Source organism: Miscanthus floridulus, chromosome 3 (genome assembly GCF_019320115.1).
Source record: "Miscanthus floridulus cultivar M001 chromosome 3, ASM1932011v1, whole genome shotgun sequence".
NCBI lineage: Eukaryota > Viridiplantae > Streptophyta > Magnoliopsida > Poales > Poaceae > Miscanthus > Miscanthus floridulus.
This window is the reverse complement of record NC_089582.1, coordinates 11,789,155-11,859,417: the sequence shown is the minus strand read 5'-3', so window position 1 is coordinate 11,859,417 and position 70,263 is coordinate 11,789,155. Positions and strand designations below refer to the sequence as shown.

Sequence of the window (70,263 nt, the reverse complement as noted above, 5' to 3'; positions counted from 1 at the left end):
GTACCTTGATGTTGTTTAAGCATTCAAACATGATTTCCTTCTCCTCTTTGCTTAGAGTGTAGCTAGCAGGACGTAAGTAATGGCGTCCATCATCTGTCTTCTCTGGATGTAGGTTGTCTCTTTCTCTCAAACAACGCAGGTCCTGTCGTGCTTCAAATGTGTCCTTAGGCTTTCCATACACACCCATAAAGCCTAGCAGGTTCACACAAAGATTCTTCGTCAGGTGCATCACGTCGATCGAGCTACGGACCTCCAGGACTTGCCAATAGGGTAGGTCCCAAAATATGGACTTTTTCTTCCACATGGGTGCGTGACCGGTAGCGTCTTTCGGAATAGGTTGGCTTCCATGTCCTTTTCCAAAGACGACTTTCACATCATTGACCATATCGAGTACATCCTCACCGGTTCGGTTGCGAGGCTTGGTCAGGTGGTCTGATTTCCCTTTAAAATGCTTACCTTTCTTTCTTACGGGGTGATTTGCAGGAAGAAATCGACGATGGCCAAGGTACACGACCTTTCGACATTTTTTCAAGAATACACCTCTAATATCACCGAAGCAGTGTGTGCATGCATTATATCCCTTGTTTGACTGTCCTGAAAGATTACTTAGAGCAGGCCAATCATTGATTGTTACGAACAACAATGCTCGCAGATCAAAGTGTTCCTGTTTGTACTCATCCCACACACGTACACCTTCTTTATTCCACAAAATGAGAAGTTCATCAATAAGTGGTCTCAGGTACACATCGATGTCATTGCCAGGTTGCTTCGGGCCTTGGATGAGCACAGGCATCATAATGAACTTCCGCTTCATGCATAACCAAGGAGGAATGTTGTAGATACTTAGAGTAACAGGCCAAGTGCTATGACTACTGTTCTGCTCTCCAAAAGGATTGATACCATCTGTACTTAAAGCAAACCTTAAGTTTCTTGCGTCATTTGCAAACTCCGGGAATTCTCTGTCGATTGCTCTCCACTGGGACCCATCAGCAGGGTGTCTCAACATATTGTCTACCTTACGGTCTTCTTTGTGCCATCGTAACAATTTTGCATGTTCTTTGTTTCTGAACAGACGTTTCAAGCGTGGTATTATAGGAGCATACCACATAACCTTGGCAGGGATTTTCTTACGTGGACGTTCGCCCTCAACATCACCAGGGTCATCTCGCCTGATCTTATACCGCGACGCATGGCATACCGGGCATGCATCCAATTTCTCGTACTCTTTGCCACGGTATAGGATGCAGTCATTAGGACATGCATGTATCTTCTCTATTTCTAGCCCCATAGGACAGACAACTTGTTTTGCTTCGTAGGTAGTGGCGGGCAATTCATTGTACTTCGGAAGCATCTTCTTTTGGATTTTTAGTAACTCTCCAAATCCCTTGTCAGATACACCATTCTTTGCCTTCCATTGCAGCAATTCTAGTGTGGTTCCCAACTTTTTCTGCCCTGCATCACAAGTTGGGTACAACAATTTCTTGTGATCTTCTAGCATCCGCTCGAACTTGATCTTCTCCTTTTCACTTTCACATTCTCTTTGTGCATCACGAATGACCTGACAAAGATCATCAGCCAGCTCATCTTCTGCAACTACCTCTTCTTCAGCTTCTCCCATTGCAGTATCATTGAAGCACGCACCATCAGGAATAATATCATTGTCGTCCCATTGTTCTTCTTCATCTTCTTCCATTACAACACCGGTTTCTCCGTGCTTTGTCCAACAAATATAGTTTGGCATGAAACCCGACTTGAACAAGTGTGAATGAAGAGTCCTTGAGCAAGGATATTCCACCGTATTCTTACATATGGCACATGGGCAGCACATGAAACCGTCGCGTTTGTTTGTCTCGGCTGCACGTAATAAAGAATGCACGCCGTCAATGAACTCTTGTGAGCGGCGATCAGCATTATACATCCAATGACGGCTCATCTGCATTACATGACATAAATATCATATTAAAACCTAGATCATAATTAATTATTTATACAACATGCGTGCCACCACAAAAGATACAAATTTATGAAAGCATCGCTACAATGTAGACAATCCCAACTACCACTAAAAGAACTAAAGCTAAAATACATTTCAGGAGCACAAGGATTTCGCGACCAATCTCAACTAAAACAGACAGATCCCCCGATTGTGCAACATCTTTGGGCTTCTTCGGCTGGATCACTGCCTCATTAGCCGCCGTATCTGCCTGTTGTGCAAGATATTTTTGCACGAGTTCAACATACTCTTCCTCCCAGTAGAAGCCTGAACATCGTCCACTGCCATCCCACTGAAATTAAAACAAAAAATTAGAACTTTAATCACAACCATCATGAAAATAGGTATAAACTAACCATAATCATTAAATACGATAAAATAACTCACATTGCGATCCGGACACTTGTAGAAGATACGATCCTTGTTGGGACCCTCCTTCTTCACTCGGTACTCCATCACAATCTTCATCTCATCACGACACTTGCCGCATGGAATGAGAGGAAGGCCCGGCCTAAGTCGCTTTGGAAACCCATGAGAGGCCGAGGACCCGGAAGCAGTTGCCATCTACTCTCTATACTCATTTTTTAATACACTATAAATTTCTTCTTTTATAAACAAATAAAATTAACAAACTATAAAATTATCTAGATCTCTAAACAATGATATTTTTAATGGTCATTGTGTTCTCGTCTTTTACTGCGGCAGGTAAGTAATTCATATGATATTTCCGCAAATTAACAGAAGAATGGGAATGTACACACATAACAGACTACTACGACGATATCGGGACGTGTGAATAAATAACCATCCGTACTAGTTGACCTTGCTTACGTGATCAGCTTGGCGAGGATTTCTCCACCGGACGGCACCGTACTTGGTCAAGGAAGAGCTCCGATTCTACGAGGAAGGGAACACGGTCTTCCACGACCGTTATCGCTCTCCCTCGTAGAATCAAAGCTCCTCCTTGACGTCCGTTACCGCTCGGCAGAGAACATCCTCGCCGACCTGAACACGGTCCGCAAGTTCAACTAGTAAGGATTTGCTATAATTTTCTAACTATTTTCTAACTTTATATTTATATATACTTTAACCTTCTTTCATGTAAATATGCAAGCTTAAAGTGATTTTGAGCTCAAATTGCTTACAAATGAAAAAAAACCATAATAAAGAACCATAAATATATATAGTGAATAAAATGGCATAAGAAAATGGTAAAAAATGAGAGTATGAGATTGGTAACCTTTACAACTGAAGAATCGACGGAGGAATCGAAGAATGGATGGAGGAACAATGGAGGGAGGGAGGAAGCAAGAACACTACTGCAGTGAGCTTCAAAATGTGCTGAGCTCGGGCTCGGGGAGGAAGGAGGAGACGGCCGATTTATAAAGGGAGAACATTTAGTCCCGGTTGATAGATCCAACCGGGACTAAAGGTAACTTTCCAACCCCGGGCGCAGCCACGGCCCGGGAGTAGACCTTTACTCCCGGTTGGAGCCACCAACCGGGAGTAGAAGTCTACCTTTAGTCCCGGTTGGTGGCTCCAACCGGGACTAAAGGTCCCTGCCACCTCTGTCTGGCGCAGTAGCCGTTGGGCAGGGGCCTTTAGTCCCGGTTGGATCCACCAACCGGGACTAAAGGTATTTCTAGTCCCGGGGGCAAAAAATTCCGGGACTAGAGCCCATTTTGACCGAGGATCAAAGGTCTGTTCTCTACTAGTGCTACAAATGCTTACTGTAGTAGTGAAATAAAAAGACCCTGTGGAGATGGATGTCGCGTTGTGCTTACTATGTTATACTGGTTCGTTGTCAACTATACCGCAGGCATATTATATTCACATATTGTGATAGGCTACATCTATAGTCCATTGTCACAACTATAGCAATGATTTTTTTCACGGTTAAAAACGCGCGAAAAAGCGTGTCCTATGACCTGTGACCGGCTCCTAGTATTAAAAAAGTTTTTTCCTATTTTTTCAACCTATTTTTTGGATTTTCTGAAAACCACATCACTATCGGTTTTTTAGAACCGGCAGTGATGAGGCATTTGGTTGTGCCTGTTCAAAAACCGACACTGATGGGCTTTTTGAACAGGCAGTGATTTGGAGATATGTAGTATGGGAAGAACATATGGAACAAGAAAGTTTTCCCTGTTCCAAAGGGGGCCTAAATAATTCTTGGGTTGGAGTTATTTCTGGAATGTTGGTAGTCCGTTCATTCCAACCACCAATCTCATAAATGGAAAAAAATTGTTCAACTCCACTTTTCCTGGAACCTTTTCTGCCAGACAAAAAAATTATTCAATAACAGCCATTATTGCATTTGTTTCTTCAATCAATAACAATCATATAAGAAAATACAGCAACAAGGTACACAAACGACTTTGTATATCGTAGTAAAATGGTGTTGAATATTGAAACTGAAAGCTAGGACATGATTATCCAATGCAGTATTATGTATAAAATGCGTGGTGAGTAAGGGTCCGTTTAGTTGGGCTTTTGGCTTTGGCTTTTGGCCCCAAAAGCCAAAAGCCCAACCAAAGGGGCTGCTTTTCTAGACGGTTTTTTCAGAAGCAGCTGTTTTTCCGTAGTACAGTTTTAAAAGCTGGTTTGACCCGGCTTTTGGCTTTTGGCTTTCTGCTTTTCGAAATTGGTGGAATAAAAAGCTCTTCCATAGTTGTTTCAAGAGAGATAAAGATAGAAGATATATTTTATACTTGTTTAACTAAACAGCTTTCAGCTTTTCTACAGCTCACAACCCACAGCAGCTTTCTCACAGCTCATAGCCCACATCAGTTTTTTTTCCACAGCCACAACTCAACCAAATACACCCTAAAATGGACAACTCTTGGTTGTGACCCATGAATAGCCAGCGTACGAGCTAGTAGGACAGGCAAAACGTAAGCTCGGAACCAGTGATTCCATTACAAACGCCAATGCAACATACATCAAAAGGGCCGCACCGATTTCCTAGTTGGATGCAACCATCCTCCAGTAGCTTTCTTGCCCCCAGCTGCTGACTGGATGGCGAGTAGCCCATGGCTGATGGCGACGACTCTGCAGCTGTTGCCATCAGCACCAGCAGCATGGCCATCATCACCGCCGCTGCCGCCATCTTGCTGCTGCTGGTGGCCATTCCTTTAACTAGCTTGCCGCTGCCTCTTTCGTTCCTGCTTGGTTTTGGCTTGCATCTCTCCATCAGGCCAATGCATCTACCTTATAGGCGATACATGCATGCTGAAAGAAAAAACAAATACGGATGGAACTCACATGGTGTACATGTTTAACTACATTATCTTGTTTCATTTGTCAACAACGATATATATAGGCCCTCACGCATATCATCCACCACTTTATTAATTTCTCGGAATGTGTCGGCATGTACGTGTACATGTATAGCCTTCCCATCAAATGCGGATCACGCCAGGGACAGGGAGATAGGGAAAGGGAACCATTAGCGGTGCGTGGAGTCAAACCAGGGGCCGTAAAATTTATTAGACCTACTTCTTTATACTAAACTTATGTGTTGGTGTCATCGGGATCCTCAAATCTCAGTTTTTTTTTATATTTGATGAGTAGTATGTCTGCGCAATTATTTGGATTGATGACCAACTCTCGAATTTTAATATTTAAATCCCCAAGTTTGTAGGACAATGATTAACTTGTCCTGGATGCTAGCATTGATCCAAACGAGCTCCGAGCGCCCCATGCGTACGTTGACATGGCTTGTGGGCATGGACATGACATGTGGGAGCAATGTGTTATATAACATTCTCCTCTCCACCATCCTCTCTACCTCCTATACTCTAGTCTCTATCTATTTTGTGAGCACCCTCTCTCCACCTTGCATAGCTTAACTATGATTGTCATTAAGTCATGCTTTGACAAGTGGTGGCTTGGGCGTCGGTGCCAGCACACAACAGGCCCCTCTCTGGTGTCGCCTTCTGTCCCTTCACACTGCCTCACATGCCTACACCTACACGGGATCTAATATAACTAACTTGGCTCTCAGCGCTAGTGGATGCCTTCGGTAGATTTGGTGTTTGGGAAGCCATTACTACGATAGAAAAGCAAATTAGTGATGGTTCAAGATGTACATTAGTGACAGTTAATAGAAGCATATCAAAACATACGTATGTGATGTGGGCAACATTAGTGATTGGTTATTCACCGTCTCTGATATATACATAGTAGTGACGGTTGTTGAGAAAACCTCATCTCTGATACGCATAATAGTGGCGGTTACTAGGAAGAAAACCATCGCTACTATGTACAATACAGACGCTTACTAGGAAAAAGCGTCTCTGCTATGTACGTTACAGATGATTACTAAAGAAAACCATCTCTGATATGTTCACAATAGCGACCGCCATTAATGAAAAATTGTCTCTAAAAAATATGAAAATAATAGAGATGTCAATAGTAAATACAGTCTCTGATATATACACAGTAGTGATGCTATTCAGAAAAACTCATCAATGACATATTCACAATAGCAACGGTTATTAACGCAAAACTATTTCTGATATGAACATAATACAGACTGTTACCAGTAAAAAAATGTCTCTCATATGTACATAGTAGCGACAATTACTAAGAAAAAACCATCTCTAATATGTCAATATCACATCCGATGATGTTAAAAAGTATCATATCTGCTTTTGTAATCAGAGACATATGCATTTATATAAATTGGGTGTCATAAAGGTTAATCTATGATATAAATTGTTGATATTATGACATAAACTAAATGACACAAAACCTAACATCTCTTGTAGTATATGGAGCCTGCCTCATCATATTAGATATATTGTAGACTGGGTTCTTTTAGACGTGCCTCCAACTTTCCTTACCACAGACATGTTAAATACAAATCCGTGTCTCACATTCATTTATAGTTAGTTCGCACAACAACCATTCAGTCATACACATCGGTACATGAGCATAATATCTTGTTGTAAACCATATATATGATCAGGGAGAGACATTAAAAAGTTCAAAAGCACTATATTCAATGTACTGGTTAATTAACCAACAATAGGACATGGCGGCTCACATATCAATGTTACAAACCGTAGGATTAATCAGTAGTAGGATTAATCAGTAGAATGAAATTCCCTGGTCTCATGGATGGCTTCAGAGTTGGGACATCAAGAATGAAGCAATAGTATCCCATATTTTACACAGCTCACGTGTACCGAGGACTCTGTATTGGGTACATCAAAATCCTTGCATACATAAAGGGAGAAACCCAACCTTTATCCACTAAGACACAACAATAAATTAACACTGATGGGGCATGACAATGCATCACTAACACACTTAACATACAGAGATGGGGGACTTTATTCATCACTGACAAATTTGACCGTCTCTGAAGTATACAATAAATAAGAGACATGTCTGAAACTACACTCGTCTCTACATCTGTATCTAGAATAGACGGTGATGGGCTACAAAGTGCCACATCTCATAATTATAATTCGTCTCTGATGTGTATTCTAGCAAAAACGGGTATAGATGGCCATGCAGCCCGTGACCCGCTGGCTAGGCCCGAAGCCCGCTATTTTGGCCCAGGCCGAGCATGGCACGACACAGTGCTAGGCGGGCCTAGGCCGGCATGGCCCGATGTTTAGGGCTGTGCCTAGGACGCTCCTTAGGAACGTCGGGCGGCCCGGCCTAGCTGGATAGATTCTCTCTGGCATGGTGTAGGCCTGCAACCTCTGTTAATTAATATACTCCATCCGCTACAAGCTATAGCAGAGAAAACCAGCAGCATGCTCGGCTCTTCCTAAAAGTTCTAAACACTCTTTCTTCATGTGCATGGTGGATGGTCGGGGACACTAGAACCTTATCACTTCACGCCTTCACCTCCCATTTTTTTGCTAGGATCCACAAAGTTTATCACTTCAGATTCCATCACTTCACCGGTTCATTTCCTTCACCGTACTCGCATGTCTCTCGTTCTCTCTCCTTCTTTGATTTCTCTTAGATCCGAGCAAACCATGGACAAGCACTCGAGCAGCCATGGGCAACCTCAACAATGGCGTGCGGCCCTGCGGAGAGGTCGCTAGGAGGAGCAGGTTGGAGCCACGTGTGGGAACGGCCTTGGCGCTACTGCGCGCATCCTTGCTATCACCATCAGTGGCGAGGAGGCGGTGGCGTGTGGCCCTAACACTTTCATGACGAGTCACCGCGGTCCGACAGGCACGAAGCACATTTCGGCATGGGCTGGCGGCCTGATGCCATTGGGCCATGCCTAGCATGGGCCCATGTGCCGGGCTGGGCCAAGCGGCCTAATAAATGGCCATCTATATGAATGGGCTACAAAGAGTTACGTCTCTGAATTATAAGCCGTCTCTTATGTTTATTCTAGAATAGATGGGCCTCAAAGATGCGTGTCTCTAAAATATTAGAGACTACAAATGGATTGACATGTCTTTGATACTAGTTCATCAGAGATAGGTATGTTTGATGTGTGGCTGTGGACAATAGACACGCATTTGAACTAGACACATCTCTAATATGTTATCTGTGATGCTGGCTAATTTACCGTATGGGACATACGCGTCTCCGTTGTTAATTTTCGGCATAATGCATGGCCGTTGTGTAGTACTGAAGGAGTAGGTTTAAGAGAGAAGATCGACATATGGATCTCACATGTTGGGTCCACAATAACATAAAATTAGTATGCTAAATCTGCACATGGAGTGTATCACTTGGGACAAGTTTAGGGAGCTATATGCCACCTTCGTACATGTTTGGGGACCCAAATATCAAACTTTGAGAGTTTGGGATCCAGTTGACACTGCTGTCCAAGTTTATGGACCATTAGTGAGATTTTACTCAATGATTGAGCTACAACTCCATGTTTGAGTCCACCATCGAGACGAAGACATAGCTAATGCCGGAGGATGGAAATTAATTAAAAATCCAAGTAGATAACTATGGATAGCAAATTAAAACACTCCTATGCCTCTTAGTGTACCTCATATCTGAATCCGGTTTTGTTCGCTCTATTTGATCAGTTATACACGTGGCCTCAAGAACTTCTATGCCTCTTAGTGTACCTCATATCTTTGGTAGCTGGCTATATATGAGCAGAACTGTCTACGTTAGGTAAGTCCCTCTGAGGCTTCTGATGTAATGATCTAAACTTCCCCATGTTTCAGTTGCACCAATGGGATATCTGGAAGGTCTCCTTTACTGTGCATGAGATGAGATCTTTGCACAAGCTGGTTTCCCATGCTCACCAATGTGCAACCCATCAGATCATTTTCTCAGGTGCATAAATTCTAATTTTGGTAGGGTTGATAAGGTGAATGCTACTCTATAAATTTTGTCTTCTCCCTAGCATGTTCATGGACATGATGATGTATTCACTGAATCTTTGTACTCCTTTCACACATGCAGTTTGAACAAACTTCAAAGGCAATGAAGAGGCTGATCAATGTTAGAAATTAGGCATTTTCAGGCATAATTTCATCAAGAAAAACCAACATGTTTGTGACATCACATATGTGCACGTGCGATCTACTAATTGCAACAGTGATAGCATAAACGATCCACATACTGATCATGATATGTACAGTGCTAAAAACACTAAAACCAGTGTCTACCGAAGTATACCCCATGGAAGGATTAGTGCCGATGGTACTAGTGGTGCCATTCACATTAGTTGACATAGTATGTTGCGTGAAGTTGTGGACCACAGTCGATGTTGGATGATGTACACTATGCAGTCCCTCGAATGGCACTACGTACGAAGGAAATGAAGTAGTCCTTCACGTGATTATTGCTTGGAAGAAGACGAAGTAGATGTTGTAGAACAGATCAGGAGCAGCAAGCAGTCGTGGTGTGATGCGCTGCCCAAAAACCTGATCACCCGCACACCCGAGCAGGTGTTGCTAACGTGGGCAGTGGTTCTGGAGTCCTGCTCTTCCAACACCAGTGCAAGCAGGAGCTTGAACGAGTACAACTTAGGAGCACCTCAAATAGAGAAGAGAGGTTGTGGCATTCTGTATCTCCTACGCGCGAGGCTCTGTTGGGGCGCTGTACTTATACAGGAGGGGAGGAAGAAGCTAAACAAAAGGGTCAGGAGGATGCATGTATATGGGCAGTGTTGCCAGTACACGGAGTAATCACGAATAAACTCTGTTGGAAAATGGGATTTCCAGCAGGTGAGGATTTGGGGAACCTTTGCCTAGTCGGTGCCCTAGGCGAAGGCTTGAAGGGTGGAAAGCGGAAGGTCTTCGCCCATCCGGATGCCCGGGGGTGAAGGTATGGAAGGTGGTAGGTGGGCCCAGGCACAAGTAGAGTTTCATAAATGTATTCACCAACCTCCCTTTATAGAATTTGTACCCCTTTTATAGGGCACTGTTTGCTGTTATTTCTCTTTACATCTTTGCCCTTTGACAGCTGTAGTACATCCTCGGAATATTCCTATGCTATCACATGCTTCCAAGGGCAGTCTGGACATCTTCCTCCTCACCCGCCTTTGCTTGCTGGGCCGCCGCTGAGAGCCCATTAACGGCCCACGATCCCATGCCACCGCCTGTGCGGAAGCCCATCGAGCTTCCTGGACCTCCGCTTGGGGCGCCCTCACCAGGGGCCTTCGCTCCTGCCGCACGAGCCTTCGCCCTTGGCCGTGCCTAGGCACCTTCGCCGCTGCCTCCGGGCCTTCGCCCGGAATGCCCGGTAGAGCGGAGGTCTCTCACCTTTCCCTGCACATTGCCAAAAAAAACACTCGGACTGTTAGTTCGTATTACTTACTATAAACTTGGGCCTCCACGGCTCGTAACTGTGCCCCAACAAACTCCCTTGTCAATTACTGTAAGTAACGGACATATGTAATCACGGAGAGTTATTATCCCGTAACAGCCAACAATAGTCATTGTTCCATCAAGTGGCCCAAGTGGCAAAACCACAATCCGCCGAGCACCACATCATGGTGAGGCATGGCCCGAGACCATGCACATCACATTACTTTTGAAGGGGTTGTGACACCTAAGAGGTGGGGGGGGGGGGTGAATTACACTACTACAAAATTGATTTTAGGAGACAGGCCCATTTTAATAACGGGGGCGGTCACAAAATATAGTTGTCTCCTAAAATAGGTGATGATTTTAAGAGGCGATCATTTTATTTAACAAACATACAAAAATTGACCGCCTCCAAAAATTCATTAATAGAGGCATGCCTTTTAAGAGGCCCGCCTCTCTTAATTGCGCCAAATCCATCTGGCCCAGTCTAGGCCATTTAACAAACCCTAACTATAAAATATCTTGTGGTTGGCTCCTTCCTCCTCCTCTCTCTCCAACACACATAGCAACCCCTCTCGCTCCCTCATCTCTCTTCTCAAACAGACACGCAACTCTCTCCCACATTGGCAGCGGCGCTCGCTCAGGGCCCCCTTCGGTGGCCGTGGTAGCGAGCGCGGGACTCGATCGCGGCGGCTCCAACTCGTGTCATGCGGTGGTTGGGGCCAGGTCACGGTAGCGGCCAAGCCCCACTCACGCGGATCCAGCGAGGAGTGGTCACTATGAGCAAGGCTCTAGTGAGGAGCGGTGGCGGCGCATGCGGATCTGGCGAGGGGGAGCGGTGGCGGCGCACGTGGATCTAGCGAGGAGGAGCGGTGGCGGCGCGGATCTTACGAGGAGCAGCGGTTGCAGCGCACAGATCCGGTGAGCAGCGTGGCGGTGTGTGGTTGGCAGCAGGCCTCGTGGGTAGGCTCAGCAGCCCCCTAACAGGCTTGCTAGTTTTTTTTTAATTTATTAATGGAAGCGAGCATTTGTCCGCCTCTGTAAGTCAGGATTTACGCAGGCGTGCAACAGAGGTGGGTGGTCTGCCCGCCTTTGTTAATGCTTTTCTACCATCTTCAAAAATACTTTGAGTAGTAGTATTGTCATGCTCTCCAAAACTAAACTTGGCCTCTATTTTCTACTTATCAAAGCCTATGCAAGATATCTATCTAAATGTGCAACTAAGTTTTACTAAGGGTGTTGCTATCTCTACCGCAAGAGAGTTATGCAACCTAGAGTCGTCCAATCCTGTCAACTATCATAACAAGCTAAACTAGAAATGTAAGCACACAACCTAGGAATGCAAGTAAGTGCGAAAGTGACCTAGATTAATATCATCGACAATTAGATTAGTTTTTTTGTGTGCACATGGGACACATATGTATACTGGTCAGGTATGGATACCCTACGTCCAAAATGGAGAATAGATCTCTTACTCCATATGCTCAGTGGTTTACAGGTGCCCTGATGAATGTGTATTGGGTTCCTAGCTATAAATGTCGACATTCTATAGTTTGTCCTCACCTCCCCTTATATAGTCTCGGGCTAGGGCTATAGGTGGAATCCTGAATGGTATCAATCTAGGGTTTTCTAGTTTATTCCAAGGAGATTCTATCTGATCCTATTGGATCAACATGATCAACTTGGTTCCTAAGGCTATCTAGTCGATATCTTGCTTCCATGTAGCCAATTTGCCTAGTCTGGTTTGGCCCTCTTCCTTAACAGGCTCGGCCTTTCTTCACGAAGTGATGGTACCTGGAGTCGAATATACCTACAATAGCCTCAGATTGAAGACGTAGTGCAAATGGGGAATCCGAGCCGTCTTGTCTTCCTCATTCCTCATATTCTGCTGATGACTTCAGGATGGGAATGGGCCTCACATGCTCATCTCGAAAAACTAGTCAAACAGGGATGGATAAAAAAAGTCAATGCTTTTGCTCAAAAAAATAAAAAAGTCAATTCTTTCTTCGGTCATCACCATTCTGTTTCAGGATAACAGTATTGTATACTTTCGCCAACGAAAAGTTCAAATTGCCATGCAAATCAATTGAATAAGCAAAGCAAAAACAATCATTTTGGTTTATATTTAAAAAAGAACATCATTCTGGAAGGGAAAATGAGAAAACAAATACAGAGCCAACAAGCAATTATACAGAATTGTAGGTTTACAAAGGTCATATAAGGTCATGGAGCATGTTTTTTTATACTTATTAAGTAGACTGATTTTTTTTCGTGCACATCATTCATGTCTCATCCGGTGATTCCTCATTCTCCAAGGGCAAACGTAGCAGCATCAAAGCTGTCGGAGAGGCCAGTGCAGTCTTGAAGGTTACCTTCTCCGGCCAAGCCTCCGGACGTACACCTCGACGACACTGAGCCAGAGCATCATCTCCTTGGTCTTAACGCCAGTGATCTTCTTCAGCTTGCCCTTCTCGGCGAACGCCGTCACCTTGGCGGCGTACGACACGGTCTGCTGGATCTTCTTGAAGGTGTGCTCTACCTTCTTCTTCCCCTGCACCAGCCACATGAACCACGTGTCACGGTTGTACCCGAACTCCTGGATGCATGGCCTCCATTGGAAGGAGGCTCTTGGGAAGGCCCAGCTCCTCCAGCAGCCCAACAGACTTCTTCCTGCATGCAGTATCTCCAGTGAGGACTGCTGCACCGGCACGGTGGCTTTCTATGGACTGGGACGCCATGGTTTACAAATGGAGCGCTGATAGTAGGTGCAAAAAACAGGGTGTACCTGTAAACTGTAGCTGGGTTGCTACTGAGAGTGATGAAATGCTTGTGGGATCGGAGATGGAGCAACAGTCAAATATAGGCAGGCAGATTGTAAAGAGAAGTAGTGCAAGACGACAGTTGGTTTGACTTCGTTGGCAAAAGGCGTTGAATTTGAGAAGGACCACCGTGTGGTGTGCTTTCTGTTCCAGCGTGCTGAACTGCAAAGTTGACCATTTCTCTCCACATCTAGCTCCATTGAACTTTCTTAGATAATGGATAAAATCCAGCTTGAGGCTTATTATAAAACTTCGCTCACTCCACACAAATTGTTTAAGTTTAATATCCAATACGAAAAATAAAAGGCCATCCATGGGAGACGAAGAACTCCATCGACTTTGCTTCTAGTAGCTGGCAAGAGTAAACTAATATTAGCAGTTGTAAAAAAAACCAATTAATACTTGTCTAAATGCTAATTTTAGCCCCACCCCGTGCAAACCTTTGTTTGTGAAGGGCAGATAGCTTTTTGGGCTACTATTGTCGTCCTATTAGTGGCCACTTTGGTGAAAATTTTGGAAACTAATGTCCAACAAACAGATCAGTCTACATTGTTGGTTCTATCTGGCATCACTACCCAAAAGTAAGATTATAGTTCTAGAATTTAACATAATGGAAGCTCTCCGCTATATAGTTCCTTAAATTGAACCATCAAATCCTCTTTTATTATGTTACAAAAAAGCCTGATAATTTTTTTTAAAAAAATCCATCAGGTCCCGGAGTTGAATATAAAAATTGGCCTCTTTTACTTTATCTTCTGAAAAGCTCTTGTGCTAGAAATAGTATGGGTATCTTTTAGGATTGAAATTTTTGAAATGATTGGAAGAACCATGCTCTCATTTTTTTTGCCACATGCAAAACTCATTGGTTTACCAATAGGTTTTTTTTTGGAGCACTTGGTGATGCTATTAGTAGCCAACCATCTCAAGCATAGAAGTTGTAGTGGCACCACTCGTGGAAGAGTCCCCAATATTTTAAAACTATGTGGGTATGGTCGATATTTCTGTAGTAAGGCATGTATCATGTTTGATTGAATTTCAAGTCCCAATCTTTCAAGAGTCAAGACTAATATCCTGTTAAGTTCCTCAAAAGTTTGTTGCCCATTATTAGCCAAAGTAAATAACTTGCCAGATAGAACCAACTCTCTGAGGTAAAAAGCATTAATAATTGCGTTAAATAGAGGGGTCGTCTCCGCAGCCTCTTTATGATGTTAAAGGCATCAGCTATTAAAATAGCTAAATTCTCTTTAGGTCTTATTTGGATGCGTATGTATTCATCTCAATCCACATGTGTTCAAGTGGATCGATTGGAATTAAACTGATGTTCATTTCAATCCACTCCAATACATATAGATTGAAGTGTATACGCATGTATCCAAACAAATCCTTAGCATATAAGTGGGCCACAAAGCCTTCTTATTTTGTTCTCATTCTGCACCATATACCGATACAGTGGGCCATTGGAAACAATACAGTGAGCCTCCTTATACGCTCGGGCTCAAACTCCTGCCCCAGGCCCATATCAAGAATTAAAGACGAACTGTGTAAAATGGGAATGCCCCCGGCCCATATCAAGAATTGAAGATGGACTGTGTAATTGAGAATTGGTCACATTTCTCAAAAAAAAAAAAGGGAATGGGTCATCCATGATAGTCTCTAGTCACAAAAAGTGAACGCTTTCTTCCGTCACCACGTCTCCAATAGTCTTTTTAAAATTCACTCTCTATATCATCATTTAAAAAGCCATTTGCATAAAAATCGCTTTGTATATCTTTTGACTCAACAACTTTTTTATATCTTGCGCGCACTCTAGAGAGTCATTCTCGTTATCTATCTTTGGCTAACGAGAAATCCGGAATAGAGGATGGCTATATTTGAATAACCACTTAAAATAGCTGTTGGAGGGTGTTTTTTCACCTAAATCTGATCTATTTCTAAGATTTACAAAGGATATAGAGAGTCTCGTGGAGTTGCTCTAACAGTTATATATTTTTGCCAAGGTAAAAGTACAAATTGCTATGCAAATCAATTGAATTAACATAGCCAAAACAATCCTTTTGGTCTACAATTAATAAAGAACATCATTCCAAAAACGGAAAAGGAGAAAATATACAAAGCCAACAAGCAATTATACAGAATTATAGTTATGAAAGGATCATATAAAAATCAAGGAGCATGTTTTTTAGCCTTAAGCAGACTGTTGTTTAATTTTTTCATGCACATCACATCATTCATGTCTCATCCAGTGATTCCTCATTCCCCAAGGGTAAAGGCAGCAGCATCAAAGCTGTCGGAGAGGCCGGTGCCTGTTTGAAGGTGACCTTCTTTCGCGAGGCATCCGGGACATAGACCTCGATGACGCTGAGCCAGAGCATCAGCTCCTTGGTCTTGACGCCGGTGAGATCTTCCTCAGCTTGCCTTTCTTGGCGAACGCCGTCACCTCGGTGGCGTACGACACGGTCTGCTTGATCTTCTTGAACGTGTGCTCCACCTTCTTTTTCCCCTGCACCAGCCACATGAACCCCGTGTCACGGTTGTACCCTATTTGGTACTCACCATAGATAGACTAGTTCTCAGCCATTGGCTCTTATCTGTAACCCTATGACTGAGTTAGTGATCCCCTAACATGTAGATATGTGAGTGCTTCGGCACTCTATATGTACCGGGCAAGGGTCCCAATGCAATACCATCCATCCATTCATACCATTGTTCATATTCTTTCATGGCATCAGTCGTTTAGGTTTACATCCCACCTCTAGCCGCTACCGCCGCTTCGGCACCACGCGCCCCTGGGAGAGATCGATCTCCATCGGGGGTAGCGCCATCATTTAGGCGTCGGATCCTATTGATCCGGCTGCCATCATCGTCACAACAGCGGGTTCGGCCGCCTCCTTGTGCTCGTCGCCGTCGCAGACGGGTCGTCGCCGCCTCATTCCCTAGGCTCGTCGCTGGGCCCTCCTCCTTCCAAATCTGCCCCGCCATGGAGGCGGCTGACCTACGTGCCGTCCTGCGTCGCCGTGGTGGCGACTAGGCTTGGCCGAGTCCCTGTCCTTCAGCCACCGTGGTGGTGGTTGGGACACGCTACGGGAAACAGTGACTTTGCCGAGTGCAAAATTCTTTGCCGAGTATCAAAAATTGGGCATTTGGCAAAGAATTGCAATCGACAAAGAGTTCTTTGCCGAGTGCCGGGCACTCGGCAAAGGACTTCTTTGCCGAGTGTCAGGCTCTCGGCAAAAACGCGGCACTCGGCATAGGCTGCCCCGCGTAACGGTGTTCGGCCACGTCCTTCTTTGCCAAGTGCCTGCTGTTAGGCACTCGGCAAAGATTTATTTTTTTTTTAAAAAAAATTCTTTGCCGAGTGTCCCAGCTCTGGCACTCGGCAAAGATTTAATTTTTTTTAAATGTCTTTGCCGAGTGCCCTGTGAAGGCACTCAGCAAAGAGGAATTTTTTTTAAAAAATTCAAAACCCTCTTCGCCAAGTGCCTTATTCATAGCACTCGGCAAAGACCCCTTTGCCAAGTGCCATGCCCCGGCACTCGGCAAATTTTTTTTTTGGCCTCCAAATTTTTTGTGCGGCCCTTTTGAAGCACCAGGAACTCCTAGTTAGAATTTGGGGATTTTTATCGCTTTTTGATATATTTAGTTACTTTATTTCTTTTACTTGAATTTTTTCGAAAAATATAATTTTGAACTGCACGTGGTACGAATTGTGGAATTTAATGATTCAAAAAATGATAGTCATGTTATTGAGTGTAGTGTGAGGCCGTATCCAGGAACGGACCTGAAATTTCGGACATCTTGTTCACGAAACATGACCGCGAACTTGCGTGCGAAGTGTTTTTAAATTCTATAAAAAGCAAACGAAGTCCGAAAATCATGAAACTTGTTGAGATGCCGTGATATCATATGTGGAGGCTATGATAAAAATTTTAGAAGATTTCGTGTACGTTGTCGCGTACGATGCTTACAAACCAGGACATACATGTAGAGATGTCCAGGTTTGTAAGCATCGTACGTGACAACGTGCACGAAATCTTCTGAAATTTTTATCATAGCCTCCACATATGATATCACGACATCTCAACAAGTTTCATGATTTTCAGACTTCGTTTGCTTTTTATAGAATTTAAAAACACTTCGCACGCAAGTTCGCGGTCACGTATCGTGAACAAGATATCCGAAATTTCAGATCCGTTCCTTGATACGGCCTCACACTACACTCAGTAACATGACTATCATTTTTTGAATCATTAAATTTCAATATTCGTACCACGTGCAGTTCAAAATTATATTTTTCGAGAAAATTCAAGTAAAATAAATAAAGTAACTAAATATATAAAAAATCCATAAAAAATCCCCAAATTCTAACGGAGTTCTTGGTGCGTTAAAAGGGTTGTACAAAAAATTTGGAGGCGACAAAGGGGGTCTTTGCCGAGTGCTACGAATAAGACACTCGGCAAAGTGGGTTTTGAATTTTTTTTAAAAGATTTCCTCTTTGCCGAGTGGCTTCACAGGGCACTCGGCAAAGACATTTTAAAAAAATAAATCATTGCCGAGTGCCGTGCCAGGAGCACTCGGCAAAGTATTTTTTTCAAAAAACAAGACATTTTAAAAAAAAAAATCTTTGCCGAGTGTCGTGCCAGGGCCACTCAGCAAAGTATTTTTTTAAAAAAAAATTTGCTGAGTGCCAGATCTGGGACACTCGGCAAAGAATTTTTTTTTAAAAAAAATTAAATCTTTGCCGAGTGCCGTGTGAGGGGCACTCAGCAAAGTATTTTTTTTCAAAAAAAAGACATTTAAAAAAAAATCTTTGCCGAGTGCCGTGATAGGGCACTCGGTAAAGTATTTTTTTAAAAAGAAATTTGCCGAGTGCCAGATCTGGGACACTCAGCAAAGAAATTTTAAAAAAAATTAAATCTTTGCCGAGTGCCAGATCTGGTTCACTCGGCAAAGAATTTTTTTTAAAAAAAAATAAATCTTTGCCGAGTGCCTCCCTGATCCGGCACTCGGCAATGGGCGGTGGGGGGGGGGGGACTTAAGCAAATTCGGCCGGCCGCGCAGTCAGACAGCCACCGCGCCCACGCCCGCGCCCACTACTAGGGAAGTGCTCATCAATGACGCTCCCCTTTCGTCACGGAAGACTCCAAAATCGTCGCCAAAGTTCTTCTATGACGAACTTGTGACGAAAACAGATTCGTCATGGAATGAGCGTCATTGATCAACAACTGTGACGAAATGCCTTGTTTCGTCACTGAATGGATATCATTCAATGACGAAGAGTTTTCGTCACTGATGTACCTAGGTTTTCGTCATAACATGCTGCTCCGTCAGGTTACCAAACGGCGCTTGCCACGCTGGCAGCTGACGTGTCTTGCGCACGTGGCACGTCCACGTGGCAGGTGACGTGGCCAGCTGACGTGGTAGCTGATGTGTCCAGTGACGTGGTGGGTCCACATGGCGCTTTTTTGGGCCACATGGCACGCTATGATTAGTCCACGTGGCTTCCTGTGAGTGGTTTACATTTTCATCACAGAACCCAGAATCTTCATCACAGATTAAAATTACGATAAGGTGACAGAAAACAAAATTTTCGTCACTGATCACATTGCAATAACATCACAGAACCCAGAATTTTCATCACAGATGCACATGCTACTTTTTTTACAAAATGCAAATAATATTAAAATGACCAAATGCTTCCATAACTTAATAGATCCAGCAATCCAGTCACCATACAACTGACTCAACACTAATAAACTCAGTTCATATATAACTAACTTGACATCACATTCTAGGTTCTAGATTGATCTCAGTTCACATTATCACAACTAATAATATAAAGTTGCCAAGCACCAGCAACATAGGTTTTAGACTAAACAAAATCAGCCAGCAACACAGACCCCTTGCCAAGCACCAGCAGCAGCAACACAGAGCCCTTGGTAGCACAGACCAGCGGCAACGGTTCATCTCGAAGAATTCAGGGACAAGATACGCTTGAGCAGCGCATTGTTCTCCTCCATTGCCTTTTGGTTTGCCTCTGCTAGCTTCTTCATATCCTCCATCTCCCTTTGTGTCCTCTCCATCTTTTCCTCAGCTTCTTCAGTTCTCTTCTTGAGCTCATCGATTTCATCTTGTACAGCAGCCTTAGCTTCAGCTGCTAGTTGTTCCCGAAGCTCTTCTTTTGATGCTGCTGAGTTGGAGGATGCCACTGGTTTGATGCCAACATTCTTCAGGAAACTATTTGAGCTGTTCTTGGAGAGCGCCTGTGACACAACCTGCACACTGGATACTACTGTCTCTCCTTCAGCAACAGGTGCTGCCCTCAAAGCTTCCATGTTGGACTGAAACAACAATGAGCCATCATTAGTTCATACTTATTGAATTAAAGTGAGGTGCAAATATCACACAAGATGTATTTTATTTGCAGATTGTTATCAGCTTGTTATCAGCAAAATAGGAATCTTATTTGCAGTCAAGTAAGGTAAATTAAAATGTTCAGTTCATGTTTGGGGTCAGCATTTGAGGTGAGCAGGCAGGCAGAGTAGAAAGATAGATATGCACAGTGATAATTGCATATTCAGTTCATGTTTCAGGTCAGCATTAAACAGTGATAATTGCATATTCAGTTCATGTTTCAGGTCAGCATTAAACGGATGACAACATAATATGCACAGTGATACTTGCATATTGTAGAAAGACTGAACCAAGATGGCAGAGTAGAAAGATAGATACATATAATGAAGGAACAGCTTAATTAGATATAGCAATGTACAGAAGGAACAATTTATACTTTAATGAGCAATGGTTGGGGCAAAGAGACAGAAATTTCATGTTCTTAGTATTTTTTCTCTCATTCAGTGAACATCAGCACTTGAGCAAAATTACAGGGGACTTAATGGTTCACATATCAACCTCCCAAATAACAGATTTCCATTTATTATTGATCTTCTCAACCACAGTAAATAAGAGAAGGCAGATAAATTTCACAGCAGTCTATATAATTGAGAGAAAAAGAATCCTGAATCAATCACAAATCATTTTAATGTATCCATGTCAGACTTTCAGGACAGCATAGCAAAAGTGTAGAACACATACGCCAAACTAGGATGCATTTTAATAATGGACATGCTATCCAATTAATGGACAAAATGGCGCACCGAAACAGATGTCGGGACTTACCAATGCTTCTCTTGCTGGTTCACTTAGACCATGTTTGGAGCTGGTATGGCATGTCTCGAAGGCCTCCACCACATCAAGTTCTTCATCTTGCGCTGTGCTGGGCTCTGCATTGTTCCTCCCATGCTTCTGTTTCATAGAGATTCAATTACAGCAAAGTTTTGTCAGTCTTATGATACAAAGTCAGTGCTATGTCGAGAATCAGTTACTTACATATGCATGCAAGTGTGCCACATAGCTGCGAGAGCCGGATAGTCTGATGATACTTGACTTTACCGCGATTAGTCTTGTTCTTTTCACTTGTTTCCTAAAGGAGAATGACATGTGAGATGAGATCATAGGTTAAAAATGATAAGATCCACTGGAAACTGACTGAGAAAGAATATACCCATACCATGTTCTTTGGATGAGACCACTTTGCAACTAGTTCCCTCCACTGTTCATCAGTCATGCATTCAACTGGAGAAGTTGTCCTAATCTCATTTGCACTTACACCATTGAAGTATTTCTTCTTGAGCCGATAACGCCTTTGTCGCACCCCAGAGCGCAGCATATCGGTGCAAGCATCCTCTATTGGCTTGTCGTTAGTGTTAATGGCCAAGCGCCCCTAGTCATTTGACAATTCCATATTTAGTTAGTCAATTCAGGTTAAGCAGATATACAAGTTTACCATAAAAACAGTAATGCACTTACAGAGAGCTTTCCCACAAAATTGTTGTAATGTTCATCGTCGTTCTTGTATAATTTCCAATGAGGTAGGACAGGAACCTTATCCCGAATGATGACACCAGCCTCAGATGCAAACTTGGCTGCTTGAACAGGTTCATGAGGCCTTCTTTTTCCTTCAGCAATAGCTATGGGCATTCTCCTTCCCATAGCTTTTGTCATCCTGTCTAGCTGTGTTCCCTTGGTGGGTGGCCTGGGTCTCCTTGGGGCTCTCAGTGCAGGAGCTACAACATATAATTTGCATTTAAATGCTTTAGTTTCATTGAAATCAGCAAAAAAGATGACCTATTTCAATGACAAAGAAAAAATAACTTGCCTTCAGTGCCTTCCTCTCCAGCTACATTGTCTTCAACAAGTGTCATGTCTTGAAAACCAGCTCCACCGTCTTCCTCTGCAGCTGTAATGTCCTGACCACCTAGCTCCACTGTCTTCCTGTGCACCTGTAGAAGACCTTTGTGGTATTTCATCATGACCATCTGTATGATCATCTTCAATCTGCCCATCTCTCGCTGAAAGTTGAAGCCTTTTTGATGATCTGAATAGGGCCCTAGGGGGTTGCACCTGTGAACCTTCCGGTGCCCTCACTCTCTTACTAACCCTAACTCCCGGCGCCATGTTGGGACCTGTCTTCTTCTTCTTTGAAGCGAGGACTTTCCGTCTAGGCCCTGAAGGAGACTGTGGAAAAAAATAAAGTAAGTCATGTGCATTAATAATCAAGAGCATATATTAAAGAACAGGTATGAAAGAAAGAATATGTATCTAAAAAGCAAGGGCATACATTAAAGAACAGATTAAAAACATTCAAATGCGATGCAAATATTCCCCATCTAGTAATTTGAAGATAGAAGAAGCACCTTAGTGGGTTGTGGCTGCGCATCAGATTCAGTTTCATCATCATCACTATCTCCTTGATCATCATTTTCAAGGAGATACTCCGATGTATCCGAATCTTCACTACTTGTTTTCTTGTTTGCTGAGGTTTTCCCCTTCTTTGTAGCAGATTGAGGAAAAGAATTACTAAGTTCACTAGATATTGTTAGGATTCTGAACGCTTCAAACGCCTTCTGATTCGCCACCACTTGTTCATCCCACCTTCTCTCATATTCAGTTTTTTGAGGTTCTTAAAAGAACAAGCAGATTGTGTCTATTAGAGAATAAAAAGGAGTAGTAATAATAGATGCTAGATAGAGAAGAGGTAGGAGCTAGTAGTGCTTGCGGAAGAGCTAAGGGATAAGAGGTGGTAGGTTATAGGCAACAAGTAAAAGGTAACAGCTAAGAGCTGATAAATGATAATGATCAGGAACTGAAATATGAAACATGCAGTATAGGCATATGGCTAGAAAAAATTCAGAGCTACCAAAGTGAACTGAAACATTCAGTATGTACACAAATTGGCTCAATGTGTTGATGTGCTTAATTCAAATTCATGGCTAATATTTCTGAGACAGTACACTAACCAGCAAGAAATAAGTTTGTTCTAATCTACTAAATGATTCAGCGGGCATAGATCATAATATCTTTTATTTTCTCTCAAATATTAAACAAGTATGCCTGCACATTGCCTCTCTAACTACTGATTCTATCATTCTGTTTAGGTATGCCTACACAAGTATACCTATCAGGAACTCTGCAACAAGTATGCCTACACAAGTATAGTTGGGCAACCAGTATGCAATTATATATTTTTAGTGATAGCTAAGAATTTGATTTCCTAAAACATAAATGCCAAGATAAATCTGAAATAAGCTTAATAAGTCTAGTGCTAAGGCCACCCTATGCAGCTGCATATGACTAAATGAGTTCCCACAATTGTTGTAGTATAATGCAAAGAACAGTCCATAAATAAAGAAGGATAATCAAATGTGTTGATTTATCAACTGAACTTGCTAATAGACAAATGATTCATGAGCAAATATCAATAGCAGAAGCTTAGATCCTATTATTCAGTGAAATACTTGGAGAAAACGTTTCTTTATGGACTTCATACCAGTTGGCAGCATTAGTAGTTAACTGTTCTGTAACTGGTTAAAACTATTGCATTCTCTAATAAATTAGAGCTATGCAAGGATAAAGATATGTAGGTGAGAAGGAAGGTAGTCCATCACAAATTAGAGCTATGTAAGCCTAGCTTTTGTCTCCATTGAACTAGTTGGTGTAAATTTCTAATGGAACAGTACAATATGTCCTACCCTGAGCTCAACTTCTAGCAGCACAAACACACAACTACACAAGCATGTTGGCTAATTTTATAAGCATGTCAATGAAGTCCAGAATCTAACATGGGATTACTTCCAATAACATGTAGCTGACATTGGTATTTTGACAGTAAGCACATCTTTAATTACTTGTGATATAGCCTAGCAGGCAGCACATCATTCAACAAACATTCTACAATAATAAAGCAGTAAAAGACATCGAACAATCATTCATAAAAAGCTGAAGAACATAGACTAGTAATTGCACAGAGGACTCGCTTACCTTGTTCTTGTTCTGCAGGTCTCTTCCTACCTTGACCCCTTGTTGCCACCATTGCCACTAGGTGCTCGTCGGCGGTGGTCGTCAAAGGGGAACAAGACCCGGTGCGGTGAACCCAACTCGACGGGGAAGCAGATCCAGTGCGGCGATGACACACAATTCGGCGGTGGTTAGGGTTAGGTTGGGCCGAGAAAGAGGTGGAAGGGGCGAGATAGGTCCATGGGGCGATGAGAGAGAGGGGATGTCGGGGACGACGGAACTCATGGGGGACCGAGCTGCTCGGCGGCGGCGGTTGTGTTCCGGCGGTCCGGCTAGGGTTTGGAGAAATAGGGAGGAAGAGAGGACGAGTGGCCGAGGGGTGAGGTGACGAGGGAGAGGGGGATGTCGGTGACGACGTAGCTCGCGGGCGACGAGGCAGCTCGGCGGCGGCGGCTGTGTTCCGGCGGTGCGGCTAGGGATTAGAGAAATGGGTGGGTGGGGGAGGGGTGGGGGATGAGGGGGAAAAGAGGACGAATGGCCGAGGGGTGATGAGGGAGTGGGGAAATGGCGGCTTTTTTCGGTATGACGCAGGGAAATCCTTTTGGCGCGTCCGAGGGTAGGCAATTTTATTTTGGTTTTTCCAACTTTTTTGTGTTTATTATTATTTTATTTTTCTATGTACATTTTGTTGCCAGAGTTTCAGTTATTATATTATTGCTTAATGATCATGACATAAAAGTTTCAAATGTGTTTTGGCAAAGTGGTACTATACATCATGTACAAGCATGAACAACTCTCACTTAGTTATTAGGTTATATGTTAGACATGCATGCCTTTGCAAGGATGTGCATGACCACTTTCTCAAAATTAGTTGAAACTTTTTTGCCAACATCATACACCAAAGTGGGGTGTCTATGCAAGTTTTTTGAATTTTTTAGCTATCTTAGCATATTTTAACAATTATGCTTCACTAATCCAACAAAAAATTACAATAATAGGAAAACTTGGTCAGAAAATCGCACAGATGCACAAAACATCATAGTTTGGCTCCATAAACATCCCATAAAAATTTCAAATGATTACAACAAGGTGGTAGTATACATCTTGTACAAGCATGAACAACTCTCACTTAGCGACAAGGCCATATGTGAGACATGTATCCCCTTGTGAGGATGTTCATGACCACTTTCTCAGAATTAGTTGAAACTTTTTTTTCATTATTGTACACCAAATTGAGGTGTCCATGCAAGATTGTAGAATTTTTTAGCTAGTTTGAGGTATTTTAACAATTATGCTTCACTAATCCAACAAATAATGATAGAAATAGGCAAACTTGGTGAGAAAATTGCATAGATGCACACAACATCATAGTTTGGCTCCATAAACTTCCCATAAAAATTTCAAATGATTTCGACAAGGTGGTAGTATACATCTTGTACAAGCATGAACAACTCTCACTTAGCGACAAGGCCATATGTGAGACATGTATCCCCTTGTGAGGATGTTCATGACCACTTCCTCAGAATTAGTTGAAACTTTTTTTTCATTATTGTACACCAAATTGAGGTGTCCATGCAAGTTTGTAGAATTTTTTAGCTAGTTTAAGGTATTTTAACAGTTATGCTTCACTAATCCAACAAATAATGACAAAAATAGGCAAACTTGGTCAGAAAATTGCATAGATGCACACAACATCATAGTTTGGCTCCATAAACATCCCATAAAAATTTCAAATGATTTCGACAAGGTGGTAGTATACATCTTGTACAAGCATGAACATGGCTCACTGGTGCCAATGATATATGTGAGAAGCAATATTAGTGCATGCCCATTTTTCTCAAAATCATTTCAAACTTTGTTTTTAGTAGAAGCAATATTAGACTAATTAAACATCTACGAAATAATGGACCATAGAGAAAAAAATAAAACAAAAAATGTTGGCAAATAAAACAAAAAAATGTTGGCAAATAAAAAATTGGCTCCAACAGGGTTCGAACCTGGGAGCTCGGGGTGAATCTCAAAGAGCCTTACTGTTGCGCTACTCAAGTATGTTCGGTTGTACTCGAGCACACTTTTACTTAAACCAAATTCAGTTAATGTTCTTTTCCATACCCCCTCCATCCCTGTGTTCTTTCCTCAATCCCCTCATTCCGTCTCGTGCTCCCCAGCCACAACCTCCGTCCAATCCCCTCAATCCGCCACGAGCTCCCGACGTCATGGTTCGGCAGCGCGCCCCGCGGCCGCTGTCCGACAAGATGCAGCCCCGCAAGTCCCCCGAGGCCGCCGCGGCGCACGCCGTCCGGGAGGAGCTCAGCGCCCGTGCCCGTTCCTAGATCCACGCCGAGGTGGTCGATGGCGTGCCCAAGGACGGGGAGTTGGAGACTGAGGAGACCGGCAAGGACGACGGGGCGCCGGCGCTGGCGCCATCACCGTGGATTGTGTGGTATATAATCCTCCAGGTTTATAACCTTGTTGGATTTTGTGGTTGGATGATGTGATTTAAGGTACCCAGATAGGATTCTTAGATGTGATTCAGAGTTGGACCAGCAACCATGAAAAATTAGTTAATTTGCTATCAGTTCCAATTAGTTCATTTAGAGTTGGACCAGCAACCTTGTTGGATTTTGTGGTTGGATGGATGTCATTTAAGGTACCCAGATAGGATCAGTTCATTCAAATATTGTGGTGTGCTTATTGAGCAAACTTGTAGGCTAAAGTTTTATCTTACATAGCTTTGTCATATTCGATAGCTGATAGTGTTCTATTGTTGCCCATTTCAGGAATTCTGTGGAGAGGCGAACGATGGCGCTGGTGACCTAAAGCTTACTGATTGACTTATTGGTGAAACAACATTCAAAGACCATGTAAGAACTGAATGCAAATAATGCAATGGAGGAGTCCTCACCTTAGCACACTCTCAGCTTATGGGACTGGTCATTACTTCTGAATTTTGCTAGTATCCCCAGTACAGAAGCCCAATCTGAATAGAGGTGCCCAACCCGAAGCATACTAGCCAAATCTGAATTGTAAATTATAGCTATGAAATATGTAAATAGAGTTCCCACTGTTGTAAATTATGTAGATTGTAACTGATCAATGGAATTGAGTTCCCAGTCCAAATGTGAATGTATCTGAGTTTGATCATGAATCTGAATGTAAGCCCAAATTTGAATGTGTGTTTGAGTTTGAATCTGAGTTTGAATCTGAATTTGAATGTGTTACAATGTGCTCGACTAAGCTGTAACGCAGCACATGTTTGGTTGCAAGGAACAGACTAAGCTCTGTACCATCCTAGAAGCATGTTGGCAAGCATGTTCTGAATAGTTAGTGCATATGTAAATGAAAATAGAGAAGGCAAAAAAGGAATAGGTCCATACTAGAATTTAGGATAATCATGTTGCAATAACAGATCCTGAATGGTTGAAAAAGCATTCTGTTGCCAACAAAATAAATACAAAAATGTTGGGAAAACCAAAACAATAGTGGGACATGTCACTGGTCCATACTAGAAATAAAAACAGTACATCAAGGTCCATACTAGAGATCATCATCTTCATCGTCTAGGGACATGTAACCATTGTTCTCATTGCCACCATCACTACAGTACTGCTCTATTGTCTCATCTTCCTCCTCATCCTCACTATCTTCATGAATAATAGGTTGCTTCTTGCTTTTTATAAGGTGTTCTAAATTTCCTTCAGTTATAGTGCCTTCTCCACCTTGAATATTCTGCATGACCTCATTTTCAGCACATGCTTGCACTACATGTTCAGTATCAGAACCATACTCATCCTGATGCACATCATGACTGTCCTTATCTTTTTTAGACACATCATAAATATTCCTATGTTCAAATTTCTGCACAACTCGCCAATCTTTACCTAAAGATGTGTCTTGCATGTAAAATATCTTTTTCGATTGAGTCGCTAAGATGAAAGGATCAGTCTTGTACCATAATGACTGCACATTGATGGATTTGAAATGTCCGTCATCTCGAAGGCCTCTCATCTTGCCTTCTAGATTGAACCAATCGCATCGAAATAGAACCACCGTCCGACGGACTTGCAGATTCGAGTTATATTCCAACTCAATTACCTCTTTAAGGACTCCATAAAAATCTACGTCTTTCCCATTATGTGAACCTTCAGTCAGTACACCACTATTTTGTGTCAGAAGGAACTTCTCATGATCCACAGTGCTATACCGCACTCCATTGACCTTGCAAGCTGCACAAGTCTTAACTCTCAGATCTGGGCCACATGACAGTGCCCACAGTCCTTCGCTAACTGATTCTGGATTCTCCTTGCGTTTGTTCGCAATCTATTGCAACAAAATTAATCAGTTCAGCAAAGACATATGGATACTAATTCATGTACTGAACCTACAAACACAATGTGTAGTGACTTACATGGCACTTAAACCACTTTGCAAATCCTTTTCAACCATTCTATCAACATCACATGCACCTTGCTCCTCTAGATCGGCCCTGTACAAGTTGCAGGGCAAAGTTTAGTCATAAGAATATTTTAAAATTTAAAAAAAACTTAAACTGAAACATCTAAATGATACTTACTCCACATATTCCTCAACTTCGGCACAATTATTTAGCACATACCAGACTAACTTATTCAGGACAACATCATCAATGTACTGCCTCCTATCAGATCCAACAAGAGTAACACCATGCTTAAAAACAGAGATGTCATCAGGCAATGGCACCTCTCCAGCACTACCATCATCACGATTAAATCTAGTGTCAATATCCTCCATATACCTAGAACAAAAAGTCAAGGTGTCACTTGCCATATATGCGTTAGCAATTGATCCTTCTGGCCTACCCCTGTTGCTTACAAAATTCTTCAAAGTGCCTAGCCGCCTTTCTATTGGGTACATCCATCCGTACTGAACAGGTCCTCTAAGCAGTGCCTCATCAGGAAGATGGACGGCCAAGTGCACCATGACATCAAAGAAGGCAGGTGGAAAGATTTTCTCAAGCTTGCATAGGATCAATGAAATTTCTTGTTTCAGCCGTTTCACAACATCAATCCGTAGATTTCTACTGCATAGTTCCCTGAAGAAGGTCCCGATCTCTGCAACTGCTTCATATACATCCTTCCTCACCAGTCCTCTTAGGCCAGCAGGTATGATTCTTTGCAGGAGTATGTGGCAAGAATGTGTTTTCAGCTTTCCCTGGATCTTCGAACCATCTGCAGTTATGTATCTTGCTAGGTTAGCTGCATATCCATCAGGAAACTTGATACCTTTGAGAAACTTACAGAACGCGATTTTCTGATCCTTCCCCAAGACATACGGAGCAGGTGGAGCAATGACTGAGTTGCCATGCTACTGCAAGTGAAATTCAGGTCTTATGCCCATATCATACAAATCTAGCCTAGCATTGGTTGTGTCCTTGGTCTTGCCCTGTACATTGAGTAATGTGCCAAGAATGTTTTCACATATGTTTTTCTCTATGTGCATCACATCGAGATTATGTGGAAGCTTTAGATGTTGCCAGTATGGCAATCTCCACAACCCAACTTTGCGGCTATAAATCCTTGGACCCTCATTGCGCTTCCTTTTATTCCCAGTAATGTTAGGATGCTTCCCTGGCCTGATATCTTTCACCTTCTCTAGATCCTCTAGGACCTCCTCCAAAGTGAAGCCTGGCTCATCTTTGTTTTCACGCTTACCATCGAAAGCCAAGCTTCTCCGCCATGCATGTCCCTGAAAAAGGTAACGACGGTGTCCAATGTAACATATCTTATTCCTTATTGCCCGAGACAACAAATCCTTGTCGCAATGAATACATGCATAATAACCTTTTGTTGTTCGCCTTGATAACGTGCTCAGCGTTGGATAATCATGTATACACCACAGCACGGCAGCACGAAGGTCAAACTTCTTACCAGTACATGCATCGAAGGTGCGGACACCCTTCCATAGATCGATCAGGTCTTCAATTAGGGGCTCAAGGAACACATCAAAATCCTTTCCTGGAGACTTTGGACCTGGGATGAGTAATGCCATAAAGCAGTTTGCTGGATTCACGCATTCCCATGGTGGGAGATTTAGGGGTGTCAGAAGCACTGGCCACATACTGTACTGGGTACTCATGTCGCCAAATGGATTGAATCCATCGGTAGCTAAGGCAAGCCTTAGGTTCCTCGGGTTGGATGCAAAGGTTTTTTCTCTCCTGTTGAAATCCTTCCATGCTTCCCCATCAGCTGGATGGCTCATTACATTGTTGACTGGCGTCCTCTTTTTCTGGTGCCATTGTGTTTCCTCAGAAGTTCGCTTTGAAGCAAAAATTCTTTTCAACCTTGGCAAAAGTGGAAAATGCCTCAATACCTTGTGTGGAGCCCTCTTGGTCCCAGTTTCATCTTGCCATCTAGATGCCTTGCATACTGGACACACATTGTCTTTAGCATACCTCTTCCGAAACAACACACAATTGTTCAGGCACACATGGATGTTTTCACAGCCAAGACCCAATTCTCTAAGATATTTCTTGGCCTCATCATATGATTTTGGCAACTCACTCTGAGGGTATCCTTCTGACAACAACTTGATCATCGCGGAAAATGTTGTATTCCTAATTCGATAACGAAACTTGATATACAACATCCTCACCAGAAAAGAGAATTTTGAGTGCCTAGATCCCGGGCTAAGTGACTTCTTCGCATCCTCAAGGACTCTTGCAAACCTTGGTTGTTGTCCCTCTGCCTCTGCCGCAGCATACAGCTCTCCTATCGTCTCTGGTACTCCGTGATCCTCATCATAGTCATCATCGGCCACATCCACATGTATCCCAAAGTCATGACCCTTCCTTCGACCTGCTGCTCCAAATTCTCAACCACTTCAGTATCCGCCGATTCCCCATGATGAATCCACCTGGTGTACATAGCTGACATTCCATAAATGTGTATATGGTCACTTGCATCATGCTGAGACTGCATTTTTTGATTTAGACATCTGCTGCACGGGCAAAGTATCTGGCTGTCTTTGGGGTATCTTTCACTAACAAATTGCATGAACTCTTCAACTCCTTTACCATATGCAGGTGTGAATGGTGCCCCAAAAATCCAGCTTCTATCCATCTGTTTTGACAGTACAATAAACCTTCTACTCAATCCTTAAATTCCAGTAATAAATTCAACAAAATTTAAAACATATCAAAGACATGCTTATATTTAGAAAAAAATTGAATACAAATCAAACCTTGTACTTGGCGATCCTCTGCTCATGCGCCACGCGCAGCTCTGCTCGCCGACGGTGCTGCTCTGCCCCATGCGTGCCGCCGCTGCCCCGGCGCCGATCTGCAGCTGCTCGCCGATGCTGCTGTTATGTCCTAAGCGCGCCGCCGCTGCCCGGCGCCGCTCTGCTCGCCAGCACGGTGCTGATAAGTCGCCGGGGATGCCTCGACGCTGGGTATAGGACCACGGACGCCCTTGCGATTGGCCGCCAGGGACATATACGCGATCGGCCGCCAGGTACGACGTCCTCGCGATCAGCCATGATGCATGTGTACAGGCCCATTAAACCAATCCATAAAAAAAACAAAGTATCACATAATGACTAGATAAAAGGAAAACATGTATGCTGTAGACATGAATGGCTGTGCGTTCCGGTGGTAAGACACCTACCTGTTAACCGTGAGGTTCCAGGTTCGAACCCTGTTGCGGCCTCCTTTTTTTGCGCAAATAAAAAGGAGGGGAATGCTGCTGGTCGAGCTGGGCCGTGGGCCAGCAGCACCACGTGTTCGCCGCCGTGTCCCGCTGGTGGGACCGCACGCCATGTCATCGACATTTACTTAGCACAAAAGGAAAAAAATGTATCTTACAATCATAAAAGCGTGTGTGTTCCAGTGGTAAGGCTCCTACCTGTTCACCAGGGAGGTCACGGGTTCGAACTCAGGGAGGAGCAATTTTTTTGCAAAAAAAAATAAAGGGAGGGGCAGGCAGCTGGTTGACCTCAACCATGGGCCCGGGCGCCACGTGTTCACCGGCACGCCCAGCTAGTGGGACCGCATCGCCATGTCATCGAGGTTGGGACCCGAAGGTGGGTCCGCATAGCCACGTCCTCGAAGTGGGACCCGATGGTGGGACCACGACGCCATGTCCTTGAGGTGCAACAAGAGCCAAACAATCAATGACGATTTAGTTTTTGTTATTGTATGACGATCTTTTCCTTTTCGTCACTATTCTTATTGCCAAACCTCTGTCACTTGTGACTGATGACGAACCAGCAAATTTCGTCATAGAATGCTAGCATACTGTGATGAATTTGGTAATCGTCATTGATTAGCACATTTCTAGTAGTGGCCGCCACCGTCCCTGCGCCCGCATCCTCGACCGTCCACACGCCCGTGCCCTGCCGCCCATGCTGCCCGCGCCCTGCCCCCGGCCGCCCCAGGCAGGCCCTGCCCCCGGCCGGCCCTACCCCCGGCCGCGCCCATGCCTGACCCCGTTCCCAACTTCGACGACCCCGACTCCAACCCCGATGCCGCCCGACCCCGACGTCGCCCGCCCCTACCCCCGGCGCCCGTCAGGTATGCCTTCTCTCTTATTGTTGTCGTGGTAGTGATAGTTGTAGTAGTATTAGTTGTACTAGTAGTGCTAGTGGTAGTAGAAGTATTAGAAGTAGTGGTAGTAGTAGTACCACTAGTGGTAGTAGTAGTAGTAGAATTAGTGGTAGTAGTAGTAGTAGAAGTAGTGGTAGTAGTAGAACTAGTGGTAGTAGTTGTAGCAATAGTGGTGGTAGTAGTAGTAGAACTAGTGGTAGTAGTAGTAGCAATAGTGGAAGTAGTAGTAGAAGTAATGGTATTACTTGGATATATTCTTCTGCATGGATTGATATCCAAATTACATGGCTTCTCTTGAGACATATGTGCTTGTCGGCCATCGTGCCACTATTTTTTATAGGTTTTGGAAACCTCACCGTGCAGGGGAGGTTCTGTCGATTTTTTTAAATTACAGTATTTTGTTCCATTTTTGTAGAGAAGAGCCCATCGGAGCCGAGTCGGAGTTCCCATCACCGTGTCGGTCTGCCTGCACCACGCCGCCTCACCACTGCACCGACCCACCACGGCCCCGCTAGCCTAACTCCGCCGCCACCCTAGGTATAACCCCTCTTTCCGTATCATGGTCGTAGATCACGTAACCTAGTTATGCGTCTCCCGTTCGAAAGAGATACGGTTGGAGGTATGCAGATCTTTGCATATCTATGACCGTATCTATTTCGGATTGTCCACGTTTCTTGGACAGCCCACGGATGCATAGATGGGTTGGTTTCCATGGTCTGCTCTGGACCGAGACAGAGTTTTGGCATCACCTCCCTGTTGTTCTCTAGATACGCACTCTTCTTTGGCAGGACGTGTATCTAGAGAACAGCGGGGAGGTGCTACCGAAATTCTGTCTCGGATAGGAGTAGAGCATGGAAACTAACCTCATCTACGCATCCGCGGGTGGGATTAGGACCTATCCTCACCTATTAGATAGTAGGAACACCATGTTTTTTGTAATTATGTTTTGTTCATTTTTGCACCTATTTCTAATTACGTCTTGTTTTTCTTTTTTGTTGCAGGTGATTGAACAAAGATGGCGGGCGACCATCATAGGTCCGTGAACTCAATATACCAAAGACCACGCCGGCTGCAGGAGGAGGCAGAGGGGGCGGCGGAGGGATTGGACAGGAGGAGGAGGAGGAGGAGGACTACCAGACGCAGGAGGGGGCCGTCTCCTCCCACGCCGCGTGAGGAGGAGCCAGAGGAGGAGGTGGCACCCATGGACGAGTCAGATGATGAGCTGGTTTGGCAGACGGACGAGGAGGAGGGGCCGCACGAGGACGACGAGTTGGAGGCGGTAGGCACGGGTTCCGCTTCCTCCGACTCCACTTCGAGTGTCTACTTGCGAGGTCCCACGAGCCTTCCACAAGTTCCGCTTCCTCACCAATGCCCAGTGATTCGCCCCGAAGGGCAAAAGTAAGTAACTTTATATGTTATCACCACTACTTCATATGATATGATGAAAAAAACTAATAATTTTTCTTAATCACTTGTGCAGGAACTGGGTGGTTGTGTCGGGTGATAACACATGGCTAGTCAATGGCATCCTGGGTCTTCTGTGCAGGCAACACTTCCCTGGCATTGTCACGTATGCATCGAAGATGGAGTCGGCCTACTCGTTTGACCACTACGCCGTCGCCACCGAAGCAGAGTACCCCAACAAGGCGGCGAGGGTGAAGGCAGAGCTTTGGGTAAGTCTCCCTCGCACAACATTGCTCAATACGTCGCATTCATTGGACTTTTCTTGAAATAATGAATGGATACATCGCTTTTGTATGCAGACTTATTACAGACACGAGGAGGGATTTAAGGCCAGGGCGGAGTAGGTGACTACCAAAGCCTGTAAAAAACTCGTCTCCGACATGCATCACGAGGTGCGCATCCAGGCCATCGTAACCTACTACGGGTCAAAGCTTGGAGAGAGGAAAACCAAGAAAGACGCAAGAGAGATGCAGCTGACCTGAGAGCAGTACTGTCGGTGCAGAAAGTGACCAACTAGTAAATATTTGTTGTTTTGCTGTACATTGTGATCGGAGGTGGCCTAGCACTCAATGACAAGGGATTTAGACTGGTTCAGGCAACGTGCCCTATGTCCAGTGGGGGTCGGTCGGCAACTTTATTCCCGAGCCCAGGTGCTCGAAGTCTGCAGTGGGGTTACAAACGAGAGAGAGAGATGGGGTGTCCGGTCGGTCCGGTCGAAAGGGCCGAGATCGACTGGAGCTTTGCTATGAACGGAGTGTCCGAGCATGTGCTCGAAGGGTTGCGGACTATTGATCTAATGGATCTGAACTTGAAGGAGTCGACTTGGGTTAACTCCCTATGCTTGGAGGGAGCACATCCCCTTTTATAGAAGAAGGGAATGGCTTTACAAGTGAGAGGGACAGAGAGAGTATGGACGTTTCTAAGCCTTGTTGCCCACGCCGATGGGGATGGGATAATGGTGGGCGCCCATAATACTGTTGATGTTACTTGTGAAATGTCAGGTGCACGTGGGAGGTTGAGCTGCTTTCTTCGAGAATGGAGGACGTCGATACCTGCAAAAATGCTATCTTGCCGACTGGAGGTAGGGCTTTACCATGTTTACCCGGTATGGTGAATTCCGGCGCCCGCAATACTGTTGATGCCCAGAGGCATATGGGGTCTCACCGTATGGGCGTTTTGACCGGTGCCTACAATACTATAGAGGTAAATGTGGGCGCCTACAAAACTGTTCCATAGGGTATGGTGCCTGGTGCCGTGGTTTGACTTGCGAGCCCTGTCTTGCCTTCCTTCATATGCCTTCTGGTTCTTTCCGAGCGGGCGTCCCCGGTCGGATGCCTCCAGTCGGCTCTGATGCGCCTAGTCAGAGAATAGCGATGGGCAGGGTTTTCTATGAACCCTGGTCGGAGACACGGGGTTGGAGTCGGAGGCGGTCCTCGGGTCAGGCTTTCTGAGTGGAGGCCGTGCGAAGGCGGCCGAGGCCTGATGCTAGCACTCCGATCAGAGAGGCCATTCGGAATCGACCTGAGCCTGAGCTAGAGCTTCGGTCGGAAAGTGGGCCGAAGGCGGCCAGGGCCTGAAGCGAGTGCTTCGATCTGTTGAATTTAGACTCTTGGGCCGGTCTAGAAGAAAAAGGGCCATCCTCCTGGGCCGAGCCCTGGCGTGGAAGCCGATTCCCGAGGGACCCCGGGTTTATGAACCCGACAAGAGCCCCCGAGCCCCTAGGCCATTCGGACAGAATCGTCCGGGGGATTTTTGTCTTACCAGCGGGTGCGCGCGAGCGCACCCGCGGGTGTAGTCCCCGAGCCCCCGGGCGGTTCGGGCAGAGCTGGCCGGGGGTTTTTCTTCATTGCCAGTGGGGGAGGTTTTTTTGTTCGGCGGGTGCGCGCGAGCGCACCCGCGGGTGTAGCCCCCGAGCCCCCGGGCAGTTCGGGCAGAACCGTCTGGGTGGTGTTTTTAGCGGGTGTGTGTGCGTGTTTTTGAGACGCATTTTTGTTTTACCCAAGGCATCGTTGTGCAGCCAAGGTATTTAGACATAGGGATTGGATTGAGATAGAACCTAGTGATCCCGGTGTTGGTGCACGCCGGGGATCGGGTGAGGGATTTTTTAGTTTTGATGTGACAGAGCTCACTGATCTTTGGCGTCGATGCGCGCCGCGGGATCGGGTGAGGGATTTTTTAGTTTTGATGTGACAGAGCTCACTGATCTTTGGTGTCGATGCACGCCGTGGGATCGGGTGAGGTGGAGTCACGAGTAGTCCCAGGCGTCGGTGCGCGCCGTGGGTCAAGAGAGTTAGTTTCAGTTAGTTTCAGTTAGTGAAGCCGTTACGCGAGTTTAGGACTCGCGGTCCCAAGAGCCGTAGCCGGATGTCGCCTATCCCGTCGATGCGAGTTTAGGAGTCATGGTCCTAGAGTTCCTTTAGAGCATAGTGAAGCCGTGTGAAGCTATTATGAAGACGTTGTTAGTTTGGTTAAAGATCAGATGAGGCAGAGTTCGCGGATCCTGGCGTCGGTGTGCGCCGTGGACCGGGTGAGTCGTAGTCGCGGATCTGGCGAGTTCGAGGTCGCCGTCCTTGGCATTTTTCTTGAGCCCCTGAGCCCTTCTGGGCCTTCGTAGGGGTCGACGTGAGTTTATGTGCGTTTACCCCATCTGATTCCTCACAAACCAGGGGGGTTGAGTTTCGTCGCCTATCCCGATCGCTCGGGCTCGAAGACTATCTCGGTGAGTTGTTAACGGGTGTGATCGAGTGGAATCCGGGTCCGTCGTTCATGATGGGGTCGGCATAGCCCTGTTGTGACATTCCACTACTCCTTTACCTACAACCCGGCAGATGCCTAGGTCGTTTCAAAGACCGACCCGGGTGGCCTTTCGGCCTTCCCTCGATGGAGATTCTGTGGGTTTGGCGAGAGGTTCAGGATCGAACGAGAAGGTTGAGATGACCCGGTCTGTCGAACTGGGCTAGGGCCACACGGTGCTCATCTACGGTTTTCTCCCCTGGCTCTATTTCGATTGCTCATATCGAATGATGCAACCGCCGCTTCGTGATGCAGTCACGGAACGTTCTGATGCATTTCGCTGCATGTGCGATGCTTAGTTTCTGAGCCCCCAGGCGGTTCATGCCCTAATCGTCTAGGGGGTTCAGGCGTATGGTATGAAATGCGCATATGGATGTATGAAATGATTATAACAAAATAAAGGGGTTTTATTTTACCTTTGATAGTTTTGAGTGACAGGGCTCGGAGAGCTTTAGTTGGAAATGTCCGACCGGGACCCCCATAGGGCATCCCCTCGCTTCCTACCTGTGTCCCGGTGCTTACCCTGAGTGAATCGATCGACTCAGGAGGCCGGTTGATCTCTCTAGAGATCTCGCTGTTGGGTCAACTGGAGTGACGGGGTTCGGAGAGCTTCAGTCGAAGACGTCCGACTGGGACCTGCTCTTGTCAGTCGTGGGTTAGCCCTCGTATGAATAGTTTTGTATCAATGAACACATGCTTACCTTGATGTTGACGGAATATCATCGGCAGTCCACCGAGGGGCACCCCGCGATGGTAGATTGATCGGTAGAGGAGCGTGTAATCGAGAACAAGAAGGCAACAGAGACACACGAGTTATACAGGTTCAGGCCATCGGTACGACGTAATACCTTACTCCTGTGGTCTGTTGATTTGCATTAGCTATCGTATGATTTGCCGTGAATTCGTAGGGGGTCCCTGCCCGCCTTATATGGTCCGGGGGGCAAGGTTACAAGTCGGTTAGATCTGAGAGATAACCGGAAAGTAATAACAGATTACAAGAAACATGGGATCGTATATATCCTATCAGATCTTGTAACATCTTTAGGATATCCTCTCCGTGCCTTGCGGGGGTCGCCGAATAGAATTGTGCCCCGCAAGGCTCCTTCTTGCGGGCTGGACCGCCCCTGGAGGCATAGCCCATGTGACCTGTCGTGGGTATCCGGGGTCGTACCCCCCACAGCTAGTCCCCAAGCGCCTTGTACCCGTTGCGCAACGCCGTCTTGAGACTTTCCGAGCAGGTGCGAACCAAGACCGAGCTATCCAAATCATGGCCCGACCACCATAAGGAGCAGCTGATCAGTTGTGAGCAACTGCCGAGCAGTGTACAACATCGCCGAGCAGTGTGTTCCGAGCATGGCTTGTCATAAGGGTGTAAGGAGCTCAAGTCCAAAATTAAAAATTCCTGCATTGTAAAGTGAAGTGTGCCCACTTAGAATCCGAAAACAATGGTAAAGATACCTGGTTTATCCTTTGGATGCTCGGAGGCTTTCAGAAAAACAAACACATTCACCGCAAGGTGAAGTGTGCCCACTTAGTCCCCGAGCCTGACAGTAGGTGACGTAGTCACGTGGTGCCAGGCTCAGAAATTAGTGAACCGTCCGAGCAGGTAGCCAGTCCCCGAGCGTAGCCTCGAGACAAAAAACGAGCACATTCACCGCAAGGTGAAGTGTGCCCACTTAGTCCCTGAGCCTGATAGTAGGTGACGTAGTCACGTGGTGCCAGGCTCAGATATTAGTGAACTGTCCGAGCAGGTAGCCAGTCCCCGAGTTTTTGGCGTAGATATCGGATAAATCAAATTGCGGCGAGAAATTCGGAGTAATGGCCGTACAGTATCAGTTACTAAGCCTCATTAAAATGTGGAGAATTCAGAGAAAGTGGCGGCGATAAATGAGTGGCGTGGGCTACTATGACGCGATAGCCCAAGTTGCGGCCCATCAAACCATTTTGGAGGAATTGATGTAGCGCTGATCACGGGAACAGTTTCCCAAAAACCCTCAGAGTCAAGGCAGAGTGGGGGAAGTGCTTTATAACCGCGCCGCCACTCACATCGCCTCCTACCTCCGTCAAGCCACCCTGCTTCCTGCCTTCGCAATCCCTATGCTTCACCTTCCGCATCATTCGCGAGCATTCGCCTTCAACCCTAGGACCAAACCATAGGAGATGGCGCCGAAAAAAGGAGCCGTAAAGCCGAAGAAAGTGGCCACCGGAGCTAGCCACAACGAGGAGTGGGTGCCGTCGAGGATGTCGGCGGCTGATCTCAATAAGATGGTGGCGGCGGGCGTTATCCCCGATCGTCTTACTGCTAGATGGCGGCCAGCTAGCGGTGAGCCCTTCCCGACACCACATACTGATGAGGCTGTAGTATTTGAGGATTATTTCTGGCGAGGGTTAGGGTTTCCTGTCCACCCCTTTCTGAGGGATCTTATGGAGTTTTGGGCGATTAGCCTCTGTAATCTGCACCCCAACACCATTCTGCATGTTTCTATCTTTATCCATTTCTGCGAGGCATTTCTCGGTGTTCTGCCGCACTTCAACCTCTTCAGGCACTTGTTCTGTCTTAAGAAGAAGGGGGGCAGTGGTTCAAAGGTGGTCGGCGGTGTGTACCTGCAGCTCAGGGATGGGATGGCCAGCGAGTATATCAACGTTCCGCTGAATACCTCCCTGAAAGGTTGGAACTCTAGATGGTTCTATATCAAACAGAGTCACCCGTTGATTCGATGCGACGTCCACTACATCTCGGTTAACCACAGTAACTGGTCGAAGAGACCCAACAACGCTGAAATGGAGCAGGTAATGGAACTTCTGGAATTGAGTAAAGGCTTGGAGCTTAGGGGTGAACTAGTTGTAGCTAGTTTCATAGTTCGGCGCATCCAACCCTGCAAAGAGAGGGCCCACCCAGCGTTCGACTTTAAAGGTGACAACGACGGTACCCGTGAAAGCGGCAGCCCGCTGTGGAGGCACAGGAGTCCTCCCACAAGGTCGATCAAGCAGCCGCGCCTGGGGGGTCAGGCAGGCACCGCCGATTCAAGAAAATCAATCGGAAGACCAAACCGTGAGTATATTTGCCTTGGAGTAATTATATTCTTCTTTGATTTCACCTTGTTACTGAGAAGCCGATATGATGCAGTGCGACGCCGAGGCCCATGACCTCAGAAGAAAAAATGATGACTGCCCCCGTCCAGGAGTCCCCGAGTGTTCGGCGAACAGAGGACGAGCCAGCCGTCGCTCCCAGCATACCTGGCGATGGTGAATCATTGGCACACACGATGGGCGCGTCGGTGACCGCAACCACGGCTATGACCGAAAAGGTCGTTAGCATGGAAACAGAAACTGCGGCTGCTGTTGATGCGCCAGAGGTTACAGACGCCACCCCGTCAACTGCTGAGGAGCAAGCGTCGTCACCCGCAGGGGTGTCAGGAGTGGTCGGAGCGGCGGTCCGACCACGGAGCCCCCCGAAGGTGCCTCAAGCGACGATGGAGGAGGACGAGGTCGTGGAGATCGAGCGTGCCACGCCTGAGCCCCAGTCCGTCCGGATTCTCCGGAAACACGGGGAAGAGGTGGTAGTCGTCGAAGAAGAAAACACCACCAAAGAGATAAAGAGGTTGAAATCCACCGTCGCCGGAGTTATGACTCAAATCGAGGTGAGTGCCACGCCAATAACACCGATAAATGTTGTTGGAAGATCAAGGTTTATCTTTTGCATTGTTAACCCGCAGGGGATAGCTCGGACAGCTGAACAACGGCACCAATTGATAAAGAGGATGGAGCCCCTCGCCGAGGAAAATAAGATACTCCGGGAGGCTTTAAGTCTTTCGGAAAAAAGTATTCAAAGGGCCCAGCGGGAGTGGGACCTTGCGGAGTCGAATTCGCAGGACCTTGAACATCAAAATGGGGTTCTGTCCGAGCGACTAACGGCGTCGTCCGAGCAACTGAAGAAGACATCCGAGGAGCTGGCAATTGCATCTGAGGAACTTAAGAAGATGTCCGAGCAGTTGAGCAAGAAAAACGTAGAACTCGATAGTAAAACTGAACAGCTCGACCGGAAGTGCCAGCAGTTGGAGGATGCATCCAAGCTGAAATCGGGTATTCTTTTTCACATAATGTGCTTTGTAGTAAGTCGCCGTATATTTTTTTTGTCTTATCTTTTGTGCTGGCAGAGCAAGATGCAGAACTCAACCGGCTTCGCCAGACCATCGAACAAATCCGACAAGAGAAAACGAAGGAGTCGGATCGAGCCGACAAACTGGCCGAAGAATTGAAAGGTAGGCTTCCCCTGATCGGAAGTGACGCCGTAATTCCTTTTTTTTTGCCGTGACGAACCATTGTAATTCTTGCAGATTATCGACATAAAACCAAGGCACAGTTCGATGTGCTGGTGCAAGAGGCCAAAGTCCAGAAGGACAACTTCAACACTATAACTGCCGCAATAAAACTAGTGCTGGACTACGTCGATGTTGAACCGGCGCCCCGTCCTGATGGTAGGCAGCAAGGGCCAGACACCGTCGTGCAGAGATGCAAGGCGGCGTGGGAAAACTTCAAAAACTTCAACCGCGACGCCATTTTGACCATCGCTACTCATGCCCTTGCGGTTGTTCGGTCCCATTATCCGTCCATCGACATCCAGTCGATAGGTGGTGGGTTTGCCGATGGGCCGAGCGACGCGCAGACCCAGCAGCTGGAGGATGACGTTGAGGATGTGATGAAAGTGCTTGTCGGCGATATAGACTTGTTTGGCGAAACCAAAGCTACTGGCGAAGCTTAAAGAACTGCTCGGATATTACCTCCTGTATTACATGATTTAGCTGGCTAAGAAGAATCTGTGTATTATGGACCCGATGCTCTTTTTCCCAATATAAGCTGTGTTTGATCTTTTAGTTTTCACTGAACTAAATGCCTTAGTTAGGTCGTGATCCGTAACGCATAACACGGAGCCCATGCGTATGTTGGAGAAATAGGCGTTGTCATAAGACCATGTCCTGCCGGCCAACATGTCGAGCACCGAGCTCATGGTACGTTTGGTGGGGTGTTAGAGCCTTGTTGCCTTCGAGAATTGCTATTACGAAAAAACGTTCTGCCCAGCAGCCAACGTGAATAACGTGGCGAGAGAAATGGCTAAAGCGGCGTCCGAGCGATTAATTCATAACTGAAATCTAGGCCTTGACTAGCCCATAGTCCATAACGTTGAGCGCGGAGGCGCTGACACGTGTAGGACGAACAGGCATGGCCAAGGAACCGTAGCCGACCAACCGTAACGCAGTGGGCGGAGCCCCTAGGCACGTGTAGGATGTAGTCGGGGACTGGGTCGTTTCCATAGATAACAGAAGGAAAAAAGGTGTGCTGTTTGACGATCGGCGGGCTATGTTGCGAAAATTGAAAGTGCAACACCGTCGTTGTTTTTGTAGGAAAACCTACGCGTCCCGGAGGAAGCATAGTAGGCGATTTTGGGAAAAATCGTGTTCGGTGATTGGGAGTTAATGTGCTCGGCGATTTGGAGAAATCATGCTCGGCGATTTGGAGGAATCGTGCTCGGCAATTTGGAGGAATCGTGCTCGGCGATTTGGAGGAATCGTGCTCGGCGATTTGGAGGAATCGTGCTCGGCGATTTGGAGGAATCGTGCTCGGCGATTTGGAGGAATCGTGCTCGGCGATTTGGAGGAATCGCGCTCGGCGATTTGGAGGAATCGCGCTCGGCGATTTGGAGGAATCGCGCTCGGCGATTGGGAGGAATCGCGCTCGGCGATTTGGAGGAATCGTGCTCGGCGAATTGGAGGAATCACGCTCGGCGGTTTGGAGGAATCGTGCTCGGCGATTTGGAGGAACCGCGCTCGGCGATTTGGAGGAATTAGTCGAGCATATTGGAGGCCATCGCGGTGTGGCTTACATTTCGCTAACGGTAGTTGAAGCTTATGATGAAGGAAAAAATGTAGACAAATTATGGAGACTAGAACTTTATTAATATTAAAGTAAAGAATACATATCTATGTTATTTCATGGGAAGAAACGTATAAGGTGCTCTATGTGCCAGGAGTTGGGAACATCGAGTCCATCTAGGTCGCATAAACGATAAGACCCTGGTCGAGTGACACCTTTTACGATGTAAGGGCCCTCCCATGGTGAGGACAGCTTGTGAAGCCCTTCGGTTTTTTGTTTCCGACGTAAGACGAGGTCACCGATCGCGAACGAACGACCTTTGACGTTACGGTTGTAATACCTCCGCAGACCTTCGAGGTACTTGGTTGTGCGAACGCAAGTAATCAGACGTTCTTCCTCGGCCCGATCAATGTCTTCTGTCCGAACAGCTGCGGCTTGGTCTTCATCATAGTTTTCTACTCTGGGTGCTCGGAATGCAATATCCGCTGGAAGTATGGCCTCTAAGCCGTAGACCATAAAATATGGAGATACGCCGGTACTGCGACTAGCTTGAGTGCGCAGTCCCCAGACCACAGCTGGTAGTTCTTTGAGCCATCTGCCCGGGTGCTTCTCTTCTTTCTGATAGAGCTGTTTCTTGAGGGCGTCGAGGATCATACCGTTAGCTCGCTCGACCTGACCGTTAGCTCTAGGGTGAGCGACGGAAACGTATTTAACAGAGATGCACCTGTCCTCGCAGAAGTCCCAAAAATGATGGCCGGTAAAAGTTGTCCCGAGGTCGGTGATGATGCTGTTCAGGAGACCGAATCTATGTACGATGTCCTCAAAGAGCTTGATTGCTTTTTTAGCAGTAGCTGCGACGAGTGGTTTGTATTCGATCCACTTGGAGAACTTATCGATGGCGACGTACACGTACCGGAAACCTCCTGGCGCAGGTTTGAAAGGCTCGATCATATCCAGTCCCCAGCATGCGAATGGCCAGGAAGCTGGAATGGCTTGTAATTCTTGTGCCGGCACATGTATTTGCTTGGTGAAAAATTGACATCCCTCACATCGTCGAACGAGATCTTCTGCATCGGTAATGGCCGTGGGCCAGTAGAAAGCTGCTCGGAAAGCTTTGCCGACCAGTGTTCTCGAAGCTGCATGATTGCCACAGGAGCCAGAGTGAATTTCAGATAATAGCTTCACGCCGTTGTCTTGGATGATGCATTTCTGCATTATCCCCTCCTTGGCACTTTTCCTCATCAGGCTACCGTCTACCAACACGTAGTGCTTACTTCGGCGAATTAGCCGTTCGGTTTCGATTTTGTCGGCGGGTACTTCGCCGTTGGAGAGGTACTTGATGAACTGTTCTCTCCAATCCTCGAGCTGCGAAGGTATCATGAGCACCAACTGCTCGGCAGGGGGTACTTCTACAACTTCCTTGTCTTCCTTAATGGATGGTGTCAAGAGGTCCTGAACGAAGATCCCCGCCGGAGCCGTGGTACGAGAAGATCCTATCTTCGACAGTTGGTCGGCTATTTGGTTTTGATCCCGTACCACGTGGTGGTACTCAATGCCGTAGAATTTTCCTTCCAGCTTCCTTATTTCAGCGCAGTAAGCGTCCATCTTCTCACTGGAACAGGACCAATCTTTATTGAGTTGATTGATAACCAGCGCAGAATCCCCGTATACCATAAGGCGTTTGACGCCGAGCTCGACGGCTATACGGAGGCCGTGGAGACATGCTTCGTATTCCGTGGCGTTGTTAGAGACCAGGAAGTGTATGCGAAGAACGTATCGGAGTTTATCCTTTGTCGGTGTGATGAACAGAATGCCCGCACCGGCTCCATTAATATTAAGGGCGCCATCAAAGTACATCACCCAGTGCTCGGGGCAAGTGACGGCGACGGGTTCTTGGATTTCGGTCCACTCCGCTATGAAATCGGCGAGCGCCTACGACTTTATGGTCGGCCTGCTTCTGAAGTCAATGGAGTAGGTGCCGAGCTCAATAGCCCACTTGATGATACGACTGTTGGCCTCTTTATTTCACAGAATGTCTCCCAGAGGGAACTCGGTGACCACGGCGATCTTGTAGTATTCGAAGTAATGTCGGAGCTTGCGTGAGGTGATTAAGATTGCATATAACAGCTTTTGCACCTGAGGATAGCGAGTTTTGGGCTCATTAAGTACCTCGCTGATGAAATAGACCGGACGCTGTACCCTGTAGGCGTGTCCAGTTTCCTCGCGTTCGACGACAATAGCCGTACTGACAACTCGAGAAGTGGCGGCTATGTAAACCAGCAGAGTTTCATCTGGTCGTGGCGCTGTCATGATTGGAGGTTTTGTTAAAAACAATTTGAGCTGCTCGAAAGCTGTGTCTGCCTCCTCCGACCAAGAAAAAAGCTCGGAGGCCTTGAGAAGCTTGAAGAAAGGTAGCCCTTTTTCACTAAGGTGCGAGATAAATCGGCTTAATGCAGCCATGTAGCCTGTGAGCTTCTGTATATCCTTGACACACGTCGGTCGTTTCATGTTGGTGATGGCAGAGACTTTGTCGGGGTTTGGTTCGATGCCCCGAGCGCTGATGATGTAGCCGAGCAGGATACCGGATGGAACTCCAAAGATGCACTTTGAAGGGTTCAGCTTCCATCGGTATTTGCTTAGGTTGGAGAAAGTTTCTTCAAGGTCGAAGATAAGATTGTCGGTGGTTCTAGTCTTGACGACCATGTCGTCGATGTAGGCTTCGACGTTGCGGCCGATCTGTTGGTCGAGGCACGTCTAGATAGCCCTTTGGTAGGTCGCGCCGGCGTTCTTTAGTCCGAAGGACATAGTGGTGTAGCAATATGCACCGAAAGGCGTAATGAACGATGTTTTAACCTGGTCTTCCTCCTTGAGGGAGATCTGGTGGTAGCCTGAGTAACAGTCGAGAACAGAGAGCAACTCGCAGCCGGCGGTGGAGTCGACAACCTCGTCTATCCGAGGCAAGCCAAAGGGGTCTTTAGGGCAGTGTTTGTTAAGATCAGTATAATCAACACACATTCTCCATTCTTTATTCTTTTTCTTAACAAGAACAGGATTAGCTAACCAATCTGGATGATACACTTCTTTTATAAATCCGGCAGCTAAAAGCCGTTTTATTTCTACCCTAATTGCCTCCTTTTTGTCCGGCGCGAATCGTCGAAGTTTCTGCTTGATCGGCTTAGCGGTCGGCGAGACATTCAAGGAGTGCTCGATCTTCTCCCGTGGTACCCCCGGCATGTCTGTAGGTTTCCAAGCAAACAGATCGGCGTTGGCACGTAGGAAGGAGACGAGCGCGCTTTCCTATTTGGGGTCAAGGTGAGCCCCAATTTTCACCGTCTTGGAAGGGTCGTCGAGGCCAAGGCCGATCTCCTTGACTTCCTTGGACTTGGCGGAGGCCCTGGGAGGCTCTGGGATCTCCATGTCATTTGCAGACACGGTCTTGGCTTCGGCGACGACGCTGGCCATCTAGATGGAGAGGTCGGTGGCTTCGGCGAGGGCGAGACTTTCCGTCTCGCAGGCATAGGCGACGGAGAGGTTGGCCCGCAGAGACAGGACTCCAGCAGGCGAAGGCATCTTCAACACCAGATATGCATAGTGTGGAACGGCCATGAACTTGGTTAGAGCCGGGCGCCCTAGTATGGCGTGGTAGGCGGTGTCGAAGTCGGCGACATAAAAGTTGATATGCTCCACTCTGTAGTTGGTTGCCGTGCCGAACTGTACTGGTAGGGTAATTTCCCCTAGCGGTCTGGATGCCCTGCCGGGCACCACACCCCAAAAGGAGGAGTCTGAAGGCGTGAGGTTTGTTGTCCTGAGTCCGAGCTCCCTTAGGGCCCCAGCGAAGAGTAGATTCAAAGCGCTCAGACTGTCGACGAGGACTTTCCTGAAGAGCACCTTCTGAACAGTCACGTCAAGGACTAGGGGAAAATGCCCTGTGTAGGGTATGTCTGCCCACTGGTCGGCCCTACTGAAGGTGATGGAGATTTCGGACCACGGGCGATAGCTAGGGTTGGCGGTAGTTTCTTCTAAAGCTATGGCGAGCACTCGTCGGGCGGCGAGCTTCCGTTCCCTTCTGCTTTCGTTGGAGGTGAGACCCCCGAAGATGGTGGCGACCACCTTGTCATGGTCCTAGAAGGCGTTATTATTATCCCCTGGTGGTCGGCGTCCTCCATTCCCACCGTTGTCGTCGTTGTACTTTTTCTCCTGGAATTCCTTAGCCAAACCAAGGCAATCTTTCATCTTGTGTTTGGCGTTCTTGTGCAGGGGGCACGGACCGTCCAGAATCTTCTTGTACTACTCGTCGTAGTTACGCTTTGCGCGCGGCTCATTGACGTTGGTGACAAAGTGATCTGGTCGGCGGCGGCGATTCTGACCAGGTTTGAATCCATCTGGCCAATCACGTCCGCTGTCCCGGTGGAAACTACGGTCGTCGTAGCGGCGATCGTTGTACTGTCGGTTGTCGTTGCGGTTGTCGTGGCGGTGAACGTTGTGCTGTCGGTCATCGTTGCAGTCGTCATGGCGGCAAGATGGGCGATTAGTGCCCGTGTCTTCGTTAAAACGCACCTCCGCTTCCTCGGTGTCGGCGTACTGATTGGCGGTTGTGATCATCTCGCCGATGCCGGTGGGTGGCTTTCTATTGAACTTAGAACGGAGTTCTCGGTGATGAAGTCCTCGGATGAAGGCGGTGATGACTTCGGCCTCCGTGATGTTGGGAATAGAATTCCTCATCTCGGAGAAGCGTCTGATGTAGCTGCGGAGTAGTTCGGACGGCTTTTGGTTGATGTGGTTGAGATCGTGCTTGGTGCCCGGCCGCCTGCATGTGGCCATGTAGTTGTCGGTGAAGACTCTCTTCAGATCTTCCCAAGAGTCGATGGAGTCCGGGGCGAGGCTTGTGAACCAGCTCATGGCGGCTGGCGTGAGCATGACAGGGAGATAGTTTGCCATGACGTTGGTGTCTCATCGGCGGCTCGGACGGCGGTGGCGTAAGCCTGCAGCCACTGAGTTGGGTTCATCCTTCCTTCATAGGGCTCGACTCTAGTGATTTTGAAACCACGAGGCCACTGGAGCGTTCGGAGTGCCCTGGTGAATGCAGGGGGCCCTTCCGGGCTGTCAGGACCAACATCGGCAGTGTTGCCGGTGACAATCGGCTCTAGAGCTGAGTCCGGGTTGCCGTATTCCTGCTCGTACTCCTAGCGACGTCGTACTTCATCTTCATGCCGCCCGAAACGTCGTTGGTCGATACACCGTCATGCGTCCCGAAGATTGCTGAGGTGCACTCGGGCGTCCTGTTCGACCTCTTGGTCGTGCTGGCGATGATGCTCGGCGCGGTGGCCTCCAACTCCCCCCTGGGGAGGTGGTGACTGGTCGGCAAAGCGGCTTTGACTGGGGCGGCGATTGGATCTAGGATCAACTGATCGGCGGATCACGCTTGTCGAGCACGAAGGTCTCTGAACTTCTCGGATCTCGTTAACTTGACAGTGTGCCGCTTTAAGCATAGCGGCGACCTTGGCGAGCTCGGGCGTCTGCAGGAGGTGAGCGAGTTCGTTGGCGGCCACGGCCAAATTAGCGCTCGGAGTCTTGAAACGTCGTGGCCGTCAACGCGGAGGAATTCTTTGTTGAGGTTGCGATGAAGGGGCCTTCCTTGTGAATCGATCTGGTTATCACGAGCGGCCTCGGCCATCGCGATGGCGCGTTCGTTATCACGCCATTGCGCGCGGTTGGCGTTCCTGTTTTCACGGGCGGCGCGTTCCTCGTCTATTTCGCTGTTCTGGGGGGGCTGTCGATACTGACGTTGAAAATCATGCCACCCCAGAAAGGCAGGAGAGGAGGTTGCTTGGTGAAGGTCTCGGCGAGGGGCTCGGTGGATCCTTGAGATTCGGAGTCCGGATTTTCCTCGAGGATAGTTTGGAGAGATGCTCTGAGATCCTGGTCGGCGTGCAACATGTTGACGGTTGGTGGAAATTGGTCGGCGAGCTGGTCGGCGAATTTGCCCCTCAGGGCGTCCTGATACGTAGTTGCAGTGTTGGCGAGCCCGAAAGGCAGGGCGGCGGGCCTTGGAGTCTGCCAAGCATTGATCGTTGATAGATCGGGATCGGAGGGTGCTCGGTGCTGAACAAGGGTGTCCAGAGCCGACTCAGCAATGGAGAGGCAATCGGCGAGTTTCAGGCCGACCTGATCGATAGATTCGATCAGATCGTCGTTGTTGACATGCCTCCTCTGGTAGCAAGGAAGCGAGCGGTGGGTGGCTGATGGAGCCGACCTCAGAAGTGGTTTCGAGATTGGATCTGTAGTTGCAGATGCGAGGGTGGTCGGTGCAGAGCCGATCTGCACCGGCTCGAGAAGCTCTCCAACTCCGTCGGCGTTGATGACCCACGTGATGGATCCGATCGTGAAGATCTGGCCGGGCAGCGGGACGGACGAAGAGCCTGCGGAAAAAACCATCTTGTTCGACAAGGAAACAGCACGCACACCCCTACCTGGCGCGCCAACTATCGATGGAATATCGTCGGCAGTCCACCGAGGGGCACCCCGTGATGGTAGATTGATCGGTAGAGGAGCATGTAATCGAGAACAAGAAGGCAACAGAGACACACGAGTTATACAGGTTCAGGCCATCGGTACGACGTAATACCTTACTCCTGTGGTCTGTTGATTTGCATTAGCTATCGTATGATTTGCCATGAATTCATAGGGGGTCCCTGCCCGCCTTATATGGTCCGGGGGGCAAGGTTACAAGTCGGTTAGATCTGAGAAATAACCGGAAAGTAATAACAGATTATAAGAAACATGGGATCGTATATATCCTATCAGATCTCGTAACATCTTTAGGATATCCTCTCCATGCCTTGCGGGGGTCGCCGAACAGAATCGTGCCCCGCAAGGCTCCTTCTTGCGGGCTGGACCGCCCCTGGAGGCATAGCCCATGTGACCTGCCGTGGGTATCCGGGGTCATACCCCCCACACTTGATGACCTGAGAGGCAGGGTTTGGATAGCTTTAGCCGGATACGTCCGACCGAGACCTGCGCTTGTCAATCGTGGGTTAGCCCTCGTGTGAATAGTTTTATGTATTTAATGAATACATCCGTGCTGCCCTTGGGACAGAACCACGATATTCGTTCCCTGTGTTTATCTTAGCATAACTTTTGTTTTTTATCCTTTCTATCTCGTACCTGCCCGTTTGTTCTGTAGGCTACGAGCTTGTGAGCCCAGGACATGGTCTGTGAGGCTCAGCTATTCGTAACCATAGGAAAAGGCAGGGTGCGTTCGGTCGGGAGTAAGAACAGAGTTACGTAAGGTAATTAGAGGGATGGAATGTGTTTCTGTCTAGGGACAAAGTTGTTTTATCGTGCGATAGTAAAAAGAAAAGGGGAGGGTGTTTCTCAGCCTGCGGATAGCACGGAGCCTGGGTCGGAGGTGAATGTTGCCCCGGTCTTGGCCGAGCCGGATGCCGTGCCATTGGGAAGTGTGCAGCTCGCGCCTTCATTGGTTGCACCATCATCGGATGTCGCCAGGCCGGCCCAGTATCATGTAAGATATAAGCAGTTTAGTGAACGTAAAAAGTTTAAGTTCGTGGGGGAGCCCCGTATAAAACGTTCATGTGTGTTTTAACAGTTTATAATGGTATTTTGTTTTTTGTGATGGAGTCACTCCGTTCGAGGAAGCTTGTTCCCTTTCGTTCCTTAGCTTTCCCTTAGCATAATTTTGTTTTTTAGTTCTTTCTTTCTCGTACCTGCCCGTTTGTTCCATAGGTTGCGACCTTGTGAGCCTGGGGCATGGCCCGCGAGGCTCGGCTGTTCGTAGCCGTAGGAAAGAGCGGGGTGCGGTCAGTCAGAATTTTTAAAGCAAAGCTACGTAAGGTAAATTAAAGGAACGAACTACCCCTTCATTGGGGTAGGAAGGAATTTCCCCATATGACAGTAGACAAAACAGAGAGGTAGTAGTGCCCCTAGTGGAGCCCTCGAGTGCCCCGAGCCAAAAAGTGTTTGGGTCAGGGTGCTATTACTTAAGCGTCCGTTAAGTTAATAATGGTAAGATTGAACTTAGGGAAAGAAAAAGTGACATAGCTATTCTAGGGTGCTTGGAGAGAGCATCATCGTTGTTGTTCTTCAGTCGGTTGGTGCCCGGTCGGATTACTTCAATCACCGTATAGGGCCCTTCCCCTTATCTTCCTTTCATGGTACCTACGGAGGGTTTGTTGGTTTGTTGCAGTCCGGGACTGCTGGGGTTGATGACTCCCCGAGCTGTAGGAGCTCGGACGAGTTGACGACCGTGGTTGCGAGCTCGTAGTTCTCGCGGTCGCACGCAAAGGCGTGCGAGAAGGCGCTACTCACAGTGATGACGCCATTTGGTCCTGGCATCTTCAGCTTGAGGTAGGTGTAGTTGGGGATTGCCATGAATCTAGTGTAGCATGGCCGCCCCAAGATGGCGTGGTAGGACCCTGGAAAGTCCACCACCTCGAAGGTGAGAACCTCCGAGCGAAAGTTGGCTTCGCTGCTGAACGTGACGGGTAGATCGATCTATCCGAGCAGGTATGCCTGCGCTCCCAGGATTACCCCATGGAAGGGGGAGCCCGCCAGGCGGAGCTCCGACCGGGGGATGCACATGGCATCGAGAGTGTCGATGTATAGGATGTTGAGGCTATTGCCTCCGTCCATCAGCATCTTGGTGAGGCGCTTCTTGTGGATGATAGGGTCAACGACGAGCGGGTAGCATCCTAGTTTCGCGACGTGGGAGGGATGGTCCCTCTGATCAAAGGTGATCGGGGATTCCGACCAGCTGAGGAAGGAGGGGACCACCGTCTCGGTGGTGCATGCTTCTCTATAGCGGACCTTGTGTCGGCGCTTGGACCAGACTACGTCAGATCCACCGAAGATCATGATGCACTCCTCGAGCTCGGGGAAGCCGTCTCCGTCCTTGCCTGCCACGCCCCTTTTCTTGGCTGCCGCCTCTTTGTTGTCTCCCTCCTTTGGCCCGCCGGCCTGTCGGAGGAAGCGTTTGAGGAGCTCGCATTCCTTGTAGAGGTGTTTGACGGGGTAGGCGTGGTTGGTGCATGGACCATCCATGAGTTTGTTGAAGTGGTCAGGCAGTCCCTGTTGGGGCTGCTTGGCCGTGCGATCGGTCGCAGCGACCAGCGCGGAGCTGTCCGACCAGCGTCGATCTTTTTTGTTTTTCTCGCCCCTCTACGTGGAGGGGCCTTCGTCCGGGTCCGTGCGCTTGGCCTTGAGCTTGTCCCGGCCTCCGCTGAAGACCGCTCTGACCGCCTCCTCGCCAGAGGCGTGGTTTGTGGCGACGTCGAGTAGGTCGCGGGTGGTACGGGGTTTCAAGCAGCCAAGCTTGTGGATCAGGGACTCACAGTTCATCCTAGAGAGGAACGCGCTGATGACGTCTGCGTCGACAACATCGGGGAGGGAGTTGCATCATTGGGAGAACCTTCGGATGTAATCCCGTAGGGACTCGTTGGGCTCCTGCTGACAGCTCTTGAGGTCCCAGGAGTTTCCCAGGCGGATGTAGGTCCCTAGGAAATTCCCGACGAAGACCCTCTTGAGGTCCCTCTAGTCGCGGATGTTGTCGTGCGGGAGGAATTCGAGCCATGCCCGAACATGCTCCCCCACACAAATGGGAAGATATTGAATGATGAAAAAGTCATCATCCACTCCTCCGGCCCGATAGGCGAGCCGGAAGTCTTCAAGCCAAATGCCTGGGTTGGTCTCCCTGGTGTAATTGGTGATGTTGGTGGGTGGCCGGAAACGCTGTGGGAATGGTGCTCTTCGGATACGCCGGCTGAAGGCCTGTGGCCCTGGGCCCTCAGGGCTAGGGCTCCGGTCTTCGGGCCGGCGACCGTGCCTGAGGCACGTTTCACCGCTTCCCTCAATGGTTTGGCCGGGGTGAATGTCGCTTGCTGCCGTATGGTGGACATCGTTATCGTATCGAGCCCGACGCCGGTTGCCAACGATGCTACGAGCGTCCTGGTGCAGATCGGGCCACTCGTGTACGGGTAGTTGGTGTGAAGCAGGCGCCAGGTTGGATCGTGGCACGACTACCGCACCCCAAGCCAGGCCTGACGGCTGAGGTGGCGAGCGAAAGGAGCGATCCGTCCGGCGCATCCTCATCCCCCCGATGGGGAGAGAGGGCACGGGTCGGAGTCACAACGCGGAGCTTTCCGCCTGTTGGACGGCGGCGGCTTCTACTAGAACCCTGAGGTTCCGGTAGACTGCCCGCTCCTAGGGGTTGGTAGGCTCGAGAACGCCGCGTAGAAGCACTGCCGCAGCGGCGATGTTCTGGCTAGCCTGGGCAAATTGTGGGACATCGTTTCCCTCGTTCATGATGTTGCGTTGGACCTGACGGGCGTGACCCTGGGTGCCACCCGCCATGCCGTGTGCGTGGGGCGCGACGTGCTGGGCCGACCGAGCCGGCGTAGGCGGTGGCTAGTTCTACCGCCGTTCTCGCAATTTCTCGGCGTGCGCTTGCGCCGACATGAGGCCCTCCACACGTGGGTCCGGAGGGGTGTGAGTTTGCGTGGATTCCACAACCACCGACGGCTGTCTCGGAGCGTCCGCCATGGCGCACTCCCGGGACGGACAGTGGCATGGTGCCACGTCGCCGACGCTGGAATCGTGGCTCATGCCCTCACCATCCAAGGGTTCATGGAAAGAGGTAGGAGCGCAGCATGCCATTCCCACGAATTCGGATATGAGGGTGAAAGACGCCAACACCCTTCGGAGTCCTCGGGCGTACGTATCCGCAGAGGACGCGAGGCCGTAGGGAAACCGATCATGCGGTGTTTGCGGCGTGGATGACACAGTCTCTCTGGGTGCTCGATTGGGGATAGTAAATGAAAAGTAAGTAATAGTACGCGTATTACTTACAGTGGGGTTTGAGCAGAGTTTGCTCGGATAGAAGCGCAGATGCCGCGTCGTCGATGTCACGTGTCCCGGAGTCGATGGAGGGCGCCCCTTCGACGGGTGCCGAAACGTGCGCCTCCTCGCGGAGGTGGAGTATGCCGAGCCGATCGGCGATGAAGTCCAGGCTTCCAAAGCGGAAGGCCTAGGAAGGCTCGAAGACGGGTGGGACCCGCATCTCGATGGGCGAGAGTGCGGGAAATTCCATCGAGCCGAAGCGAATCGTATCGCTGGAGCCCGCCACGGCGGGTGTGGCGGAAAAATGGGCCATCCGATTACCAAAAATGTGTTGAACGTACAGCGTCTTCCCCATGGACGGCGCCAACTATCGGTGCAGAAAGTGACCAACTAGTAAATATTTGTAGTTTTGTTGTACGTTGTGATCGGAGGTGGCCTAGCACTCAATGACAAGGGATTTAGACTGGTTCAGGCAACATGCCCTACGTCCAGTGGGGTCGGTCGGCGACTTTAGTCCCGAGCCCAGGTTTTTCAAGTCTGCAGTGGGGTTACAAACGAGAGAGAGAGAGATGGGGTGTCCGGTCGGTCTGGTCGGAAGGGCCGAGATCAATTGGAGCTTTACTATGAACGGAGTGTCCGAGCGTGTGCTCGAAGGGTTGCGGACTATTGATCTAATGGACCTGAACTTGAAGGAGTCGACTTGGGTTAACTCCCTATGCTTGGAGGGAGCGCATCCCCTTTTATAGAAGAAGGGAATGGCTTTACAAGTGAGAGGGAGAGATAGAGTATGGATGTTTCTAAGCCTTGTTGCCCATGCCGATGGGGATGGGATAATGGTGGGCGCCCGCAATACTGTTGATGTTACTTGTGGAATGTCAGGTGCACGCGGGAGGTTGAGCTGCTTTCTTCGAGACTGGAGGACGTCGATACCTGCAAAAATGTTGTCTCGCCGACTGGAGGTAGGGCTTTACCACATTTACCCGATATGGTGAATTCTGGCGCCCGCAATTTTGTTGATGCCCAGAGGCATATGGGGGTCTCACCGTATGGGCGTTTTGACTGGCGCCTATAATACTATAGAGGTAAATGTGGGCGCCTATAAAACTGTTCCGCAGGGTATGGTGCCTGGTGTCGTGCTTTGAATTGCGAGCCCTGTCTTGCCTTCCTTCGTACGCCTTCTGGTTCTTTCCGAGCTAGCATCGCCGGTCGGATGCCCCCAGTCGGCTCTGATGCGCCTAGTCAGAGAATAGCGATGGGTAGGGTTTTCTATGAACCCCGATCGGAGACACGGGGTCAGAGTCGGAGGCGGTCCTTGGGTCAGGCTTTCCGAGCGGAGGCCGTGCGAAGGTGGCCGAGGCCTGATGCTAGCACTCCGATCGGAGAGGCCGTTCGGAATTGGCCTGAGCCTGAGCCTGAGCTCTGGTCGGAAAGATGGGCCGAAGGCGGCTAGAACCTGAAGCGAGTGCTTCGGTCTGTAGAATTTAGACTCTTGGGCCGGTCCAGAAGAAAAAGGGCCGTCCTCCTAGGCCGAGCCCTGGTGTGGAAGCCGGTACCTGAGGGACCCTGGGTTTATGAACCCGACAAGTACCTTGAGGTAAATGAAGAACATCAATATTGATTCATTTTGAGATTAAGTTGGTTTAATTTGATCTTCTTATATGTCCAATACTTGATGATGTATAGATGATTCCCTGGTGGTGCCAAGCGTATCCCGAGTGCTGGGCGATGATGGTGGATAGGTGGTTCACGGAGGAGTACCTCAAGATGCACAGGGATGCCCGAGACCGTTGTTTGCAGATGCAAGGTCCAGCACACCATCAAGGCAGCCGCAGCCTCGCCGGATACAAACAAGCATGGGTACGCGAATTCATTTATCTATTGTGACGCTCAGTTCTGCCTGATTTCTAATCATCGTGTTGTCTTTCTCCCAGTCGGCGTCACATAGTGGCCAGGCTTGCTCGGACTTCCAGGCATGGAGTATGGCCCACAAGGGCAAGGCGACGTCCGACATCTCCTTCAACCTGGAGGACCCGCCCGAGGCATACATGAACCCGAGCGTCCACTCCCGCATCAGTGAGTACACTGAGGTGGCGAGGTCGCTCCATGGGTCAGACCACGATCCGAGCAGCCAGGACTTCGATGGAGAGGCCGTCATGAGGGCAGGGCAAGGCAAGAAGCATGGGCGGTTCTGGCTTGGCGACGGCGTCATCGACACGGCCTCTACTCCCTCTCTCTCCTAGATCTGAGCATAGAGCATGAGCGAGAACCCGACCATTCGCACACGGCCGACCGCTGCACAGCACCGGGTCGACGCACTCGAGGTTATTCCTGTTTTACTCGTCACACATTGATCTTTACACACCATAATTAGCTTTGCATTACTAAAACATTGGAGTGAAATATTGCAGACCCGGCTAGAACAAGAAATGAGGCAACGTCTGGAGCTGGAGGCTGGGCACCAGAGGATGGTGGCCTAGCTGGAGGCCGAGCGGGCCGAGCGGGAGGCCGAGCGGGCCGAGTGGGCCGAGCGGTAGGCCCAGGCACAGAGGCTGACGGATATTACGGAGTTCCTACAAGGACTTGGGCAACGTGTGGGCTTCTCTCTGCCACCTGGGTTGTCGGTTCCACCTCCGCCTCCGCGTCCTGCAGCTACAGCTACTCCTGTGAGTATGAAAGTTTTTTACTTTCGCTTGTGCTTTACTTGTATGGCCTCTACCTTCCTAGATTAGCTATCCAAATAATCTTGTCTCACGTGCAATCTTTTCTCCTTTGTGCAGTCTCCATCTGACGGTGGTTCGAATAATCCACCTCATGCACCTCCGAATGATGGAGCTGGGCCTTCACCACAGTCGCCTTGGCCGAGATGAGTGCACGTTGTATTTTTTTTCATTTGTTGTTCACTTTGTGATATACTTGTGATGCACTTGTGGACTTTGATGGACTTGTGGATTTATTTGAATGGACTTGAGCACTTATTATTATATATGTGATATATATTGTGATGGATGTGATATGTGCGAATGGATGTGTGGATGGATGAGATATATATGTGATGAATGAGATATATATGTGATATATATTTGTATGAATTTATTTCTCATGATGGAATGTAAAAAAAAATAAAAATTGCAGTTTTGGGTCACTTTGCCGAGTGTTGCACTCGGCAAAGGACCCATTTGCCGAGTGGTCACAGCACTCGGCAAAGCTGGAAAAATGGGTGTCCAGAAAACCATTTTTCCAGCTTTGCCGAGTGCTGTGACCATGGCACTTGGTAAAGAATTTTTTTTAAAAAAAAATCAAACTTTGCCGAGTGTCGGACAGAGGGCACTCGGCAAAGAATTTTTTAAAAAAAATTCAAACTTTGCTGAGTGCCGGACAGAGGGCACTCGGCAAAGAAATTTTTAAAAAAAATTCAAACTTTGCCGAGTGCCGGACAGATGGCACTCGACAAAGAAATTTAAAAAAAAATCTTTGCCGAGTGCCTGAAGGTTGGCACTCGGCAAAGAAATTTTGTAAAAAAAATATAAAAACTCTTTGCCGAGTGTCCGAAGGGTTGGCACTCGGCAAAGAATTTTTTTTTAAAAAAAATAAAAAATCTTTGCCGAGTGCCTACAGGGTTGGCACTCGGCAAAGTGACCGTCAACGGGACCGGCACCATGACGGTCGCTTTTTTTTGCTGAGTATCCCCGGGGCACTCAGCAAAGCCTTTACCGAGTGCCCGATAAAAGACACTCGACAAAGAGGGCTTTGCCGATCAATTTTTTTACCGTGTGTTCTTTACCGAGTGCCGTACTCGGCAAAGGCTTTACCAAGTACAATCTGGGCTTTGCCAAATATCTTAGGCACTCGACAAAGAACATGAATCCAGTAGTGACAGGTCGTGCCCCCTCCCCGCGCCCTCCCGAGGAGGTCCGAGCCAAGAGCCATCCGTGTCCGGAGTGCCCCGAGGACCGAGCCATCTGCGTGGCCCAGCTCACGCGTGCTTCTCCCTGCTCGCGCTCTCCAGCTCCATTTACAAAATAAATATATATAAGGAGAGTATATATAATTTATTTTGTATCTGGCTACTGAATATATTATCCCTATATATATATATATATATATATATATATATATATATATATATATATATATTCTGTAGCCACCTCTATTTATGATAATTTTATATACTAATTTACGATAATGTCAATATATATTTACGATAGTTGAGTTGCTATAACACATGGGGATATTTACCATAACATTATAGTAAATCACTCAGTAAGAAGTTATTATAATTTCGTAAATTAACATAGTAATTATCGTAACTCAAAGTGGCTACAGAATAAATTATTTTATAGCCAGCTATCATATATATATATATATATATATATATATATATATATATATATATATATATCTGGCTATAAAATAATTTATATATATATATATATATATATATATATATATATATTCATTCTTTTCCTGCCGTTCGCACATGCATGCATGTCCGCTCGTCCTCTCCCATCCGCTCGCTCCGACGCGATTGCCTCATCTGATCCCGTGCGCTCACACCCGCGTGACCCGAGCCTGTCCACGTGACCCCGCGGTCGCCCACCGATCCTTCGCACGCGATATGCTCTCCAGCCTCGGCCGCTCGCTCGCCTGAGCTCCCACCGGTGTTGTTGTATCTTTTTTGTTTGCCCGCGATGGGATTGAGTCGCCCACCGCCTGTCGACCTTGCGCATACTACTTCGGTATCGGTATTGACTTCACCGTCATCTACATCGACTTGCAGCTTGGCTGGGGCTTGCGATGCTGAAGGGATGCCTTCCTGCATCGCTTCTCGGTCATTCAGTTTGCACGTCTACATCGTCGGTTCGTCATTGCCCGCACAGATCGGGACGCCTCCGTCAACTTCTTCCATCGTCGCTGCACCTCGCACACGTACTCGGTCCGTACAACTGATTATGTGCGATCCACCGGCTCCTGTGATGTCCATCGCTGAGTTCTACACACATCTTCTCCGAGCAACAGCGCTACTGGCTTGCTGCTGTGTCGTCTCGTTAGGCCACAGCACCGCTGCCCATGTCAGCTTCGCCGTTGCATCTGCATCGTAGTCCCCTGTGCATTGATGACTGTGTTGTGCAATCTTTGCCGCGCCATGTGTCTGCACAAGGTCTTCATCCTGCTGATCGGGTCTTCGTCATCAAGCCACCGCTAACCGCGCCGTCGCTGAGCCCTGCTCACCGGCCGCCCCTCGCATCGCCGCCGAGCCTACTCGCCGATGCGTCCGCTCCCGCACGGCTTCTTCTTTGTCCAACACAACCATGTCATCATCAACGTCGCCATTTCGTCCCCACCTACTTCGTCTACTCCGACAACCGCGTGCTACGTCTTCAACCCCACTGCTCTGCGCGCCGCAACCGTCATCGAGACCTTCTCTGCTGGTCCCTCAGATGCTGATGCATGGTTGGGGCCCTCTACCTTGTACGTCCGGTATTGGCAACACCAGTGCATGCGTTCGACCCCGACGCGCTGTTGGGTCTAGCAAACCCAGCCATGCCTCGGCTTAGGAGGCTGGACTGCATCGACTTCTGCATCGACCCTTCCGTTCCCACCCCGTCTGCCTCGATTCTGTCGTCCCCTTTCTTCTACGTCTACGAAGGCTGCGTTGACTTCGGCATCGCCTCCTCCCACGACGATTGCCTCTACGCGTCTCCGTCATCATCCTAGCGCCTCTTGTGCGCCTGTAGCTCCGTCGACACGACAACCCGACCACAACTACGTCGACCTCAGCTACCTCCAGCACAGCTTCTTCGAACACAGCGACAGCGCCCTTCAGCTCATCTACCTTGACATCGGCACCAAGGGCTATCATCTGCATGAGTCCTTGCTGGTTTTCTCTCCAGTCCCAGCGTCTACACTGCGCCAAGTTGTGACTGCGGGGAGGTGTTCATTGACTTCTTCTCCAGTCTCACCGTCTGCGACGCTCCCACTGTGACCGCAGGGGATGTTAAACTATATTGGGTGCTCACCATAGATAGACTAGTTCTCAGCCATTGGCCCTACCTGTAACCTTATGACTGAGTTAGTGATCCCCTAGCATGTAGGCATGCAAGTGCTTCGGCACTCTATATGTACCGGCCAAGGGTCCCAATACAATACCATCCATCCATTTTTACCATTGTTCATATTCTTTCAGAACTCCTGGATGTCCTCCATAGGGAGCAGGCCCTTGGAGAGGCCCAGCTCCTCCAGCAGCTCAACGGACTTCTTCCGGCATTTCGTCTCCAGTGATGACCACTGCACCGGCACAGTGGCTTTCGATGGCCTGGGACGCCATAGTTTACAAATGGAGTTGTGAGTAGCTGCAAGAAAGAGAGTGTACTTGTGAAATGTAGCTGATTCCTTTTGAGAGTGATGAAGTGTTTGTGTGATGGGAGATGGAAGAGCAGGACATATATAGGCAGGCAGCTTGTAGAGAGAAGCAGCGCAAGACGACGTGCAGTCTTGTTTGACTTCGCTGGCAAAGGGCGTTGAACTGGACAAGGACCATTATGGTGTGCTTTCTGTCCGGTGTGCTGAACTGCAAAAATTGACCATTTCTCTCCACGTCACAGCTGCATTCAACTAATATATACTACCAGTTATGAATCAAAATTTGTCTAAATGTTAATTTTAGCTGCTCCCAATGCAGACCTTTGTTTGTGAAGGGTGGACAATTTTTTGGGCTACTATTGTCATCCTATTAGTGGCTACCTTGATGAAAATTTTTGTAATTAATGTCCAGAGCACACAGATCGGTTTATATTGTTGGATTTATTTGGCATCACTACTCTTTGGTAGTCAGATTATATGTCGGTGCGAAAAGTGACCAACAAGTAAATATTTGTCGTTTTACCATACGTTGTGATCGGACGTGGCCTAGCACTCAATGACTCTAGGTTTATACTGGTTCAAGCAACGTGCCCTACGTCCATTTTGAGTCGGTCGGTGACTTTATTCCTGAGCCCAAGTGCTCGAAGTTTGCCGTGGGGTTACAAACGAGTGGGAATAAGATGGGGGTGTTAGAGGTCCGGTCGGACTCTGGACTGAAGGGCCGAGAGTGACGGGAGCTCCTACGTGCGCTAAGTATTGGAACGTATGCTCTGTGTAGCTTTAGAGTTCTAGAGCCGAGAAGCTGTTCGAGTGCTCAGAATGTCTAAAGCTAGCAGAGAGAGAGTCGGAATGATCGTCTGTCGTCTGTCTTTTGTTGGGAGAGAGCGCATCCCCTTTTATAGATGAAGGGGACGGCCTTACAAGTTCAAGAGAGAGAGAGTGTGCGCGCCCTAGTCTTGTTGCCCACGCCGTCGGGTACAAGACAGTTTATCAGCGCCCATAATACTGTTGACGCCCAGATGCATGTGGCAGGCTCCATCGTGTTCTTCTGGTATGGTAAATGTTGACGCCTACAACATTGTTTGCGTTCTAACATGTCTGGAAGGCTGCAAAGTACCCTTCTGGCATGGCTTGACAGTACTGTCCTGCAGGTGTGCAGGGTACGGCCCTCGGTATTGCGGTTGACTTAAGCGCCTTACCTTATCTGCTCCGCCTGATTTCTTGGGTCCTCACCGAGCGGGCGTCCCCGACCGGTCGTTCTCAGTTGGCTCCGACCGCACCGGTCGGAGAAGAGCCGTAAGCAGAGGTTCGGTATATTCCCGGTCGGAGAAGCGGGTCGGAGTCGGAAGCGAGCGTCGTCCCCTTCTTGGCCAGGCCTTTCGGTCGGAGACTAGATCGCTCTTCCGTCCTGGCGTTAGGTATCTGGGCCGGCCCAGGAGTTGCGCGTCGTTCGTAATGCCGTCTGCCGGGCCGAGCTTTTGCTGAAAAGCGGGCCCATTATGGACCTCAGGTTTATGAACCCGACATTATAGTTCCAAATTTAACATGTGCAGTGGGAGTTCTCCTCTATGGAATTCCGCGAATAACATGTGGACTTGGAGTTCTGCTCTATGGAATTCCTCGAATAACGTGTGGAGTGGGAGTTCTCTTCTATGGAATTCCTCGAGTAGAGCCATCAAGTTCTCTTTTATGATGTTCCAGAAATCCTGATATTTTTTTCGGGAATCCATCAGGTCTCAAAGTTGAATATGAAAAAATGGCAGCTTTGTGTGAGGAGGTCCTTTTCAACTTCTGTACCTTGAGGATATCCTCTATTCCAGTGTCATCCATTGTCACAGATGTGGGCTCTCGCGCAAATTCAACATGTTCTTCTAAAATTTGGTGATACTTTTTTAGATTTGCATCACCACTGAATGCACCCTCCCCTTGCTATAATTGAAAGGTATGAGTTTCATTCTATTTCTTATTTGCCACTAGTGGGAAGTTCTTAGAATTTGTACGTATCTCCTTCCAAAATATTTTTAACCTTTACTCTTTGGTACAATTTTAGTTCTTCTTCCCCTTCAAGTGGGCTAACCTTTTATTTAACGTATTCTTACATTTAATTCGTCATAATAAAGATGTAAAAGTTCAGCCTCCTTGTCTAACTCATCCGTCTTATTAGCTGTTTTTTTTCTACTAGTAGTGTGCCCTTACTAACCCCATAAAATACAAAACAGGATAAAATTTGTAAGAAATAAAACGAAGAATCAGATTCATTAAGATTCATGTGTTATATATTGTATAACCAAATATTTTTGTCACAAAAACGACTATTAATCCCTCTCACTTACGATCGGACCTCGTTCATCAGCGTCACGACCTGCTTCTTCTTCCTCTCGCCTGGGGCTCGCCGGCAGGCCGAGAAGAAGAGGGCGAGGCCGCGGCGGATTGGAGCTTGCGCCCACGCCCGCAAGGCCGCAACAGAGGCCGCCCGCACGCCTACGCCCGCATAGCTGCGGCGGAGCTCGTGCGCCCTCCACAAGCGCCGCCCCTGCTCCCTTCGCTTCCTTCACGGGCTCCTTCGTCGTATTCGCTCCTCCGCTGAGCATAGAGCCGTAGAAGGCCAAGCAGCAGGTACCGATGGTCTGGATGCCACCACGTCGACACGTCAGGAGAGAGGTATAGCCCGCGGAGTCACGGAGACCGAGCCATGTCGGCGGCGGAGATTGCGCTCACCTGAGGTGGCGTAGCATAGCGCCCACTCCCCAGCGTGCGTCCTCTGGTGTCCTCCGTGCTCTCCCTGCGTCCTCTGTGCCATGCTCTCCCAGTGTCCTCCGCGCGCCCGCTTGCTGCCGACGAGGACGATAAATGACTGTTTACGGGGTGGGAAAAAGAAGGGTAAGAACAAACATGTATATTACATAACCAGTGGCAGGTGGGTAATTTTGGTGAGAAGTTGGAAGCCTGTCAATGATGTGCATGATCCGGATGATTTTGTAGGATCTTCAATGACTAAGAGAAGAAGGCTTGAAGAGAGATCCAGACCATTCATTTGTATGAAGTTGGATTACTTTGGTACATAAATTTATGTGGTTGAGGGGGGTGAATTTAGTAAATAAAATTTTGGTATACCATAGAGGGGTAGAGAAGTCTGGTATGCTCCACTAACATTTTTCCCCAACCCCATCACAATTGATGAAGACGTCTAATTTTAGCCTAGCGGCCATCATTCTAAGGGTGTTTGGCCTTCTTACACCTGGTTCATACCTCAACGAAATTAAAAAAACGTCCCTTAGTAGCCAACCAACTCAAACATAAAGGTTGGAGTGGCACCAGTCATGGAAGAGTCCCTAATATTAAAAAATAATGGGGGCATGATCAGGTATTTCTCTGGTATAAAGCCTGTACCACGGTACGATTGAATTTCATGTCCAAATTTGTTGAGACTAAAATTCTTTTAAGTTTCTCAACAGTTGTGTTTTCCGATTATTAGCCCCCGGCCAAGTAAATACTTTACTCTACTGTCACTGCACATCTGGCCGTTCCTTTTGTATCCTACGGCCCCCCCCGCCCAATATCAGCACGGCATCGGGAATTTTCTGGCGGGATGTTTGGGCGCCGCGGCTGCGTTTTTGGCGCGAGTGTTCAAGGCTTGCCGCGGAGATCGGACTTCTGCTGCTGGTGGTCCATCCATCGATAAGCAGGTGGCTAGAAATCTTTGCACTCACGTCATCTCTTAGTGTCTACTTAAACTAGCGTTCTTTTAATTTGATTATTTTTGTCCTCTCTCATTGGATTTTGCTGGAATTGATCGATTGAAGGAGATCTGATACGGAAGCTTGAAGGGAACATCAACTTGCTTGAATGAAAACAAAATTTGCATATTTAGGATGAAAGAAAATAGGTATGTAATGCCATAGTTATTTCTTTGTCCATCTAATTAGGGGATACTCCCTCTGTCCCGCAATAGACGAAGATTCAAAAATTGTACCGAAATGAAGGACGTTTTAGCTTCTAGGCATGGGTTCCACCCTATCCTGCGTACAGCACCGATCCATCCCATCACCTCCCTGAACCAACGGTTGAAGGAGGCTTATGCATATCCTTTCTTCTGTCCCTTGCGTGGAGTCGCCCAGGCCCTGGCAATAACGGCTTCGCGGCGAACTCTCTGAGCTCGGCGTCCGTGGGGCCGAAGCCGGCGGCGGCGTGCAGAGCTCGGCCATGGCGCGGTCAAAGGTCGGAACTCAATACAGCAGCTGCTCCTCCTCCTCTTCTTCCTCGGCCGTTCCTCCGACGTGTCGACGGTGGCCACCTCAGGCACGACGCGCGGCCTCCGAGTGCGCGCCTTGCGCTTGAACCACGCCGCCGGCGCGACCTGCTGCTTCTGGCACTTTTTCCACATCCACGTTGACGCCGCCACGCCGGTGGCCTCGAGCGTCGAGTGCGGCAGGTCCGGCGGCGATGTCGTCAGGCGCAGGCGCGGGCACTCGTGTCGCCTGGAGAGCGGGTTCGCTGAGTGCACCGACGAGTCGCAGCCCTGGCACAGGAAGGCATCGTCAGCCGCGCAGTGCCACCGCATGCGCCGCCGCAGGCAGCTGTCGCAGGCGTGCGCGGCCTTGCCGCCCACGGCGGCGAGCAGTAGCCGACAGCCAGCGGGTTCCCCTTCCAGCCTATCGGTGCTGCGCCACCCACCACAGGCCTCGCGGTCCAAGAGTAAGGGTGACGCCGGAGTTGGCGCAGATCTGGGCGAAGCTCCATCGTGGCGGCCAGGCGCCGAACCACGGAGGCGGGGCCCATCTCCTCGACGACCGGCGGTTTTTCCCTCGCATCCTTCACCGCCCAGGCCTCCAACAACGGCCCGCACGCCGATGGGGAGGAGGCGCGGAGGCCGTGGCGCGGTCGCGAAGGGCGAGGGCGAGTGCGGTCCTCACGCCGGCAGGGAGAACGCGGTGCGCTTGCCTGGGCCTCCAGGCGCGGAGGTCGCGACGTGGTCGCGGAGGCCGTGGGCGGGGGCGGCCCGCACGCCGGTGGGGAGGTGCCGTCGATCTGGACGACGAACAAGAGAGGAGCGGAGGAGGAGAGAGAATAACGCGTCGGAACTGAGGGAGTACTGGAGTAGGAGGGGTGAAAAGCGGCCCGCGTACGTTTTGCAGCCTAAGGCCCAACGGCAGCCGCAAAACCGCGTCCCACGCTGCGTCGGCAGGCAGCACCCCTCCATTCACCCATTCGTCAACCCTAGCCCCGCTCTCCCCCGCACGCCTCTCTCCTCGGCGGCCCCGCCGCTCGCCGTCTCAGCTAGCGCACGCGCCCACCTAGATACACCAGCCCGGCCGGTAGATCTACGCGTGGCGTGCCCGGATCTAGTCGCTGCACGGCCGCGGCTTCGTAGATGGACGGCTTCGATGATGACGGCTTCAACGGAGGCGGCAACACGAACTTCGACGACGGCTCCGGCAGCAACGACGGCACGCGGGACTTCCTAGTGGGGGCGAACCCGCTTTTGGGATCGTCGTTGTACGAGGGCTTCACCGACCCGCCGCCACCATACACGGGGTCCAGCGACGTCAACCCTCCCCGCTGGGGCCTGGATTCCCTGGACCTCAACGATGGCGCGGGATGGGCTGGCATGGACGGCTACGACGCCGACCTTCGGTCCGACCCTGGTGGTAGCCAGATGGGGCCGCCTCCCGTCCGTGTTCCTCGGCGGCGGAACCTCACCTATGAGCAGCCTCGCAACGCCCGCTTTGGAGAAGGCGGTGACGGCACGGGAGGGCGTGCCACATCAGAAGCTGTAGGAGGCGACCGTGTGCCGCGCGTCCATCGTGGCCGCGCGTCTGCCTCAGCCACCGAGGGTGGAGGAAGGGGCCGCCGTCGCCGGGTTGTCCCACACGTGGACGACGACATCGTGCACCCGATGCATGCTACCCCCGTGGGTCACATCCCGGTAGTTGTCCTCACCCATCTTCTATCTTGCATTGCTCATGTATACTGTTGTGTTCCAATTATTTTCTTTTCGCCCCATCATTGCCTGTTCGTGGGTGTGAAATCATGTTTTATCAAATCGTTTAGGCTAGGAACGACAGGGGAAACTGGTCTGAGCCCAATATAAGCAAGTTTTGCCAAATCTGGTGCCACCAAATTGACAGTGGCAACTGTGTCCACGGCTGCATGAACAAGTCGGGGTGGAGAGATCTGATTGCAAGGTATTATGCTGCAACAGCCTTGGTTCATGACAAGGACCAGTTCAAAAGTAAGTTACGCCAGCTGAGGCATTTATGGCATTTTATAAACGACCTCCGGAAAGGCACTGGCTTAGGCAGGAGAGAGGATGGCTCCATCCTTGCTACTGATGCTTGGTGGGAATCTCGTACGGTGGTATGTAAGCAATCTTATGTTGAATCATTTACTGTTAAAATGTTAATATTCCATGATTCACCTATACCAGTTTTTCAGGGACACCCTGAGTGGAAGAAGCTCAAGGACGGGTGGCCTCCGTACTTGGACGATTTGGACCGGATGTTCGCCGGCAACGCTGTTGATGGCTCAACTTCGTTCTGTCCTGCACAAAGCAATACAGTTGATGTGGAAAGTTCGGATGACGACTCCAATGATGAGCACGACGACCAACTTACGCCACTTAGTGTCGGCACTAAGAGGGCAAGTAGCGCCAGCACAACTGCCTCCAGCCCGAGCAAGAGGTCCAAGAGCCCCGCTGTCAGGACCATGGATGGTCACATGAAGGAACACAGTGATATTTCAAGGCAGAGGCTTGAGAGGATGATAGCCATGTGGCAAGAGAGGAACCAAAAAATTGAGGACCACAACAAGGCGCTGGAGAGGAAGGTTGAACTAGTGCTACAATTGGCAAGACAGTGTGGTGCAACTGAAGAGACCCCAGCTGAATGGATGGTCGTGCTCAAGATCGTGCATAGTGAGCCTGTGATGAACTTCTTCATAAGCTCCTCGCCCCAAGGAAGGATGCTGACGATTAAGCAATATATCGGGGTCCTCCCCTAGACCTTATTTTCTTAAGCTGTCTACGTAGTTAATAAGTTCTGTCATTTCAACTATGTGAGGTGTGGTGGGTGTCATTTGTCATTGAACTAAGTATGTCATGTCGAACACTTGAACTGCTTAATTGTAGTATGACTGGATATGGCTGTTATCTGTTGATGTATGTAGTGCATGAGTTTGAGTAACTGGCATCAATCAGTTCGAATAGGGATGCATGCTAATGTTGCCTAGTTGATGTTGAAAACTGATTGAAACTGTTTTTCATTTTGACAGGAGGATGTCCAATCAATAGTGATGGGACTGATGTCATCGAGGCAAGCTTGTTATGAGAATGATTTCGAAGAGTTCATCAGTGACTGGATGGAGGCGGAGGATGATGACGATGCTTTCCTGTACGGTATGTACCAGTATGCCTACCACATTGACAAGCACTTGTCAAGGTTAGAGTATAGACAGCCAGTCATTACTAGTTTGGAATGGGTACATAGTAAACTAGGAAATAGGAAGGCCTGTTATAACATGTTCAGAATGAGCCCTGATATGTTCCACAGTCTGCATGATCTTTTGGTAGAATCATATGGGCTGAAATCTAATAGGAATTCAGCATCTATTGAGGCTCTTGGGATGTTTCTGTGGATGGTGGGGGCTCCACAATCTGTTAGGCAAGCGGAGGACAGGTTTGAGAGGTCACTGGGGACTGTGCATAGCATGTTTCACAGGGTGTTGAAGTCTGTTGTCAAGCTTGCTGCTGACATCATTAGGCCTAATGACCCAAATTTTAGCACTATGCATGATAGGCTAAGAAATCCTAGGTTCTATCCCTACTTCAAGGACTATATAGGGGCTATAGATGGGACTCATGTCCCCTACGTGGTGCCTAGTGATAAGTTTGTGCAGCACCTGTGCCGCAAGGGGATGACAACACAGAATGTCTTGGCTGTGTGTGACTTCGACATGCGATTTACATTCGTCCTAGCTGGCTGGCCGGGCTCAGTGCATGACATGAGGGTCTTCAATGATGCGACAACAACATACACCAACGTGTTTCCACATCCACCAACAGGTATACAATTAGTTGGTTCTACTTTTGTGCATACTAGTTGAAGTTCATGACACTAACTATTGTTTGGATGGTATAGGCAAATATTACCTTGTGGACTCGGGGTACGCTAACCGACCAGGTTATCTTGCACCGTACAAGGGAACAAAGTACCACTTGCAGGAGACCGAGAGGCACCAGAACCCCAAGGTAAAACTGAGATCTTCAATTATGCACATTCGTCAATTAGGAATGTCATAGAAAGGTCATTTGGAGTGTTGAAAATGAAGTGGCAGATGATGAAAGAAGTCCCTAGTTATGCCCCCTATATACAAAGTCAAATCATTGTTGCATGTTGTGCCCTGCATAACTTTATAAGGGTGAGTGGCATAGGGGATCGGCACTTTGCTCGGTGTGACCGGGATGAAAACTATGTGCCGGCAGAAGCCTATGCCGATCAGCCGGAAACTATTCCTCCAAGCGGTAGTTCTGATTCGGAGCTTATGAATGCATTTCGGGAATCCATCGCAATCGGTTTGGCTAATCGAACATGATTTGGTCGTCTGTTTGAGGTGACTGTGTAACTGTAAATTTTTTTGACTGTGTAATTGTAATTTTTTTGTTCGAGAAACATTGCTGGGTGAACATTGGCCATTTGATTTGTTTAACAATAATTGTTGGTTTACTGAACATACGTGTTGTTTGTTGTGCTGATGAGGAGGCGCCAGGACAGATGCAATGACTCCTGGCTTGTTGAGAATGGCTGGTTGGATGTAAAAGCATGCTTTACTTGCATGCAATGTCATGCATGCATGCCATTAATAAGCTACATGCAGCTCATTAAATGCTGTACAGTACTTTTTTAGATTTTGGGAACTAAACGTCCCATGAAAAGTTGCAGTGCACACTTTTTGGGCAACTTCATGGCTACCGTCATTTTTGAGAAATTTTGGGAACTAAACACGGACTAAAATTTCTATCACATCAAATATTTAGACACATGCATGGAATATTAAATATAGACTAATTACAAAACTAATTACACAATTTGTGACTAATTTACGAGACGAATCTTTTAAGCCTAATTAGTCCATGATTTGACCACGTGGTACTACAGTAAACATGTGCTAATGACAGATTAATTAGGCTTAAAAAATCATCTCATAAATTAGCCTCTATCTATGTAATTGGTTTTGTAATTAATCTATATTTAATACTCTTTATTAGTATCTAAATATTCGATGTGACATTAATTTTAGGAACGACTAAAGAACCAAACACCCTCTTAGTTGCTCAATTCATCGCCTAATATCAAGTCATCTTTATTTATTTTCTTCTGGGGAGGGCTTGCTTGCTGGACTTTTACCTAAGGGGGTGTTTAGATCCATTTCAGTTTGGAAAATGGACACTGTAGCACTTTTGTTTTTATTTGGCAAAAATTGTCCAATTATGGACTATTTAGGCTTAAAAGATTCGTCTCGCCAATTACGGACAAACTGTGCAATTAGTTATTCTTTTTACCTATATTTAATGCTCCATACATGTGCCGCAAAATTCGATGTGACGGAGAATCTTGGGAAATTTTGGATTTTGGGTGGGATCTAAACAGGGCCTAAGTTGCATGGAATTCAGCACTGTAGATGAGCCTCGGATGTTTTGGATTAGCTATGGTGGCGTCACGGTATTTACAACTTCTATAGTCACAATTTATTTCCTAGCACTTTGAACAATCTACAGAAGGGAATTAACTTTACAGAACTGATAGCAGTATGCAAGCACATTACAGTATCCTTCCATCAGTCTTTCCACCGATGGAGCTGACCATACGGGCGACAGGGACTGCGGCCACGAAGCCGTGGTGTCGCGGTGGCAGAGAGGAGAGCACCGGTGAGGTGGGGAACGCCGCCGTCACAACCCGGGGCGGCTGCGTCTGCAGCGACGCTCGATGGCCTGAGAGTCGGTTCGGCCGATTCCAGTCGGCGGCGGAGCAATAGAGGGCCCGCGCGCACCGCCTTGTGGTTGCGGATGGCCGGGAGAGAGCCCGTGGCGGCCTAGCCGTGCACACTGGCGGCATGCAGCAGCGGCGGCCCGCTGCCAGCGGCACACTGGCGCTAGGAAGGCCGAGTTAAGGGGCACATCGGCGGCGCTAGGGCACAGTGGTGCGAGGGGAATTTTTTTTTTAATTTTAACCGTTTTTTTGAATATAATTTTAAATCTAACACTGTCGGATTTTTTTTAAAACTAACACTTTTGGCCGCGCCTATTTTCGTGGCGCGGCCAAATGCCTGTGCCGCGCCATGCATGCTGGCGCGGCAGAGGGCTGACGTGGCGGCGACCCGGTCCGCTGACGGGGTAGGGCTCTGTCGCGCCACCCATCTTGGCGCGGT

General features: G+C 48.1%; 4 protein-coding genes and 1 pseudogene across 5 annotated transcripts; 1 reads left to right on the top strand and 4 right to left on the bottom strand.

Moving 5' to 3' along the window:
* Positions 1 to 1,619: 1,619 nt before the first annotated feature.
* On the bottom strand, positions 1,620 to 3,694 carry LOC136544979 (uncharacterized). Of its 2 annotated transcripts, XM_066537033.1 has the most exons (3): positions 2,381 to 2,680; positions 2,087 to 2,285; positions 1,620 to 1,933 (listed from the first exon to the last, which is right to left on the bottom strand). In XM_066537033.1, the coding sequence occupies exons 1-3, from the start codon at positions 2,555 to 2,557 to the stop codon at positions 1,911 to 1,913; spliced, it is 399 nt and encodes a 132-aa protein (XP_066393130.1). In that variant the 5' UTR covers positions 2,558 to 2,680; the 3' UTR covers positions 1,620 to 1,910. The 2 variants fall into 2 exon arrangements, 1 of the variants encoding a protein (XP_066393130.1); XR_010780884.1 differs by lacking the exons at positions 2,087 to 2,285; positions 2,381 to 2,680 and adding an exon at positions 3,234 to 3,694.
* Positions 3,695 to 12,483: 8,789 nt separating this feature from the next.
* Positions 12,484 to 13,487, bottom strand: LOC136543152 (uncharacterized). Its single transcript, XM_066535689.1, has 3 exons — positions 13,344 to 13,487; positions 13,122 to 13,300; positions 12,484 to 12,559 (listed from the first exon to the last, which is right to left on the bottom strand). The coding sequence occupies exons 1-3, from the start codon at positions 13,485 to 13,487 to the stop codon at positions 12,484 to 12,486; spliced, it is 399 nt and encodes a 132-aa protein (XP_066391786.1).
* Positions 13,488 to 19,528: 6,041 nt separating this feature from the next.
* Positions 19,529 to 23,997, bottom strand: LOC136543151 (uncharacterized; annotated as a pseudogene).
* A 3,461-nt stretch (positions 23,998 to 27,458) lies between these two features.
* Positions 27,459 to 30,494, bottom strand: LOC136543150 (uncharacterized). Its single transcript, XM_066535688.1, has 8 exons — positions 30,020 to 30,494; positions 29,802 to 29,929; positions 29,349 to 29,645; positions 28,813 to 29,264; positions 28,537 to 28,695; positions 28,365 to 28,407; positions 28,017 to 28,241; positions 27,459 to 27,881 (listed from the first exon to the last, which is right to left on the bottom strand). The coding sequence occupies exons 1-8, from the start codon at positions 30,492 to 30,494 to the stop codon at positions 27,459 to 27,461; spliced, it is 2,202 nt and encodes a 733-aa protein (XP_066391785.1).
* Positions 30,495 to 65,212: 34,718 nt separating this feature from the next.
* On the top strand, positions 65,213 to 68,137 carry LOC136543149 (uncharacterized). Its single transcript, XM_066535687.1, has 5 exons — positions 65,213 to 65,806; positions 65,893 to 66,198; positions 66,277 to 66,828; positions 67,111 to 67,900; positions 67,977 to 68,137. Exons 1-5 carry the CDS (start codon positions 65,213 to 65,215, stop codon positions 68,135 to 68,137), a joined length of 2,403 nt encoding a protein of 800 aa, XP_066391784.1.
* The last annotated feature ends 2,126 nt before the right edge of the window (positions 68,138 to 70,263 follow it).

What these genes read in the sequence shown, in the direction of transcription:
- LOC136543152 (XM_066535689.1), bottom strand. Translation starts at nt 13,487, where the DNA reads ATGGCGTCCCAGTCCATAGAAAGCCACCGTGCCGGTGCAGCAGTCCTC. An exon ending in TGGAGGCCATGCATCCAGGA is followed by an intron (nt 13,301 to 13,343) that starts GTTCGGGTACAA and finishes TGGCTGGTGCAG; the next exon opens with GGGAAGAAGAAGGTAGAGCA. An exon ending in CGGAGGCTTGGCCGGAGAAG is followed by an intron (nt 12,560 to 13,121) that starts GTAACCTTCAAG and finishes AGGCTATTGTAG; the next exon opens with GTATATTCGACTCCAGGTAC.
- LOC136543150 (XM_066535688.1), bottom strand. Translation starts at nt 30,494, where the DNA reads ATGATCAAGTTGTTGTCAGAAGGATACCCTCAGAGTGAGTTGCCAAAA. An exon ending in AGTTTGACCTTCGTGCTGCC is followed by an intron (nt 29,646 to 29,801) that starts GTGCTGTGGTGT and finishes TACCTTTTTCAG; the next exon opens with GGACATGCATGGCGGAGAAG. An exon ending in TTTATGGAGTCCTTAAAGAG is followed by an intron (nt 27,882 to 28,016) that starts GTAATTGAGTTG and finishes ATCAATGTGCAG; the next exon opens with TCATTATGGTACAAGACTGA.
- LOC136543149 (XM_066535687.1), top strand. Translation starts at nt 65,213, where the DNA reads ATGGACGGCTTCGATGATGACGGCTTCAACGGAGGCGGCAACACGAAC. An exon ending in GGTGGGAATCTCGTACGGTG is followed by an intron (nt 66,199 to 66,276) that starts GTATGTAAGCAA and finishes CCAGTTTTTCAG; the next exon opens with GGACACCCTGAGTGGAAGAA. An exon ending in CGATTAAGCAATATATCGGG is followed by an intron (nt 66,829 to 67,110) that starts GTCCTCCCCTAG and finishes TCATTTTGACAG; the next exon opens with GAGGATGTCCAATCAATAGT.
- LOC136544979 (XM_066537033.1), bottom strand. Translation starts at nt 2,557, where the DNA reads ATGGCAACTGCTTCCGGGTCCTCGGCCTCTCATGGGTTTCCAAAGCGA. An exon ending in ACAAGTGTCCGGATCGCAAT is followed by an intron (nt 2,286 to 2,380) that starts GTGAGTTATTTT and finishes TTTTAATTTCAG; the next exon opens with TGGGATGGCAGTGGACGATG. An exon ending in AATCCTTGTGCTCCTGAAAT is followed by an intron (nt 1,934 to 2,086) that starts GTATTTTAGCTT and finishes CATGTAATGCAG; the next exon opens with ATGAGCCGTCATTGGATGTA.